A 72,089-nucleotide genomic window follows, 5' to 3' on the forward strand; every position below is an offset into this window, starting at 1 on the left:
GTTGCATCTGGTTTGGGTGGTTTTCCTTGTTGCCTTTGGTTTGGCACGTTTGCTTTGTTTCTGGTAATGTTTTTAAAAAAAATCACCAGAGTAAGACAACGGTTTTATTGATTAGCCCATTGTCTGAAAGTATAATCTACAACATAGAAAAACACTTGTATGTCGTTTTAAATTCAGACAACACTTATACTTGTACGTTGTTTGACACCATCTTAAAATACCAACAGAAAAAACACTTGTTTCATTTTTACAACTGTTAATTGAGACGTTGTCTCAATATCTTTCAGACATATCATTTAAAAACCGTTGTGCAAACTTACTCACTTGCACAACATGATGTTAGAAAGTGTTGTCTGCCTCTAAGAACTAGACAATGGATTTTATAGCGTTGTGGTAATGCTATAAGTTTGTCATTCACACAACATGAGGTTTATGAAAAGATTTGTCTGACTTGTTTTACTAGACAACAGTTTTGTTTTGCTTGTAGTAATATATATCAGCCAACACCTGTTTTTTGGTTTTTGAAAAACTGTTGTATAAAAATTCTGGGCAACACTTTTTCGGCCAAGCGTTGTGTGATGGGTGTTGTATGATCGCGTTTTTCTTGTAGTGTGGATGGTCCAGCGGAGGGCTATTTCTATGTGTTATATAAAATATTATGACACAATTTTTGCCACAGGCAGATATATTGCCTTTTCATTTGAGTACTCGTATTTTGGGGACATGTTTCTATGAATCATGACCTTGTGCTATCACACGGGCTGATCAGCATGTGATAGTACGTCCGTCGGAGTTAGATTCCAATCTAAAAAAATTATCATTGATTTTTGATAGCTTGTGAAGCTTTTATTATTGATCAAATATTACTGATTTTATCCTGTTGTTCAATTATTATCAGAATGTGGTTTATCATTTCAAGCATATTTTATACTGCTTGCTGAGCATTTCTTTCGCTCATACTTGTTTATCAATCTAATCTTTCAGCTAAGCCAGAGCAGGCTTGAGTTCTAGGTTTGATCAGAAGTCGAGTGCTTGTAGATAGTTGGGTGTGTTTTCCAAGTAGACTGTGTTGGGACGCTTGAATAAGTCTAGAGGTTTGTAATAAAATTTGAATAATCTGTAAAACTAATTAGACTTATGGTTTGTAATAACAGTTGGTTTGTATTAGTGCCTATTCCATACTATAACCTGTGATCGATCCAGTGCATGCAAGGGGTCATATTTATTATATTATTCCGCTGTGATTATGTTATTATAAACTATTGGCTAGTGACCCCCAAATCTAGACCCCGGGTTTGGAGGGCATCACATACGCTCCCAGTAAACTCTTTAGATGCTAAAGTTTTAATTGATTCTTGAGCTACAAGGTCATTTATTTCTAAAGATTTTGTCGATAAACTGTATTACGAAGTTGAATTATTAGAGCAAGCATTAATGATAGAACTAGCTAATAAGAACCAAGTTCTTGTCGACCGAGTGTGCCCGAGGTGTAACATTGAGATAGCGGGACATCATTTTTATGCCAATTTAATACCTTTTAAGTTGGTAGAATTTGATGTTATCTTAGGAATAGATTGGTTGTCAGAAAATAACGCTCAGATTGATTGTAAGAATAGGAAAGTGAGACTTCAGACCTTGGATAATAAGTAGAAAGTGATATTTTGAGGGAGTAAGCAGGAAATGAAGTTCTTAACGATGGCTCAAGAGAAGAAGTTATTGCGTCAGAATTGTGAAGCGTATTTGGCCCGTGTGATAGACATCGGCAAAGAAGTTACAACACAAGAAGTAATTCCAGTTGTCAATGAGTTTCCAGATGTCTTTCTAGACGATCTTCCAGGATTATCTCCCGATAGAGAGATTGAGTTTGCGATTGATCTAGCACCCGGAACAGAACCAATTTCTAAAGCTCCGTACCCAATGGCACCAGTAGAGATGAAAGAGTTGGCAACTCAGTTACAAGATCTTTTGGAGAAAGGAGTTATAAGACCGAGTGTATCTCCATGGGGCGCACCAGTTTTGTTCATCAAGAAGAAAGATGGAAGCATGCGATTGTGTATTGATTATCGAAAATTTAATAAGCTGACCAATAAGAACAAGTATCCGTTGCCAAAAATTTATGATTTGTTTGACCAACTGAAAGGCGCTGTATGGTTTTCTAAGATTGACTTAAGATTTGGATACCATCAACTAAAGATTAAACCAGAAGACATTCTGAAGACAGCATTCAGAACCAGATATGAACATTATGAGTTTTTGGTAATGGCATTTGGATTAACTAACGCACCAGCAGCTTTTATGGACCTAATGAATCGAGTATTCAAGAAGTATTTGGATAAGTTTGTGATTATGTTCATAGATGACATTCTGATCTATTCCAAGACGGAAGAAGAGCATTTGAGAATAGTTTTGGAGATACTGCGACAGGAGAAATTGTACGCAAAGTTTTTCAAGTGTGAATTTTTGTTAAAAGAAGTATGAGTTCTTGGGAACGTGATTAGTAATAAAGGAGTGGAGGTGGATCCAGCAAAGATTGTAGCTATAATGAACTGGAAGAGGCCAAAAACACCAACAGAAGTAAGAAGTTTCATGGGATTGGCAGTTACTATAGAAGGTTTGTACAAGATTTTGCAAAGATAGCTACGCTATTGACAAAGCTTACCAGAAAGAACCAGAAGTTTGAATGGGACGAGGAATGCGAAGAGAGTTTCCAGAAATTAAAGAACAGATTAATATCCTCTCCAGTGTTAGTCTTACCAGATGATCAAGGAAACTTTGTGATCTACAGTGACACGTCATATGAAGGATTGGGATGTGTTTTGATGCAGCATGACAAAGTGATAGCCTACGCTTCAAGACAGTTGAAACCACATGAAGAGAATTATCCAACTCATGATCTTAAATTGGCAGCTATAGCGTTTGCATTGAAGATATGGATGCATTATCTGTATGAGGAAAAGTGCGAGATCTACACGGACCACAAGAGTTTAAAGTATATCATTACTCACAAAGAATGGAACATGAGGCAGAGAAGATGGCTTGAATTGATCAAGGACTATGACTGTACCATCAACTATCATCCAGGAAAAGCAAATGTGGTGGCAGACGCCCTGAGCATGAAAGAAAGGTTAAATATGATCATTTTATCTGAGGAATTAATCAAGGAATTTGAGAAGCTTGAAATAGAGGTCAGTATTTCAAGTATGTCTATAGATATGTTGTGCGTTATGCCTTTTAAACCAGAGTTATTGGAGAAAATAAGAAGATGTCAGGAATAAGTAATGAGCCATGAACGAGACAAGTTAACAGGAGAAGAGATAGGGAGTCAAAAGGATGATAAAGGGATATTAAGATTTTCTTCTAGAATATGGATACCCAATGTAGCCGAGCTGAAAGATGAAATTCTTCGAGACGCTCACAACTCTAGATATTCAATTCATCCCGGAAGTACGAAGATGTACAGAGATTTAAGAGAAAACTTTTGGTGGCCTATTTTGAAGAAAGAAATTGCTGAATGGGTGAGTAAGTGTTACACTTGCCAGCGAGTCAAAGCATAACATCCAAGGCCCAGTGGATTGTTACAACCATTAGACATTCTAGAATGGAAGTGGGAACATATTGCGATGGAGTTTGTAGTGGGATTACCAAGGACCAGGGCAAATCATGATGCCATTTGGGTTATTATTGATAGATTAACTAAGTCAGCGCATTTTCTTCCTATCAACGAAAGATTCTCATTGGATAAATTGGTTCGGTTATATCTGAAAGAAATTGTGGTTCGACATGGAGTTCCAGTATCTATAGTTTCAGATAGAGACCCTCGACTTAATTCAAGATTTTGGAAAAGTTTTCAGGATTGTCTCGGAACGAGGTTGAATATGAGTACCGCATATCATCCGCAGACAGATTGTCAAAGTGAAAGGACAATTCAGACTATAGAAGACATGCTAAGGGAATATGCTCTAGATTTTGAAGGAAGTTGGGACGAACATTTACCGTTGGTTAAATTCTCCTATAACAACAGTTATCATGCTAGTATTGGAATGCCGCCTTACAAAGCCTTGTATGGGAGAAGATGCAGGTCCCCCAATCTGTTGGGATGAAGTTGGTGAGAGAAAGATACTAGGTCCAGAATTGATCTAGCAGACAAAAGAGAAAGTGGAACTTATTCGAAAAAGATTAGTGGCAGCTCAAGATCGTCAACGCAAGTATGCTGATCCTGCCAGGAAAGATATGGAATTTGAAGTTGGAAAAGCAGTACTATTGAAGATTTCACCTTGGAAAGGTTTATCAAGATTTGGGAAGAAAGGAAAGCTGAGTCCGTGTTATGTTGGCCCTTTTGAGATTTTGAGGCGTGTGGGAAAAGTCGCTTACGAGTTAGCCTTACCACCTCACATGCAGCATATCCACAATGTGTTTCATGTGTCGGTGTTGAAGCGTTATTTTCCTGGTTCGAATCGTGTGATAAAATATGAACCCATCGAGATCCAGCCAGATTTGTCTTTTGTAGAGCGACCGGTACAGATTTTAGACCAGCAGGAGAAAGTGCTTAGGAATAAGTCTGTGTCTTTATTGTGAGTCTTGTGCAGGAATCCCAAGGTTGAAGAGTTGACCTGGGAGTTGGAAAGCGAAATGCGAACCAAGTATCCTCGCTTGTTTTCCTAGGCTGATTCTAAGGACAGAATCCTGTTAAGGGGGGAAGGATGTAATATCCGGGAAAATTATGTGAATATTTTGTGTTAATTAAATAAATATAATGTGTTTTATGAGTTTAGACTGATTATTGCTATGATCTTACATGTTACAATGGCTATTTGTGGCCCCGCAAGGACCAGAATTTTTTTGATTAGTTGTTATGTGTTTTAAAAAGGTAATTATATAAATCAATCTGCAATTTGGACTCGTATTTCTTTGCGTTTGTATCGAGGTACTCGTTTTATCTCGTTTTATGTGTGTCTGAATGTATTTTATGTATTTTCGGGGTTTTTTGTTAATTTAAGAATCGTTTCCGTTTTTCAAAAATAAACGGACCGGGACCCCACCGGGACGTCAAAGCCCAAAAAATTCACGTTTTTATTTTTAAAAAATCATTCGTATTTCAAAGACTCATTATTTTTGCATTTTTGAATTATTCGCAATTTTTGAGAAATTTTGATATAAAGCTTGTAATTATGTATAAATTATATTTTAAAAACATTTCCCCGTAAACTATTATTTCTAGGGCGTGTGAATTTAAATTACTAGACAAAAGGTATCGAGTTGCGATTTATCGGGAATAAATTATTGAGTATAAATAGCTGTCAATGGTTATCTGTAATGTTTTATAAAAATCAAAAATCAAATAAATAAAATCAGTTCTTCTTATCCTGTAAAAGAATTTTCAAAGCCTTTTTTCAAAGATTCAATCGAAGCAGACGATCCATCCACCCCTTTCAATTGATATTGATTTCAACAGTTAGCCTACAATTCCCCGATTATTTTGGCACCAAAATCACGAACTAAGGTTCGATACTCTGTTTATTCCGTGTTCGTCGGAATTGACGAAAATCGGGACTTCTAATATTCATGATTGTTTGAATATTATGATGATTCCATGAGCTTCTTTGTTAAATTTTGAGTAGTTTTGTATATTTATTTGTATAATCGATTACCTGAGTTGTTAATTCGAAAAGTTTATAGTTTCTATTTTAAAAGTTCGAATTTTCGGATTGTTTGTTGCTGGGTTGTTGATTTGAAGACCATGAATAAGTTGCCTTGATTCTGAGCTTTATTTTGAGAGTTTAATCATTGATTTTGGTGTATAATCGAGCAAGAGACCATGTAAGTCGGAGTTTAGTTTAGTCGCCATATTTTTGTTTGATTTTAGCCGGAAATAGAGTTCAGGCAAGGTTAGGATCGATTGATTAGCGTTCCTGGGTTGCTGGTGTTGATATTGACTGATTGGATAGTAAAAACTCGTGAAAATAAGCTGTTAGGGGCAAGAAAAGGGTTGGCCGGAGTTTGGTCCAGCGACCAGAATGACCACCGGTTTCTGGATTTCTCAGATTCCGGAGGACCTGTTCTTGGTCCAACCCGGTGCCAACCCGATGGGTTTTGTGGATAACCCGGTTTCAATCTTTATTTTCCCAAAACCCAAACATTAAACCTGTTTTTGCATTTTCTAGTTTTAAAATTAATTCAAAATTCTTTTTCTTATTTTCAAAAATCATTTATTTTAATTTTAAAATTCATTTGCTTATTATTTTAAATCCTAAAATCATTTACTTAATTATTTTAAATTCTAAAAATTATTTTCTTTTATTATTTTCAAAAATCCAATTTGATTTAGTTATTTATAAATTATTTTAGTTAATTATTTATGAATTTAATTAATTGATTAAATTATTTAATCAATTAATTTTATTTATAAATAGTTAAATAAAATGTAAATTATTTATAATTAATTCAAATAATTCCTAAAAATTACTTTAAAACTTTTATTTGGTATTTAAAAATCAATTAATATTATTATTAATTGATTTATTCCTATTTATTCTTATTTTATTCATAATAAATAAATGTCATCCGTTTAAAACGAAACAAACGCGTATAGACTCAGAAAAATATTCCGCTTCCTATGAAAATACTTTTGAGGCCTAATTTCTTTTGTATTGCAAGGTCATTTGATTTGCGAGTTATTCTGAGTCGGGATTTGATCGATAAATACAATTATTGACCTGATTTCAATTCTGAACGTACTAAGACCTATCTTTTGACGATTTGATTTATCTACTACCTGAAATATGTGATTACGTGTTATACAAATAACATGATTACGTGCTACGTGTTATGCATGCAATCTGTTTATAGTTTTAAAATGCCATGATTAGTTATAAATGATTGGGTAGACGTAAAGACGTATAGTTACGTCGATTGAGTTTGGTTCTGTCAATTAAGATAGTCTTTTTGTTTATAGAATCGAGTAGCAAGAAGTACAGTCAAGTGTTAGATGGAGTCAGTAGCCAACAGTTGTAAGCCAGGGTTATAGTAAAAGGTTATCAAGCATACCAGGCAAGTACCCCTACCTTTACTTATTGTTCAAGTGATAATATTATGAATCATATTATGCAAGTATTCCTCAACTTTCTTGTAGTATAATTGCACGTATCTATATCTTTACTTACTGCCTTGGGTACCCTTTTGTTTAGTTGGATATGCTTCGACATACCGGTGTTGCTCCGCGGCTGATCACCGGCGTCAAGAAACCGTCGTTCGAGGATTCCAATCCAAAATAAAAAAATACATATAACAATGTTGTTTATTATCAAAACTTATATCAGTTTTTGATACTGCTCAGGTATTGTTGTTTGGTTTTGTTCTTCAGATATATTGTTGTTGTTGTCTTGAATCATAAGCTATATACTGCTTGCTGAGCATTTCTTTCGCTCATACTTGTTTATTGTTCACATTCTTTCAGCTAGGCTAGAGCAGGCCTGAGTTCCAGGTTTAACCAGAAGTCGAGTGTTTGTATATAGTCTGGTGTATATTCTAGGTAGTCTGTTTTGGGACGCTTGACTAGTCTAGAGGTTTGTAATAAAATTTAAATAGTTTGTAAAACTAAATAGACTTATGGGTTGTAATAACAGTTGATTTGTATTAGTGCCTGTTTCATACTATAACCTGTGATCGATCCAGTTACATGCAAGGGGTCATATTTATTATATTATTCCGTTGGTCCTATTTTAGTTTTGTTTATCGTATAGTGACCCCCAAATCTAGACCTTGGGTTTGGAGGGCGTCACAGTCATGCATGTGTATTACATGAAATTTTTATTAATACAACACAATAAAAACGTATTTTGCAGTCAAAATATATTTTGTCACGCCTATAGTATATAGTCATATATACACTATACATGTGTGTTACACGAAATTATCACCAATATAACATAATACAAAAAAACATATTATGCAGTATCACTAATACAGAGACAAGTCAACAATAATATAAATGCCATCGAGAACTTCTTTCAAATACAACATAGAGAAAAATAAGGTTCGTAACCACCAATATTTATCACTAATTTAAATTTATCAATATTTAGTAATAATTTACTATTTGTAATATATATAAATTTTATCTGAGCTGAGTCGAGTTATCGAGTTCGAGCTGAGTCCGAGCTAAACGAGCCGAAATGTTCAATACCGAGCTCATTTGCACGTTCAATACCGGCTCATTTAAAAAAATGAGTCGAGCCAAGTTCACTTAAACGATCCAATTCCAAGTTTTGTTCACGAACGACTCTATTCGTTAACTGTTATGCCCAAAAATTGGTATAAACAATATTCAGATTAAGATTAAGAAAATGAGCAGAATCAAAGGAGAAGCGCCTGAAATCTAGGAAAAAGATAAGATTGACTTTCCATAAATAGAAGGCGCGCCCAAAGATTGCGCCCCATTGACTGAGTAGCTGATTAACGATTGTGATTATCATGTATTGAAGGCGCGCCCTCAAACATGGTAGAGGAGGCGCGCCCAATTATCGAAAAGGAGGAGAGAAATTTCTTAATTGAAACCTGTTATGTGGTGAGCCTTAGGGCGCGCCTTGGGCAAGGAAGGCTTCTTGGACGGATTACTTGGACATGATTGCTTTGACAGACCTACACTTTGGCCTGGACAGAATTGGAGCGAGCCCTAACGATGAATAATTTAGGGCGCGGCCTATGATGTAGAATGATATAGGAAGAGACCAAAGGCTGACGACACAGGGCGGCGCCAACATACAGGAATGTAAGGGCGCGCCCTTAACTTCTACTTGACATTTAAATGCAGCTTTGATATGCTACTTGGATGGATTCTCTGGAAGATTCAAGGAAGATGGAGAATGTTATTACTAACCTATTTGATGCAGGTACTCTATTGAAGAACTCCTTCCTGTAGCACATCTACAGGAAAGGTGGTGTCCGTGGTCAGAGACCTCCAGGGGTATGCCTGGACTGAAGACCTCCTCCTGTAGTCAATGGGTGTCCTCATTGGGGATGTGGGGTGAAATTTGGTGTGTGCTTTGGGAGCTCTGTCTCTGTAGTCAACGGGTGTCCTCGTTGGGATACTTTGGAGCATCCTGCACTTTGCACCCAAAAGCTTGGGATCACTTGTCCTGCAATCTGGTAGGGGCTCCTTATCGGGGGACAAGGATGCGTCCAACATTTGGGGTGAACCACGGCTATACTTGCGTCCGTGGACTAGAGAAACAGCTGGTAGCAGAGGGTTATCCTTGGCCAGGGAGATGCCTCATCCGTGAAGTCTCGAAGCTGCGGACGAGCCTTGGGCCTTTGTGGTTGGGCCTCATCGGCGGACATTCCTAAAGCTAGTAGAAGACGGTTTCCAGTAGGTTTCCTACTGGGCCTCGGGATAAGAAATCTAAGCCCATTAGGTTTCTTGTTCCCCAAGAACTACGTGGGCTTGATCCCCTATAAATAGGGGTACATAGGCAAATTGTAAGGGGTAAGAAGCGAGAGCGCAAAGTAGCCACCACTAACTCTAAGCAATCTCAGCCCCCAATAATCATCACCACCAAACACTGTTCATCTTTTCCGACGAATACTGTTCATCGGATTCATCGGTTACTGTTCACGTTTCCGACGAAGAAATGCCATCACAGATCTTGTTTTCGGCTACTAACCTCAAGTTTTGTTGTTCCCAAATTCCTCCGTCAACAAATTAGTGCTAGAAGGAGGGGCTAATCAAGATCTACATCTGGGAGGAAGGATGTCTCAATATCATGATGGAAGTTTTTATGATGGAAGTTCTGAAGAAGATTCTGATCATGGCTATGAATATGAACCCTACGTTCCGCCAATGACCGATCGTCCCACGCCGGACGTTGGAGGAAAGCCACCTGTGCTCATCAGTAACGCCGACATGTTGGAACAACTGTATCGCATGGGCGATGCTTTGAATGGTTTCGATTCAAGGTTGAACACTGTGGAACGGCGCAAGGCCGGGAGGGGTCTTCGCCACAACCGAGCGGCTCATGCACCTGGAAAAGCACCCATGACGGATAGGGATGTCTCAGCCGGCCATGGCCGCACTGAAGGAGGGGGTGTACCGATAACCCCGCGACGTCTGGACTATTCTAATGACACGTCCCCAATCATCGAGCTAGTGGAAGAAGATGCTGATGGACGGGAAATTCTGCGGACAGACACCCGGAGAGCCACCCATCCACACCGGTCTGGACGTAGTCTCAAGGAACGCCGACAGTTGGAGTCGATATCGGAGAATCAGCAACGAGGCTTCGCAGCTTTGAAAGATCGCTTGGGGATTCGCTTGGGCGATGATGATTTGAGAATGGTGTTACTTGAATGGCAGAAAGAAGCTGATCATGGAGATGTGACGCTCCATGATACAACGCGTGTGCCCCTGAATTCCCAGGAAAGTCGGGAGCGGCACCGCGATCCAACGCGTGTGCCCCTGAATTCCCAGGAAAATCAGGAGCGGCACCGCGATCCAACGCGTGTGCCCCTGAATTCCCAGCAAAATCGGGAGCGGCACCGTGATCATGAGAGAGCTCCTCCCCGCAGATCGCTGGATCGATATGGGCGTCGATATGGAAACGATCGTTGGAGAAGGCCTCAATGGAGAGGAAGAGGTGGAGGCCGAGGTAGATATTTAGAGGGATACCGTCGCTAAAATTATTGCGGTCACCTTGATTCCCGCTGGAATAACCAAGCAGATGGCTATGATTATGCGGAACATGATGATCACAAAAATGTAGGAAACAATGATCGCGGTACGGCCCGGGGCCGCGGCCAAGGTGGAGAAGAGAATCAAGGGAGAAATCAAGGACAAAATCCTGAAGTAATTGTGATACCCGAAGATGCCCAGAATACGAACCAGCAGCAAGCCCTCCCCGGAGGGAATCAAGTGGAGGTACCTCCATTACAGCCCCAAGGTCCACAGCCTCAAATGCAGACCATCCCAGGCGTGGGAACATTCAATGTGGGAGACTTAAAAAGGCTACTTAACCACCTGGAAGGCAGGGTGACGGCCACAGCCGAAATCCCTTCCCCATTTTCGGTGGCAGTAAGAGAGGCACAGTTGCCGGCCGGATATCGCAACACTACTAGCGATCTCCGTTTCCACGGAAACTCAGATCCGGTGGAATTCCTGGGCCGTTTTAATATAGAGATAGATGTGTACCAAGTCCCGGACTTGGCTCGATGCTGTCTCTTGGCGGCAACCTTTAGAGAAAGCGCCCAACAATGGTTTCAAAAGCTCGGGCAAGGAGTGATCACCTCATGGGATCAAATGAAAACTCTGTTCTTAACCAAGTTCCAAGCCGCTGTGAGATACGCGCCCTCTGTCACAACTCTTGCCAATATTAGGCAAAGAGAAAATGAAAGCTTGACATCGTACTTCAAAAGTTTCAACGCTGAGTCTACTAGCGTGAGGGGGGCATCAGACGAAGCCCTGAAAAGCTTCTTGATCGCAGGATTAAGGGTTGGCTCAGACTTTTGGAAGCACTTGCAAAGGAAAGACCCGGCTACTCTGGCAGGCATCTTCGCTTTGGCAGAATCTTTTAAAGCTATAGAACAATCTCTGGCAGAGATGCAACCGACTTCACAGTCAAGTCAGAGAAGCAAAGGAAGGAAGAAAGATAGGTCTCCAAGCCCAATGTACCGAAGAAGTAGTCGAAGCCCAGACCGGGTGAATACAGCAAGCACGAGGAGAGGATGGAGTCCTCCCTCAAACTACGATTACAGGACAAACCGGTACACACCTTTGGTCGCATCTATCGAGCATATCTACGAAGTAAACAAGAATAAAGGGCTATTTGGAAAACCTGAAGTTTTATCGTCATGGCAAAGCAAAGACAAGAAAAAATATTGTGAATATCATGAATCATCTGGACATAATACACATGAGTGCCGACATCTAAAGGATGAAATCGAAGCACTTATCAAGGAAGAATACCTTGGAGAATGGGTAGTCAAGGAAGTAAGGAAGCACAAGGATAACAGAACAAGGGAAGAGGAAAGACGAGCCCCGTGCGGGGCAAACAATGATACCCTGGAGGAAAATAAATTTGTCAAGGATGGCAGTATCCGAACAATCTACGTGGGAGATCCTGAGATGGAATACAGCAACCGAGCCTTGGCAAAATACGCTAGGGAAGCCCGGTTCAGGCCTCTCACAGACATTCATAGGGTGGAAACTCGGCCACCCAAGGTGTTTAAGGGTGAGTCCATATATATCACCTTCAGAGAAGCAGATGCCCGATGGGTACATCATCCCCACAATGATGCGCTGGTTATTTCCATCCAAATCGGAACCAAGAATGTCCGTAGAGCCTGAAAGGAATATGTCCTAAGCCCAATCAAGTATTAGGATTTAGGAATAACTTTTATGTAATCTGTTTTGATTTCATTGATATTAATAAAAGACTTGTTTTGTTTTTATTACGGGCTCTATCTATTTAAGTGTTTAAATAAGATATACCATAGTTTAGAGTAAAGCTTTTTATGGATTATGATGAGATCATAATAGTGAGACCTAAAAAGATGATAACTCTAAACTTAAATAGTTCTTGGATGTAGGATTACTAACTGGTAATTAATAATCCGCAGAGATCGGTACATACTATGCTTGCTTCATTATGAAGGATGTCTGTTCTCATAGACATTTGTGTGGTGACACTATAGCTAGTATGTAGGTGCTTATTATAGAATAAGTTCACTGAACATGACTCGCACGGCTGAACAACTGATGGAGTTCACTCACGTGTCAGCAGTTGTTCACATAGTGATAGTTGAACAAGTATCCTTAGACTTGAGGTCATCATAGTCATCTTGTGTACACTGAACTATGCTTTAGTTTAGTTCTTAGTCTCCAGGGACAATTATTAGGGCTCTACTGGGTATAGGAATTTGTACACGAAGATAGTGTATGATCAATAAAGGATCTACCCCTTTCAGTAAAGGAAGCGAATGTTCAAGGCTGATCCACTTATACTAGTTCAGGAATCTCTGGCCAGAGTAAATGAAATTAAAAAGGAGTTTCTAATTTGCATAGAACTACGCATAGTAAATGGTAAGCAAGTGATTGAATTAGATAGGCTTGACATGAGATCCATGCCTTGTATTTAATCGGGACATTGTAGGGTAGAAGGAGTTTATTGTACGGTAACTATTCACTGAATAGGTTCTTGGTATTCTAAGCAGTGAATTCATATTATCCGGATAGTCGCGATATGCTGAGAAGTATCCCTCACAATGTAGAATAAATGTGATTAATTAATTAATCATATTTAATAAATTAGAGAATTTATATAAATAATGATAAAATAGTTTTATTATTATTTATTTCTACTACCGGCTTAATATTGAACCTACAGGGTCACACCATAAAAAGAGAATGATTTAATGGTGGAGGAATTAATTAATAATGGCTAATAATTATTTATTTGTGAAATAAATAATTAATTGGCAAATTTAATAATTGATTAAATGAGATTTAAATGATTATAAATTAATTAAGAAAAGTTCTTAATATTATTAATTAAAGGATTTAATTTTTGGAAATTAAATCAAGAGAGAGAATTATTTCTAAAGTATTTAGAAAAAGGATTAATAATTAAAAGGTGTTTTAATTATTAATGAGAATAATAAATGGGATAATAATAATATTATTTATGGGAAAATTTCAGCTGAAAATTTTGCCTATAAATACACTATTATAGACCCTATTTTTATTAGAACCCCAAAAACCCAAAAAGTTTGGAAAACCCAATTCTCTCCACCTCCTTCCTCCTCCTTAACATCGTTTTCTTGGTGGATACCGGTGGAGTGCTTCACACTTGAGGAACAACTGCTAAGGATCTCTGATCGTTGTCTCCGAATTATTTTAAAGGTTAGATCCGATCCCTCGAATTTTTATTCATGATCTGTATGCTTTTATTTGGATTTTATATGTGTAAAAGTGTTTTGTCATGCCCCCGCTGCATTAAAAATCCAACAGAGCCTTCGTGGATAATGAAAGCTCGGCAAACATCCTCTATTACAGCACCTTCAAAAAGATGGGACTACATGATCAGGATATGTCTGGGGAAGACTCGTGGGTCTATGGTTTTTCAGGCGCAGGAGTTAGAGTCATGGGGTCGATTCGGCTGCCATGTACTCTGGGGGAAAGCCCATTGTCGGTAACAAAGATGCTTGAATTTAAGGTCCTGAATCAGGAATCGTCCCACAACGTGTTATTGGGACGACCTATTCTGCGGGAGATGAGAGTTATCACTTCAATTCATCACTTAATTATCAAATTTCCAACGCCAAATGGGGTGGGAAGTATAAAGGGTTCCCAGTATAACTCTCGGGAGTGCTACAGGCAAGCTATGAAAGGCTTTAAAAAAGACTCCCACGCCGAAGATACTCGGGACGTAGATCGGGAGAAAAGCATTGAGCAACCAACCGAGGAAATCCGAGTCCACTATTATGTTGAGCAAGAAGATGAACATCCCTCTGAGTTGCCCCCGACAATGTTGTACTTGGAAGACGAAATCAGAATTGAGATGTTGGAAGAAGAGGAGGCGATGGATACCATAGTCCACACAGATTTCCATGGGGAACGTTTAGAAGGAAGATTCGATGTCTTGCAAAGCCTCCAATGGGGTGATGCCCTTCCCCCTGCAGGAGCACCCTTGCCCGCAAAACATACTGAAGAAGTTGATGCCTCTACTACGCAAAGCGCACCTCCTAAAGGGGATGCACCCTCTCTACAAGACAATGAGATCTATGATTCGCCTGACTTGGATCCCCGGATACCAATGCCGACGGAAAAGATGGGGCCAGCAGAGGACACGACTGAAATCCCTGTTGATGAAAAAGACCCGAGTAAGGTTTTGAGAATAGGGTCCCAGTTAGCACCAAAGTTAAAGGAAGGTCTTTCAATATTTCTGTTGGAGAACCTTGATGTATTTGCATGGAGCCATTCTGATATGGTGGGAATTGATCCAGAAATAATGTGCCTCCGATTGAATATCGACCCCAAGCATAAGGGGGTTCGACAAAAACGAAGGGCCATAAGCGGAGAGAGAGTTATAGCCCTGGCAGAGGAAGTAGAGAGACTCCTAGACGTCGGACTAATTCGGGAATCTTTCTACCCAGAATGGCTAGCAAACCCGGTGTTGGTAAAAAAGCCCAACGGCAAATGGAGAACGTGCGTGGACTTCACCGACCTGAATAAAGCATGCCCGAAAGATAGTTTTCCCCTACCAAGAATTGATCAGTTGGTCGACGCCACGGTAGGACATGCTCTGCTTAGCTTCATGGATGCATACTCCGGGTTTAACCAGATCCTTATGTATGAGCCTGACCAGGAGCACACCTCTTTCATCACTGATAGAGGGCTCTACTGCTATATCGGAATGCCATTTGGTCTGATCAACATCGGTGCCACTTATCAAAGGTTGGTAAACAAAATGTTCAAGAAGCAGATTGGGAAAACTATGGAAGTGTATGTGGATGACATGCTCGTAAAATTGAAAAGGGCGGAAGATCACATTGCCGACTTAGCTGAAATGTTCAATATTCTGAGAAAATATAGGATGAAACTAAATCCGCAGAAGTGCGTGTCCGGCGTAGAATCGGGGAAATTCTTGAGGTTCATGGTTAACCACCGGGGGATTGAGGCTAACCCGGCAAAAATAAAAGCCATGCTAGACATGAAATCTCCCGTCAGCGTCAAACAGGTACAGAGTCTGGCATGAAGGATCGCGGCCCTAAATCGATTTGTGTCAAAATCGTCAGATAGGTGCAAAGAATTCTTCAAGGCAATCAAAGGAAGAGGGAAGGATTTTCTGTGGACTCCTGACTGTGAAGAAGCTTTTCTGAAAATCAAAGAACAATTGGGAAATCCTCCGATATTGGCCAAGCCAGAAGACGGAGAAACTTTGATTCTGTACTTGGCAGCGTCTAAATATTCCGTCAGTGCCGTATTGGTAAAGGAAGAAGCAAGCCACCAGTGGTCTGTATACTATGTAAGCAAAAGGTTGTTGGATGCGGAAACCAGGTATACTAACATGGAAAAACTAGTATACGCTCTTATTATTGCAGCACGAAAGCTAAGACCGTATTTTCAGGCTCACCGAATAGAAGTTCGCACCGCTTATCCACTTCGGCATATTCTACATAAACCCAAATCGTCAGGGAGAATGTTAAAATGGGCCGTGGAGCTAGGGCAGTTCGATTTGGAATATTGTCCTCGCACGGCAATCAAAGGACAAGCATTGGTCGATTTCGTACTTGAGTTCGATGAAGAAGTTGATGATAAGGCCATAGTGCTGGCAGAACCAACCTCGCAAGAGAGTCATCAGGATGAAAAGAAGCAGGAACCCCCCCACCCTTGGTGGACATTACATGTGGACGGGGCCGTAAACAACAACGGGTCAGGTGCCGGGATTGTCTTGATCACTCCGGAGGGGCACCGCTTGATGAGTGCTATCCATTTCAAGTTTTATGCTACCAACAATGATGCTGAGTATGAAGCCTTGATCAACGGTCTGAAATTAGCTCTGGAGGTAGGGGCCGTGAATTTGATAGTTCGGAGTGATTCCGAATTAGTTGTGAACCAAGTCAATGGAGGATTCCAAGCCCGGGGACCGCGGACGGAGCTATATATGAGATGTGCAAAACGCCTACTGGAAAAATTTTCAAATGCCAGACTAGAAAGTGTTCCGCGAGAAGAAAATAGTAATGCGGATGCTTTGGCCAAGATGGGTTCACAAATGGACAGCGTTCAACTTGGACAAATCCCTTTGGGAATCCAGGAAATTCCAAGTATTCCGGAGGTGGAAGTGCTTCAAATACAAGAAATCCCACAAGAAAACTGGATGACTCCCATCCATAACTATATTCAGACAGGAGCTGTACTAGAGGACAAACTACAGGCTCGACGCCTTCGGTACCAGGCCGCAAAGTACGTCGAATATGACGGGGTACTATACAAGAGGGGATTTAACCAGCCACTGTTACGTTGTGTGGACATGGAAGAGGGAAATTATATTCTCAGAGAGGTGCACGAAGGGATTTGCGGCAATCACTCAGGGGGTGGTTCTTTAGAATTAAAAGTGCTCAGACAAGGATACTATTGGCCGACTATGAGGGAAGATGCTTTTAATTTTGTTCGGGCTTGTGATCCTTACCAGTGGTTCGCCAACTATTCCAACACCCCGACATCCACCATTACCTCATTGACAAGCCCCTGGCCTTTTGCCATGTGGGGAATTGATCTCATTGGAGAGTTACCCAAAGCAAAGGGGGGTGTGAAATACGCCGTGGTGGCTGTGGACTACTTCACCAAATGGGCAGAGGCTATGCCACTAGCCATGATCACGGCAAAGAAGATAAGAGTTTTTGTGTTCAATTCCATAGTATGCAGGTTCGGCATCCCCTACAAACTCATCTCAGACAATGGGAAACAATTTGATAGTAAAGAGTTAAGGAAGCTTTGTGAGGACTTAAAGATTAAAAAAGACTTCGCCGCGGTTTATAATCGGCAGAGTAATGGTCAGACAGAAGCCATATAAACAAAATCATAAAACATACCTTGAAGGCAAAATTAGAAGAAAAAAAAGGGGATTGGCCAGAAGAAATGCCCATGGTCCTTTGGTCTTACAACACGACACCTAGGTCAACCACAGGTGAAACCCCTTTTCTGTTGACCTATGGGTATGAGGCCATGGTTCCCGTGGAGGTAGGAGCAGGATCTCTACGGAGAGATGCGTTCATCGAGGAAGATGCGGAAGTTAACCAGAGGCTCCACTTGGATCTTTTAGATGAAGCCCGGGCGAACGCTCAATTGAAGCTCGTTGCGTATCAGCAGAGGGTCGCAAGGTATTTCAATAAAAAGGTAAAATTCATACCGTTCAAGGTCGGAGATCTCGTGTTGCGAAAGGTTATGCCTAACACTAAGATAGCTCAGCATGGGGTTCTTGGAGCTAATTGGGAAGGACCGTACAAAGTTAAAGCTATACTCTGGAAAGGGACCTATCGCTTAGAAGATCTGGATGGTAAACTTATTCCTCGAGCATGGAATGCAGAACATTTGCGGAAGTATTATTAGTAGGGTGTGGCTGTGTCCCCCTTATTTTCGTATTTTGATTCTTATATAATAGGCTAGTAGCAAATAAATTCCTCCTAGCCTAGGGGGGTAGTACATGTGACTGCAAACCTTGGAACTAGCAGAAGGAAGAAAAAAAATTCAAATAATTTCCCCATAGAGCATAGTAGCCATGGAACTGGTATAATTTACACACTAGAGCGCATTATCAATAAAAGAGAAAAGTTACTTCAAATTACTATATTTGCTTGACATGAAAATTCTCATTTGAAAAACATCAAAGGCGCGCCCTATGTTGAGGCGCGCCCTATCTGATAACTTCTGCTTCATAATCAAGATAGACATAGTAGACGAGGATGAAAGTAATAAATGCACATGGCCAGCAAAATAAGCTAAGGCAAAAGCTCCCCAAATTAAGGCGCGCCTTTGGACTAATAAGTAAATTAAAATATTGCAAAGGTACTACTGGTAAGAAAAAGTACATATTATTTGCAATACGGCGCACCCTCATATCTAAGCACTACAATAAGAAGGACGATAACAACTTCGAGATCACATAAAAAGAAATCACCCATAAAGCATTATAAATAAATAAGCTCAGATACCAAAAGGCGCGCCTTGTAGCAACATCAGACATAATGAACTAACAAGATTTATGGTGATGCGAGGGCGCGCCATCGTGAAAATATAAGTCATGGCCAAGGAAAACATCAAAGTGCTTTAACAAACTTTTATGAGTACGAGAAAAGATAAAACTAGCGTTGAGCCATACATGAAAAAGTCAAAAAGTAGCAGAAAAGTAAGTCATACAGCTTTGCACAGCATCAAAAGAGGGCTGGCTCCTCAGAAGTATTCAAAATTTAAACTAAAATAAATCAAGGCGCGCCTTGAGACTGGTTTGTTGGAGGAATAACTTGAAGAGGGATAGTGGGATCAGCTTTAGGCGCGTCCTTGGGGATTTCCTCTTGTGGCGCGCCCTCACCTTCTTCCTCCTCCAACCCAAGTTCTATTCTCCTTGCCTTGATTTCAGCAGCATGCTCTTTCTTAAATTCCACCATCTCAGCAACAGTCTCTTCCCCAAACTTCTCAAAGGAGTAGTCAGGATCATTGGCCACAAAGCCAACTCTGTAGAAGTGAAAACCATTGGCAAATGCCTCATCAGATATTTCCCTCTTCTCATCAGGCCAGCCTAGTTTCTGCTGCTCCTCCAGATACTCAATCCTCAAGTTGGTTGCACCAAGCTCAGTGTGGAGAGAGGTAGCCTTTTTGTTGGCAATCACTAGCTAAGAAGTAAGATTGGCCATCTCATCCTTGAGAAAAGAGATCTCAGAGTCCTTAGCTTTAATGTCCTTGGCGTGCAGAAAGTCTTTATCTTTGAGGGTATTCCTCAAAATATTGTTGTCGCCCTGCAGCCTCTCCAGGCGCGCCCCCTCTTCCAGTAGCTTGTCCACCACTCGGGTGGAGTGGATGAACAATTGGCAAGATGCCTTTATTGAAGCACGAGCGGCATCTCCCAAATCCATGGCTTGCCACTGCTCCACTTCTTCATCCGAAACATGAAGGGAACCCATGGGGCCAAGAGCATTCAAGACAGCAGAAGAGCCAGAAGGTGCGCCCTCTGCTCTATGCCTCTTAGGCGCGCCCTGTTTCTCTGTAAGATCAATTGTGGGCCTTTTCGGAGCAGGTGCTATTTGAGGAATGGGAGCAGAAGTTGGGATGGATGTCTGTGCTGCAGGAGCATCTTTCTTTGACTTAGGCCTAGGCTTGTCACCAGGACGCGCCCCAAAAGATTTAGGGATTCTAGGAGGGGCCATTTCTGCACAAAATATGGAATATATTAGTTAAGCATGACAGTTAAGTATGTTAAACAGGGCAATAAATGAAAGCAATGGATAAAGGCAATATAGATAAACATGTATAAAATGATACGCCTACATTAAAAGGGCGCGCCCTGAAAGGTAGAGAGATTAAATGAACAAAAATTTATATCCAGTGTGATAATTAAAAAGGTGACAGAAGAGAAGTAGGACGCGCCAATAGTAGAAGGGCGCGCCGTTAGATTCTACGATTAATGAACCTGAAGGATCTTGGCCTTGTAAGGAGCCATCCTCTATCTCTTCTTCTTCTTCTTCTTCTTCTTCAGCTTCTTCTTCACTGTCTAAATAAACAACGCGAGAAACAGGAGCACCCTTCCTAAATTTTACATATTTACACTTCATTCCTACTTGATCAGAAAGGATTCCTACTCGCATCAAGTTGGTCCAGGTGACTAAGGTTTTTAAGTTCCACCTGTCAGCAGCCACTCTAAGGAGGGCTTCAGCTCGTTTTTTGGGCTCGCCCTTAAGAGGTTTGGCCACTGGTCTGTCTGAAAAAGTATAAGGATGAGAAAAGAAAGAAAAAACATAGATATAACGCAAGGAAAGAAATGAAAGGGCGCGCCCTTACTTGGTGACTTGTTAAATCTTATCCTTATTCTGGGAACATCGTACAGATAAAAGTAGTTTTCCTTCCAACCTTTTTCATGGCTAAGCTTGCCGGAGGAAAAACCCTTCTTGTTGTGCTGCTTGTCCACCACCAAATAATAGTACCCATGGTCAGATTTTCTTAGATTGAAAAAATAAGCAACTTTTGCCATTGACGGTTGAGGAAAACCCAAGTCCATGTAGAGGATGAATAGAGCCAGGACAAACTTATAGCTGTTGGGAGAAATTTGGAGTGGAGCCACGTCGTACAGTTCTATCACTTCCCTAAGGTAGGGATATAAGGGCGCGCCTATACCCAAAGATACCAGCTTGGGGCTGGTCACCATTCTGGGAATTTTAAAGTTTCTCCCATAATTGAAGATATGGGGCCGCATCATGCTTAAAGGGCGCGCCCATATGCCCTCCATGTCATAAAATTTCATGAGCCATCCCTGTTGCTCATCTGAACAAGCTGAGGACAGGCCCACGCAGAAAAGCTTCCCGTGATCCTTCCTGAAACGTTTCTTCACAGCTTCATTGCATGGCTCAAATTCGTCCCAATCAAAGTCTAATTCACTATCACAAACTTCCCAGTGTTGGAAGGGAATTGGAGAAGGCTCAGGAGAGGTAGAAAATTGGAAGGAGTCCTCGTCAAAGAAATTTTCTTCATCACGTAGAGGTGACACACTTACTTCAGGCGCGCCCTCGGTGACGGGAAAAGTAGGCGCGCCTTCTATTTGTTGAGGAGATGGGCTTGGGGATACAGCTTTGTAGGATACTTTGGAAGGTCCTGCACCTACGTTGACACCCCTCTCAACGCCTCTATATCTGTCGGCATTTAAACTCTCAAACCAATCGTCATCGTCTAGTTCTGTACTAATAGGGGATGGAGACCTCTCTTTTTGGACTAGTTTCTGTTTCCCGTGTCTATGAGATAAAGGAGTGTTGTCCGTGGAAAAGCTGTCTGAAAAATCCGCCATTAAGAAACCCTTTTTAGAATCTTGAAGAAGGCGCGCCACCCGGTTCAAGAATGCGGGAGTGTGGTGAGCGTCTAGAGGCTGGGGGTCGAAGTAAGCGTTTGGGGGAGAGTAGATCCCCAAATTGGTAAGGAAATCCTTGAAAGGGTGAAAAGGAGAGGACGCACCCTCGTCTTCCAGCTGTCAAGAAAACCATAAGAAATTTTGAGGGTGCGCCCCATACGGAAGAATGAGATACAAAAGTGTAAAGGAAATGGGATAGATAGGTGGGGGGTGTAAGAGAAGAGTACTTTCTATGATCTATCTCAGCTCCCTTCTAAGATAAGCCTTCTAACAAGGGGCGCGCCATCAAGAAAATCTTAGCCTATTAATAAGAATCTTTTTTATTACAACAGGCACGCCCTATTCTGGTCATGAACAGATTATAAGCCAAAGATAGGGTGCGTCCTAAGTTTCTGGTGGATTCTAAAAGCACAGATGGTTATGTGCAAATTGTCAGTAACGATTGAAATTCTCAAAAACACAAATTTAGAAGTTAGACCCATTGATTTTGGATCTAAAGCAATAAAATTTGAAATTACACATATACATACACCATTTTATGTACATTATCAAGAACAGAAATAGGAACATGACATGCAGAGTGATTTACTTAATGAAATTCAGAAATACGAAAGGCTAGTTATACCTTTTCGAATTGGGAAGAAGTTGGCTGGAAAAAATTTGGAGAATGGTAACAGAGAAGACTGGTTCCGAGTGAAACAATGCCGTTGGTTTTTGGAGCCTTCGGGAGGAGAGAGAAAGTAAGAAAAAGGGGGGAAAGTAAAAGTAAAAGAAAAATGACTGATTGAGACTAGTATTTATAGTAAAAGGGTGACAGTTGTCAAAACGGTCACATCAATTATGAATCCCTAAATACTGAGGAGAACTGCTTCTAAATCGTTTAAACTTCTGGGACGCGCCCTATTCAAGGCGCGCCTTATTATATAATCATTGAAACTGTAAAGGGAAAAATTGGAAGATCCACCCTGATTAGGGCGCGCCCATAATAAAAATATATATATTGGAAGATTTATTTATACGAATTTCGATAAAGATGAAGAGAAATTCCAATCCCATTTTCAAAAGCATATGGAATTTGGGGCTAGTTGTTATTCATATTAAGATTAATAAAATGAGCAGAATCAAAGTAGAAGCGCCTGAAATCTAGGAAAAAGATAAGATTGACTTTCCATAAATAGAAGGCGCGCCCAAAGATTGCGCCCCATTGACTGAGTAGCCGATTAACGGTTGTGATTATCATGTATTGAAGGTGCGCCCTCAAACATGGTAGAGGAGGCGCGCCCAATTATCGAAAAGGAGGAGAGAAATTTCTTAATTGAAACTTGTTCTGTGGTGAGCTTTAGGGCGCGCCTTGGGTAAGGAAGGCTCCTTAGACGGATTGCTTGGACATGATTGCTTTGACAGACCTACACTTTGGCCTGGACAGAATTGGAGCGAGCCCTAACGATGAATAATTTAGGGCGCGCCCTATGATGTAGAATGATATAGGAAGAGACCAAAGGCTGACGACACAGGGCGGCGCCAACATACAGGAATGTAAGGGCGCGCCATTAACTTCTACTTGACATATAAATGCAGCTTTGATATGCTACTTGAATGGATTCTCTGGAAGATTCAAGGAAGATGGAGAATGTTATTACTAACCTATTTGATACAGGTACTCTATTGAAGAACTCCTTCCTCTAGCACATCTACTGGAAAGGCGGTCTCCGTGGTCAGAGACCTCCAGGGGTATGCCTGGACTGAATGCCTCCTCCTGTAGTCAATGGGTGTCCTCATTGGGGATGTGGGGTGAAATCTGGTGTGTGCTTTGGGAGCTCTGTCTCTGTAGTCAACGGGTGTCCTCGTTGGGAGACTTTGGAGCATCCTGCACTTTGCACCCAAAAGCTTGGGATCACTTATCCTGCAATCTGGTAGGGGCTCCTTATCGGGGGACAAGGATGCGTCCAACATTTGGGGTGAACCACGGCTATACCTGCGTCCGTGGACTAGAGAAACAGCTGGTAGCGGAGGGTTATCCTTGGCCAGGGAGATGCCTCATCCGTGAAGTCTCGAAGCTGCGGACGAGCCTTGGGCCTTTGTGGTTGGGCCTCATCGGCGGACATTCCTAAAGCTAGTAGAAGACGGTTTCCAGTAGGTTTCCTACTGGGCCTCGGGATAAGAAATCTAAGCCCATTAGGTTTCTTGTTCCCCAAGAACTACGTGGGTTTGATCCCCTATAAATAGGGTAAGTAGGCAAATTGTAAGGGGTAAGAAGCGAGAGCGCAAAGGAGCCACCACTAACCCTAAGCAATCTCAGCCCCCAATAATCATCACCACCAAATACTGTTCATCTTTTCTGACGAATACTGTTCATCGGATTCATCAGTTACTGTTCACGTTTCCGACGAAGAACTGTCATCACAGATCTTGTTTCCGGCTACTAACCTCAAATTTTGTTGTTCCCAAATTCCTCCTTCAATATTAACAGCTCTAAGTAAAAAGGAATTGAGAATTAAATGTACAACTCGGAGAAGGGGTAACATTCCTTAGAAAGCAGCAATTGTTATCTTCAAAATAAACTTAAATGAAGTTTAGATGAGAGTTTAAAAATTCTTAATCAGCGTGCAAAGACCGTAAACGTCCTACAAAAAGGGCCAGAGTTAGTAGTATAATATAGAATTTGAATAGGTAAAGGCGTAAACGAGATTGATTTCAATATTATTTAGAATTCAAACTGATCGATTGACCAATCAACCGATAAACTGAAATTATAAAAATGTAGTAAGGGTGATTAAATAATTTTACCAAGTATCGACCGATTACCAATCTTTTAATATTTCGTCTATTATAATATATTATAAATTTTACAACCCATCTAATATCCTCCAACTAATTTTTGATATGTTATAATTTTTTATTTAATATTTTAATGATTTTATAAATTAAAATTAATTTACTGTACATTAAAATTTGTGTTTTTTTGAACAATAACCAAGTCTAAAAGCCTTTTTGCAAAAATACTGTCATTTTTTTTCAAAAATTTGTAAAAAAAACTATTTTTCAATATTTTTCTCAAAAATAAGATTTTCCACAACTCAATTCAACTAGATACAATCTCGACGAATTTCTGCAATTTCGTGCAAACTCAAATATAACTAAAAAAACTCGATACAACTATTTGTATATCTGATTGATTTTGGTTATATCGTATTGTTACAAATATTTTCAGAAGATAATAAAATTATAAAAAAATACTTAAAAAATTAATATTTTTGATAATTTCTCTTAAAGTTTTAGTTTCTTTAAAAAACTTAATCACTAGTTATCAAACAACTATAATGTTAGTTTGAGAGAAATTAGGCTTTAACTAAAATAAAATAAAATAAAATATATAATAGGTAGTTGTCGATATTTTAATCGTAGACATTGTTTATATCCTTAAAACCTCTATTCTAAAAATTACTAATTTCACCTATTAATCATCCCACCTATCTTTAAAAGGTAATCTACCGATTCCATTTAGAATCCGAGTAATGAATGCATATATTTTTTTAAAACATATGTATTAAGCTTCATAAATTAAATATTATCATATATTTTAAAATATATCCGATTTAATCATTTCAATTAATTATCGATCATCAATGTATCTCTATCGACTAATTCGGATTATTACAGAATACTGTTTAAAACTGATATTATAAAATGTTTAATTTTAACATACTGATGATGAAAGTTGAATTCTTCAATATTTTATGATAAGTTATTGTTATTGAATTTTAAAAAAATTGTTAAAATATGTTCTTCTATTATTGAAAATTTTAAAAACAATCCTAAAAACGAGGTAAATTAAAAACTATATATTATTATTATAGACTATAAATGAATGGTATTTATTACTTCGAATAGTAAAAATAAACTAAGAGATTTATATTTATACTAATCATTGTGAAAAAACTTATTTTGTTATTTTTTGATAATAATTAATGAACGTGTTTTTTTGTTATGTATTTAAAATGGTAAGAGAATATACAATTAGGCAATAGGCTGCATACTCCAGTAGCAAAGCCAGAGGTGCTACTTTTCATATATTTGGCCATGCAAAGAATGTTGTTTTTCCAGAACTTTCACTTCAAGAGTTGAAGAATAAGAATAGGGGATAATGCGATTATAGGATAATTCTCGTTGTGGGACATTTGATTCTTTATTATTCTTGTGAGTAATCACATATGACATGTTCATGTTGCCTTTTATGCCTGATATCTTAAAATTAATTGTCAATCATCGGATACTAGTTAAGTTAGTATTTGTTAATCTAATTGAAGTTCTGTATCATTAATAAAGCTAGAGACATATATTGGCAGTGTTAAGAATTGTTAAATTTGATCATCAAGACGTAAGTTGAGATTTAGACACAGAGGTGGTCCAGTATTCTATATTAATGTACACTTATTTCATTGAGAAACAAACAGATATTAAAACAAAAACCAACCCATCAGTTTGTCACTGTCCCCTCTTGCATAAACAAGTTATAGTACTAAGCCTATGCATTGTTTCCTTTCCAAATGAAGAACATGTCTCTCCAGTATACCTCTGATTCCTATCCTCCTATATTTCGCCAGCCAAACATTCCCCTGTGCTGTAACGAAAATCAAGATTTATGTAACCATGAAGTTGTTGTCGGTCGGAACACTCTTCCTGTTGTAGATTTTCAATGCGTAAATGAAGAGAAGCTACATGAAGCTTGCTCGGACTGGGGAGTGTTTCGTTTGGTTAACCATGGTATTCCAACTACTCTCATCAACCAACTTGTCGAAACTTCTAAACAGGTGTTTAATTATAGTTTTGAATCAAAACAAAGACTATTTAGCTGCAGTCCTGTTACATATTTTTGGGGTACTCCTGCCCTTAACTCAAAAGGCTTGGCTTTGCAACAACCACAAAATATTAACTGGATGGAAGGTTTTAATGTTCCTCTTTCTCAACTTTCTTCGCATACACGTGCTCACAAACATGGCAAGGATGATGATCCATTGTCTACTTCTTTGAGGTACTCTTTTGTTTTCTCTTCTTTTCTAGCTCGCTACATGAATCGATATCACTTTGTTTCGGATAGTTGGTGCATAGCATTATAGCCCTAACGTATCTCACTCCTAACTTGGTAACAAGATGTTCAAGTAGCCTAAGTGGAAGCATGTATTAAGAGTAACAGTGGATCTGCTAGAAGCATGGGAGGATCTAGTAAGGAGTACGGGTGTCCCTCTAAAATAAAATTTTACATTTTTTAATCATTAAAATATTTGAAAATATATGAAAGTGGCCCACAAATAATTCAAAAATATAAGGGTTTATTCACAAAATATAGTCTTGTGTGCTCCTGAAATTTAATTCCCCCGACTTGAAGTATGTATATCTTTCAAACCAAAAAATATAAAATACACAAACACAAATAGTGGTTTCTTCGTTTAGTTTCTACTACTACTGAAATGTTGTGAATTCCATGTCCATACTTGGATAATGAGTTCTCTATTAGCAATAATATAGCTCTTAAATATAAGGGATCCATTTTCTAGTTATTTTCATCCATTGTAGCCTTGTTTTTTCCCCTTCTCTTGATGAATAAGTTGCTCGCAAACGTTGTTTATAGATACTTTTGACTTGGTAAGCTTGTTTTGCATGTACGAGCGTAGGGATTTGTAACACATCATATGTCCCGTGCAGTAGCAAAACCAGAGTTCAAATGAAGAGGTCATAATTCCATAAAAAAACAAGTAATTAAACAAGAAATTATTGATAAGCGTCTTTTAGCAAAATAGATCCCCTGATAAAGCTACTATTGCAGCAAGTTGCTAAAAGTAGAAAGTATTTTGTTAAAGACTCAAAGGACATATGACCAACAACCATCAAAATGGTTTTGGGAATTTAGACAATCAACGGGGACTACATACAGCAAGTACAGTAAAAGACATACTTAACTATTTCCAACAATTATTGAGGGGTTGTTGGATCTCTTACTTATATTTCTTACTTACTCACATACAAACACTAAAATGCGTGTGTGCATATGACCCAAGTAGTAGTTTGTCACATAGCAACATATAATGTATTGCATATGTTCGTGTCTCTGTGTTTGTAGATATTTGATACAAGAGTATGGAAATCATCAGTCGAGAATTGCAGAAACGATTTATAAAGCAATTACAGATAGGCTGCTGCTAGATCAGAGGAGACTAGATGATTCCAGAAACTGCTCATCTTACCTGTCTTTATCAACGGGCTTTCTACGTGTCTATAGATACCCAGCACTGGTGCAACCCAATGAAACATCATGGGGCATGGATGTCCACACTGATAGCTCAATCATTTCAATATTGAATCAAGATTTAGTTGGTGGCCTACAATTTATGAGACATGGTCATTGGCATCATGTTCATCCTGTTGCCAACACTCTCATTGTCAATCTTGGTGATATGATGCAGGTATAAATCTAATCACTCTGCTGGCCTTAAATGTAACATTTGTCCCAAGCAGTAAATTCGAAGACCAGCCTTGCCTCTAGTAAAAACATTATAAGCCGTGATATGCATTTTCTTAACGAGTACGATGGTAATTCTTGTACATAAAAATTTAAGTTCTGAACAACTTGCTTTCATCGCTCTAAGACACCATCTACTGATAATATAAGATTTAGATAGTCATGATGCGTTATTTTTGTTTTTAGTCCAAGAAATATAAACTCAAAGCTGCTTAAGAAATATGAACTGTTTCTGCATATGCAGCAACTGAACTAGTGCATATGATTGCAAATTTGTGAGCAGGCCATAAGTGATGACAAGTACAAGAGTGTGAAACACAGAGTGAAGTTGAACAAATACAAAGAACGACTATCAATGGGATACTTTGTATTCCCGGACGATGATATATTGATTCAGAGCCCAAGTTATAAGCCCTTTACTTATTCTGATTTTAGAGCACAGGTGCAACAAGACCTTAAAGCTGTTGGCTACAAAGTTGGACTTCAGAGATTTAAATAACCCGGTTAAATTTCTTTACACATAACAACCCATATATACTGCTCCTAATTTCTAGTACTATACAATTTGTACAACATATATTTCTTACAACTTACAGTAGGAGATGGGAGCTGCCGTTTATTTTTAGTTTTTTTGTACTTAATTCTAGCATGAGAGCTGGTATTTATTTCAATTTTTCATATCTACTTTTACTTTCTGCTTCGTTGGTAAAACTTGTAACAATACAAAACAGGAGCATTTGTACTTGGTTTACCTTTTCCCATCCATTCCCCGAGAGCTAGAGCGGTTTACGAACAAGCTCGAGTTCGATTAGTTAAGAGCTCGGTTCGTCTTGACTGGTTAAAGGTTCGAGCTCGAACTCGAACTCGAACACAAAAATGTGTTCGTTAAAAAAACGAGTTCAAGCCGAGATTCTGGCATGTTCGGCTCGAGCTCGGCTTAACTCGGTTCGGCTCGAAAAAAATTAAAAAAAATTATTTTTTATATATTTGAATATTGTGATTTTTATTCAGATTTTTTTATAAATACTTCTCAATTATTGAAACATATGAATGCCAAAATATATATTTTAATAATTTGAAAAAATCAGGTATTAAAAATAAATTTTGTAATTTGATATTTTAATAATTAACAAGTGATTTGACTACTACTTGTAACTAGTATTTATTCCCAGATTGGTTTTTCAATTTTTTTAAAATTATTTTTAAATGATCCAACTGTACGGATGTCAAAATCTATATATTTAAGTGATATAATAAAAATTTTGAAAAAAATAAATATATTTGGTTTGCTATTTTAACAATTAACCAGTAGTTTGACCAGTACTTCTATTTAGTCTCATATTGATGTTTCGATTTTTTTAAAAAATATTTATGAATGGTCCAACCGTATAGATGTCGAGATCTATATATTTTAGTGATAAGACAAAATTTTACGAAAAAATAAATTTATTTTGTTTGTTATATTAACAATCAACCAATGGTTTGAACAATACTTGTAACTAGTGTATAGTCTAATATTAATGTTTCGATTTTTTTAAAAATATTTATGAATGATCCAACCGTACCGATGTTAAGATCTATATATTTTAATGGTATGACAAAAAATTCAGAAAAAATAAATGTATTTAGTTTGTTATTTTAACAGTCAACCTGTGTTTTGACCCGTACTTGTAACTAGTGTTTAGTCTCGTATTAATGATTCGATTTTTAAAAAATAATAATTAATGATCCAACCATGCGGATGTTAAGATTTATATATTTTAGTGATATGACAAAAAATTTAGTAAAAAATAAATTTAGTTTGTTTGTTATTTTGACAATCAACCAATGGTTTGAACAGTACTTGTAACTAGTATTTAGTCTCATTTTAATGTTTTAATTTTTTAAAAATATTTATGAATGATCCAACCATACCGATGTTAAGATATATATATATATATATATATATATTCTAGTGATATGACAAAATCTTTAGAAAAAAATAATATATTTGGTTTGTTATTTTAACAGTCAACCAGTGTTTTGACCCGTACTTGTAACTAGTGTTAGTCTCGTATAAATGTTTTAATTTTTTTAAAAATATTTATAAATAATACAAGTACGGATGTTAAGATCGATATATTTTAGTGATATGACAAAATTTTTAGAAAAAAATAAATTTATTTTTTTGTTATTTTGACAATCAACCAAAAGTTTGAACAATACTTTTAACTAGTGTTTACTCTCATATTAATGTTTTAAGTTTTTAAAAATATTTATGAGTGATCCAACCGTACAGATGTTAAGATATATATATATATATATATATGACATAATTCTTAGAAAAAAAAAAATTATTTTGTTTGTTATTTTGACAATCTACCAATGGTTTGAATAATACTTGTAACTAGTATTTAGTCTCATATTAATGTTTTAATTTTTTTTAAAATATTTATGAATGATCCAACCGTACGAATGTTAAGATCTATATATTTTAGTGATATGACAAAAATTTTAGAAAAAAATAAAAGTAGTTGATTTGTTATTTTAATAATCAACCGGTGTTTTAACCAGAATTTTTTATTTCAGCTCGGCTCGGTTCCGTTCGGCTCGTTTTGATGGAGAAAGCTCATGTTCGGCTCATTTCGACTCGGCTCGATTTTGTTCGATAAAAGCTCATTTTCGGCTCATTCGTTAACGAGCTCGAATACGGTTTTCTGTTCGTTAAGAAAGCTCGACTCGGCTCGGTTCGTCAGAAAAAAAAATTAAAACTCGGCTCGGTACGATCAAAACTCGGCTCGGCTCGGTTTGTGAACAACTCTACTCATAGCACATATTATATTATTTTGATTTTATGGATTTAATTTCTTTGATACTTGAAAATCTAAAATTCAAACTAGCAAAATGTGCTTTACACGTGGATATTAGTACGTGAATGATCTAAAATACAAGAATAAGGTAAATATACACTGCAAACGTGAATGATCTAAGAGCACTCAGAAAATAAGGTATATTATAAGCGGTTTCAAGAGTTATTTGCACTTTGTGTACGTAAAATATGTAATTTGTGCATTTTGTATATCTAAATTACTAATTAAGCAGATTGTGTATCTAAACTAAGTGATATGGTGTAGTTTGTATTATTCCGTTAGGGTGCATACTAGTCCCGTTAGTGCATCACTATCCTCCTTTTTGCTTCCCTACTTTTGAAGCACAATAGGATAATAATAAGATATTAGAAAAAAGAAATGTGTTTTGCTATACTTTGAATTTGCTCTTGAAGATGTTGTGCTCATGTGGGCAATTAGTTGTTGAACGAACATCCTGGACTAACAATAACTCCGGACGTCAATTTTTTGGATGTGTATGGTTCCAATGGTATAAATTTTTCAGTTGGATTGATCCACCAAGATGTACTCGGTGTTGCAATATCATTCTGGGGTTATTGCGTAGGATTGAAGAGAAGGAAGCGATGTTAAAGTCGATGGAAGTAAAAAACAACTCCCAGAGGAAGTGGTTCTTAACCATTATAGTTACGTTTATTTGCACATGGTTGCTTTTTGGTTAGGAAATTAGTGTATGATAAACATCTAGTTACATAAATATTTAATTAGAATTATTAATAAAAAAAACTTGCCATATGGTAGCTCATATGAGGTGTGCGATGGTAGATGGTGGCTTCGAAATCTCAATGATCTCTCATCCGCACTAAATAAGTGGTTTGCAATTGCATTAGCTCCTCCATTAGCATTCGGAAAGGTAGGTTAGATGTCCATATGACTCCACTTTTTCCCAACAACATCCTAACCATGTCCACAAGAATGGCCATCAGATATGCAGGATCATTATTATCAATTATAGCAATGTCCTCCCTGCATTCTGAAAAAATGACCACATCAATCTTAGCCCTCTCTCAAGCCATCTTTAGGCCATAGTAGATGGTGTTAGGGCGAAAACACGCGCTAAAATTACACGCAAGTATACGCATTCGTAAGTACTATAAGATATAAATCAGATTCGTACCCACAGAGTGTGACGCCCTCCAAACCCGGGGTCTAGATTTGGGGTCACTAGCCCAAAAGAAACTATAATAAAATAATCACAGCGGGATAATATAATAAATATGACCCCTTGCATGCAACTGGATCGATCACAGGTTATAGTATGGAACAGGCACTAATACAAACCAACTGTTATTACAAACCATAAGTCTAATTAGTTTTACAACTTATTCAAACTTTATTACAAAACTCTAGACTAGCTAAGCATCCCAAACTGTCTACCTGGAAAACACCAAACTATCTACAAGTACACAACTTCTGGTCAGACCTGGAACTCAAACATGCCCTGGCCTAGCTGAAAGAATTGGAATAATAAACAAGTATGAGCGAAAGAAATGCTCAGCAAGCAGTATATAGCTTATGATTTAAAAAAAACAACAGATCTGAGGAGCAAAACCAAACAATAATACCTGAACAGTATCAAAAACTGATATAAGTTTTGATAATAAATAATACTTTTATAAATCTTTTTGTTTTGGATTAGAATCCTCGAACGACGGTATGTTGTCGCCAGTGATCAGCCACGGAGCAACACTAGTATGTCGAAGCATATCCAACTAAACAAACGGGGCACCCAAGGCACATATTGGCCTAGCGAGGTATTATAATCAAGTATAATACATGGCTCACACTGGACCGCCGCCGCGGCCTCTTACGCTACCATCCAATCCATAAAACATTTTTAATCCAAAGAGTCGGATTAAATGACATCCTTAACCATATAACTCCCCACTTCTCATGGTCCAGATTTATCTCAACAACCGGTGGTGAAATAACTAGAATAATTTGTTATGGATAAAAAACTTAGGTTATTATTTGTTGTATTTAATGCTATGGTTCGGGAGCTCAAGGCCTTTAATGGCTGCTCTCGTATTTTGTAGCTTAATTCTGCCTTTACGAGATGCCTACGTATCTCTGTGGATTAGAGAATCAAGCCAAAGACGTAGTTCTGATTTGTGGGGTGAGACCCCTTATATAGATGTTGGTGGTCCTTGAATTGGACTTGGTATAGGAGACATGGTAGCCAAGTCTCAGAATTAGAATGGACTTTGGAGTCCTAAATAGTAGGAAACTGATTCCTTATCCTTCTAGGTCCCTTTGAGGCTAATTTGCAAGGATTCATGTCCTTATCGGGACTCTTCCCAATAGCTGATTTTTCCCTTATTAATTAATTACGAAATTAATTAATATTCAGGGTTTTTGGGCCTTTTTTGTTCCATCAGGCCTGATCTGGTCCATCAGGCCTGATCAATGTGTTAACCTTTTTGGTCTGAATGTCATACATCTTCTTATTGGGCCTAGCAGCCCAAATCATTTATAATTACTGTAATACTTAATTACACAATCATAATTTATTTATCCCTATCATTTGCCCCCCAACTTTTGGGAAACCGAATAAGATTTCGCAAAAATTAAGTTCGTTCATTCCCTTCCAGGGTATCATTTTATGTAAAGTGTGGAGCGACCTACACGCTTACAACGATTTGCCTTGTTCGTGGCTTCAGGGTCGTTTAAAAACTTCCCTTCCTATTTTCTTACCTTCTCCCCATTTTTAGGAATTTTCTGGTATTTTTTTCAGGAATTTTCCCTTTTTCCCGGGATTTTTCCAAATTATCTGCAATTTTTCACAAATATTTTCGAATTTCCAGCCCTTTTTCGACAAGGATCCTAGTCTAAATTTCGACCTGGATCCTAGTCGAATTTTGGGCCAGCTTTGCAATCCTGGTCGAAGGACTTCGACTAGGATCTACGACCTGGATTTCGACCAGGATCCTAGTCGAACCTTCGACCTGGATTTTGGTCGAAAACTAGTGTCTTTCTTTGCTTCCTGTCATTTGGTTTCGACTAGGATCCACGACCTGGGTTTCGACCAGGATCCTAGTCGAACCTTCGACCTAGATCTTAGTCGAGACTTTTGCGCTTATTTGCTTCCTGGTCGTTAGATTTTGACTAGAATTCACGACCTGGGTTTCGATCAGGATCCTACTCGATTCTTCGACCTGGATCTTAGTCGAGAATTTTGTGCTTATTTTCTTCCTGGTCGTTAGATTTCGACTAGGATTCACGACCTGGGCTTCGACCAGGATCCTATTCGATTTTTCGACCTGGATTTAAGTCTAGGTTTCCGTATCCCATTCTTGAAAAATATTGTGCTTGATTCGATCTCGATCCTGGTCTGGGTTTCGACCTCAATCCAGTTTTATTATACCCGTAATTTTTGGGTGTTTGTTCGAAAGAAGTCGAGCATAACTCACGACTTGAAATTCGACCTCAATCCTGGTCTTTCATACCCGTTATTTTCGGGTGTCTGTTCGAAAGATTTCGAGTAGAATTCACGACTTGAAATTCGACCTCAATCCTGGTCTTTTTGGGCTTCCTTCTTATCTAATTTGGAATGGGCCTTTGTTTGGGCCTTACCTTTTTTAGGGCTTTGATTTCGGCTTTGTATTTTTCCAAATCCTAATTGGATTTGGGCCTTTTATTTTTCCAAATCTTAATTGGAATTGGGCTTTTTAACTCCTATTGGGCCTCTTATTAATCTGGGCTTAATATATCAAAATACCCCCTTTAGAATTCTCTAGAATTCTCGGGAATTTTTATTTAATTTCTTTCGAATTCCTTGGAATATTCTGGAATGTTCCATTTTCTGGGCTTTTTTCTTTGGGCCTTTATCCTTACTGGGCTTTTTGTCCCTTCAACTTCACTTTTCCTCCTATATAAAGGAGTGAGTATAGTCTACTGCTCCTCACTTTCTCATTTCTAAATTCTTCTTCTTTCTTCTTCTGTTAAGAATCTCATAGCAATAACAGTAAGTCAGAGTATTTTAAGCCCCAAAGCCTTTTTTAGGAGCATTACTTCAGGTAAAACTTCTCCCTTTACTTCTTGTGCTTGTTTTTGCATAGTTTGCGTTTTTAAAATTATCACTTTATGTGCCCTTTTTTCAGATGGCCGATAAGAAAATGACTTGTTTGGCCAAGATGAATGTGGCCAGAAAGTCCAATGAATTCCCTATTCGATCAAGGTACACTTTCTTGATCGATATGATCAACACCCGAGGGGACGAGTACCCATCTGATGCGCATCTGGACGTGCACGACCATATTAGTGCCTTGCAGGATCCAAAGGAGCTGGAAAAGTTGAGTAGTTGCTTCAGAATCAATGATCCTTTCAAGCTGGTTCTTGCAGGTCCGACCAACAGGGCCTGTCAGTGGAGGAAGGACACATTATGCGTCTACAGGGATACTCTAAGGGCAGGTATCAGACTCCCCTTTCACCCGTTTATCCATGTTCTGCTAGCTGATGTGGGCATCAGCCCTTGCCAACTCCCTCCTAACTCTTGGAGGCTGATTCTGTGCTTCTGTCGCAATGCGCCAAGCACAATGTCCCTACTTCTGTTGCTATTTTCAGAAAGATTTTTCAGTTCAAGAACAACCCTGACAAGAATCCGGGTTGGGTTTCTTTAAACCAGCGACCAACTATTCCCCACATAGTGAACGGGAAGTCCATCCCTGACAACAATTTGGGGGGGAAGAAAGATTTTTTGTTCGTCGTTTGGGAGGTGGAGATTGGGGCACCCTATTTCGCTCGTCTTTTGGGCTAGCTGTAGATGGGAGCCCAAATGATATAATTTTGTCTGAGGAGGAGACCAGAGCTTTCAACCTCCTGATGCAAGATAATGGGACTTCCCATTCTTGGGATCTTATCAGGGAGACCGTTCTTGTACGCGGCCTTTCTCCTGTCCCTAAGAAGAGTACATTTCCTTCCTTATCTAGTTCTTTTTATTTCCTTCATTTTCTATTTTGCTAATTCCTTAACTTACTTATCTCATTTGTTGCAGTGGCTGAGAAAATTGAGGAGGCTACAAAGCCTAAAGACCTGGAGACGACCAAGATGAAGCGTGCTGGAAAGGTCTTTAAAGACCCGCACATTGGGGATCGCTTCCCGGAGTTCCTACTCCAAGCAATGGAACCAGGCGAAGAAGGCCCCAGCCAAGTTTTACGTACCAAGCAAAAACCAGGGTCTTACTTTTAACCTGCTTGGGGAATCTGGGGCAAGGACTCGATTGTCGGCAGCACAGCGCTTGCCAAGGAATGGTCTAAGTATTCCATCTCCCCAGTTGACTATCAAGACTTTGTCCTTCAACAGGACTTGGAGGGGAACGAGCTTTTTAGAGCTCAGGCTTTGGCGACGGTACGTCTTTCTCCTTAGCCGTTCATAGTTGCCTTTTTTATTTTTCTCGTCTCTTACTTTTACTGTGTTTCTTGTAGGCGAACGCCCATTTTCAAGGGGCGATTCACCAAGCCAAGGCTTGGAAGGTTGGCCTGGAGGATGCGAACAAGAAGCTGGAGGAGGCCAACCAAAAAATAGAGGCCCTTGAAGCCCAACTTGCCTCTTCTACTTCTGACCTGGAAACGGCCCGGGCCGAAAATGTTATCCTAAGGCTCAAAAGGATAAAGCCTTTGACGGCAGGATGGACACTCAGGATTTCAAGGATTTAATGGTGGAGCACGATGCCCTCCTTCATCCAGTTAGCTATAAGGAAGGCTGGGATGCCACTGTGGAGGCCATTTAGGACGAATTTCCAGAAGTCCTCGAACAGTCCTCCTTCCCTTGCCTTGTATGAGTTTCAGCACTTGGGGGTGTTACAGACAAGCTTGCTGATTTGATCAAGGACGGCCCATCGGGGAGTCAAAGCCAAGGCCAAAAGAGGAAGGAGCTCGAGTCCACCTCTGAAGAGGAGAAAACTTCTTCTGAGGCGGAGCCTGAGCCCGTTATAAAGAAGGCCAGGGTAGAAGAGCCTCCAAAGGCAGCGTCTCCTAAACCAGTGTCTCCTGCACCATCCAAAGCATCCGAAGATAGTTCTGAGGGAACCTCTACGGAGACTTCCGAGGGGATGACTGAAGAGACATCCGAGGAGACTTCGGATAGTGGTTCCGAAGAATCCCAGCCTTCCAAGGCCTAAGTTTTTTATGGATTTCTTCTTTATTAGACAATATTTGAACTTTGTAATTGACTTTTATTATTTTCAGTCATATTTTGCCCAAGTATCGTCGTTTTTTTCTTTTAATTTTTCAAACTCAAGTTTATAACTTGGTTTTATCTTTCACAATGCAATCAATCTAATAGGCCAAGATTAAGTCGAAGGTTTTATATTATAACTTGGTATTCTGGATACCTTACATGAAATGGGTTCAACCCTGATAAAATCTAAACATATCTTCTATATATAAAAATCCTAAGCAAGCAAAGCTTCAAGGTGCTTTTAAACCTACTTGTCATTCTGACAAGTGAGAATCGTACCTTAACTATTTTAAACATAGTAAACCTTCAGGTTTTGTGCATGCCAAGTTCTCGGGACTTCAAAACCATCCATAGTCTCCAGCTTGTAGGTTCCTGTACCCTGAACGCTCTTGACTTTGTACGGCCCTTCCCAATTCGGGACAAGTTTCCCTTTCTGCCCTACACCAGAAGCTTCCACTTTCCTCAAAACTAAATCACCTTATTTGAAGAATCTTTCTTTAACCCTTAGGTTGTAGTAGAACGAAGCTTTTTTCTGATATGTCACTATCTTCGCATGTGCCTCATCTCGTACTTCATCAATTAGATCCAGGGCTAACCTTTTCCCTTCTTCAATTTCCTCAGCATTGAAAGCTTGAATCCTGGGGGAGGAATGTGATATTTCTACAGAAACAACTGCTTCTGCACCATATGCTAACATGAAGGGAGTTGCTCCAGTCGTGACTCTACAGGTAGTCCTATAGGCCCATAGTATGGGGAGTATTTCATCCACCCAGTTATTCCTTGACTTCTCGATCCTCTTCTTTATTTCATCCAGGATTATTCGATTTTCCACTTTCGCTTGCCCATTGGCTTGCGGGTGAGCCACAGATGTGAATCGTAACTTAATTTCATTTTCCTCACAATACTTCTTGAATTCCTCGTTATTGAACTGTGTTCCATTGTCTGTGACTAGGATGCGGGGAATTCCATACCAGCACATAATACTTTCCCACAGGAATTGTGCAACCTGCTTAGTTGTGATCTTGGCCAAGGGTTTGGCTTCAATCCACTTGGGGAAATAATCAAAGGCCACAATCAGAAACTTTCTTTGTGCCGTGGCCATGGGGGAAGGCCCTAATATATCCATTCCCCACATAGCAAAGGGGATGGGCGAGTTGATAGAGGTCAGCATCTCGGGGGCTTGTCTAACAACTGGTGCGTGCTTCTGACAACGGTCATATTTTTTCACATATTCTTTGGCATCAGCAATCATTTCTGGCCAATAGAAGCCTAAACGAGTTATCTTATGAGCCAAGGCCCTGCCCCCCAAGTGTTGCCCATATATGCCTTCATGTACTTCTTCAAGAGCCAAGCGAGCCTCATCAGGCCTGAGACATCTTAAGTAGGGAACCACGAAAGATCTTTTATGCAGAATTCCATCTATCAAAGAGTATCCTAGTGCTCGAACAACCAATTTTCATGCTTCAGTAGCATCGTTTGGTAACCAGCCGGTTTGAATATGAGCCTTAATGGGATCAATCCATGACATCCTCAGGCCTATAGGAGCCACAAGCTTAACATCAATGCTCTGTGTTTTCAAAACGCGATAGTATACACTTCCAGAACTTTCTTCCATCTCAGATGAAGCAAACTTTGACAACGCATCTGCCTTAGCATTTTCCTCCCTTGGAATGTGCTCAACATGGCATTCATCAAATTGGGTCATCACGGCCCTTACTAGGCGGACATACTTAGCCATCGTCTCATTTCTTGCCTCAAACTCTCCCTTCACCTGGGATATGACCAACTTCGAGTCTCCACAGACTTTTAAGTTCTTAACTCTAAGTGTCCCTGCTAAGCCAAGACCAGCTATCAGAGCTTCATATTCTGCCTCATTGTTTGTGGTTGGGAAGTCTAGCTTCTTGGCATACTCAATTAAGAACCCATCAGGACTTTGTAAAACCAAACCTGCTCCACTTAAATTCATTTTTGATGCTCCATCAAAATAGAGAACCCAGTATTCTTTTTCCTTATTAACCTTCTCTTTATCCCCCTTATCAACTTCCTTGTCTTGAGGTATGTTATCTTCCTGCCCCCGACTTCTTGGTTGGGTATGGTACATTCCACCACGAAGTCAGCTAGTGCCTGGGCTTTTATTGCCGTTCATGGCTTATACTTGAGATCGAACTCTCCCAGCTCTATTGCCCACTTGATCAATCTCCCACTATCCTTGGGACTATGAATGATATTTCTCAGGGGCTGATTCGTTAGTACCTCAATCTGATGAGCCTAAAAGTAAGGACGCAGCTTTCTCGAAGCCATTACCAAGGCTAAAGCAAATTTCTCAATAGTTGAGTAATTCAACTCAGCACCATGCAGAATTTTGCTGACATAGTATACGGGTTTCTGGACTTTCAGTTCCTCCTTAACCAATACAGTGCTCAAGGCACTATCTGAAACAGCTAAGTACAAGAATAAAACTTCATTCAAAACTGGCTTGGCGAATAACGGGTCCTGCGCCATATATTTCTTCAATTCTTCGAAAGCCTTCTGGTTTTCCTCACTCCATACAAAATCCATAATGTTTTTTAGTGACTTGAAGAATGACAGGCACTTGTCTCCTGACTTGGAGATGAATCGTCCCAGCGCAGCAACCCTTCCTGTGAGCTTCTGAACATCCTTGATAGTTTTTGGTGGTTTCATGTCCAGGATTGCCTTTATTTTATCGGGGTTAGCCTCGATCCCTCTCTTGGAGACCATCAATCCCAAAAAATTTCCAGACCCTACTCCGAATGCACACTTTGTAGGATTTAACATCATTTTATGGTACCTCGGGACCTCAAAAGCTTCCCTTAAATGGGCTATATGATCAGTCTTTACTAGACTCTTGACTAACATGTCATCAACATAGACTTCCATAGTCTTGCCAATAAGATCCTTAAAAATTTTATTTACCAACCTTTGATAGGTGGCTCCTGCATTCTTGAGACCAAACGCCATAACAAGATAACAATAAACACCAAAGTCAGTGATGAATGATACCTTTGGAATGTCGTCCTTGTGCATCTTGATCTGATTGTATCCACTAAATCCATCCATGAAGCTCAGCATTTCATGTTCAGCAGTGGCATCTATCAAAGTATCGATCCTTGGTAACGGAAAACAGTCCTTAGGACAAGCATCATTTAGATCAGTGAAGTCGACACACATCCTCCATTTTCCATTAGCCTTCTTCACCATTACAGGGTTTGCTAACCACTCTGGAAATTGAATCTCCTCAATGAAACCAGCCTCCAAGAGCTTCTCCACTTCCTGTTTTATAGCTTCTTGCCTTTCTGGAGCAAAACTTCTTTTCTTTTCTTTTACCGTTTTCCGATTTGGGTTCACATTCAGCTTGTGAGTAATCAGTTTCGGGTCTATGCCTGGCATATCAGCTGCTGACCATGCAAAAACATCACTATTTTCTTGCAAAAATTTCACCAACTTCCCTCTAAGGGGCTCCTCGAGCGTTGCTCCAATAAAAGTCACATTCCCAGGATCTTTGGGGGCCAGAGGAATTGAAACCAAGTCTTCTGCTGGCTTTCCCCTTTTCTCATCATTCTCTCGGATATCCAGATCTTCAATAGGAAGAACCTGCCCCTCAACTCCATCTACCCTCAAAGAGGCCACGTAACAGCTTCTAGCCATTTTTTGATCTCATCTTTCTTCTCCAATCCCATCTCGAGTCGAAAACTTCATAACTGAATGATAAGAAGAAGGGACTGCCTTGAAGGCATGTATCCCTGTTCTTCCCATGATCGCGTTGTAGGTCGAACTAGCCTTCACCACCACAAAGTCCAACATTTGAGTTGCTTGCCTTGGTTCCTATCCTATGGTTGTTGGCAACTTGATTATTCCATCTATGGGACATTCCACTCCTGCGAATCCTTATATCGGCATGTCGGTTGGGGTCAATTGGGAGTCATTATATCCCATCCTTAAAAAGGTGTCATGGAGCAAAATATCCACGGAAGCACCATTATCTACAAGGACTCTTCTTATCGGGCTGTTCCCTATAATCGGGGTTATGACCAATGGGTCGTCATGGGGAAATTTCACACCTTCCAGATCTTCATCATCAAAAGTCATTGTTACTCCCATCCTGGCCCTCTTCGGAGCTTCCCCAACAATATGCATAACTTCTCGAGCATATGCTTTCCTGGAGTTCTTGGATAACCCAGCAGCAGTTGGTCCTCCAAAAATTTGTGTTGATCACAGGTCCTCGGGGGCGAGGTTCTCTGAAGAATGTATTTATAACTGGTCCTCTAGGCTGGGGATTTCGCCCCTGATCTTCTTGATCTCTCCTTTGGTCATCAAAGTTTCTTCTCACGTTGTTGCTTCTATCCCCTCCTTATCCAGTGTATTTGTTCAATCTTCCTTTTCGAATGAGGAACTCAATTTTGTCTTTCAGCTGTCTACACTGATGGGTATCATGACCAACATCTTTGTGAAATCTTCAATACTTGCTCTTATCTCGCTTGGCAGGATCAGCCTTCAAGGGCTTAGGCCAACGAATATCTCGATCTTTTTCGATTTCCATCAGGATCTGGCTTCTAGGAGCATTCAGCTTAGCGTATTCGGTGAACTTTTGCCCAAGTCCTCCCTTCTTGGGGTTTGAATCAGGGTTTTGCTCGGTTCTAGGATACTTGTTCTTGGCGATATACTCCAGATCAGTTTTCCACTTCTTGCCTCCAGTGGGCTCATTACTTACTACGGTCTTCCTCATGCTTTCTTCAACCTTGATATACTTCCCTGCCCTATCCTGGAGCTGCAACATGCTTTTAGGGGGCGTTTGACCAAGGACATCTTAAAAAACTCATCCATAGTTCCTTGTTGCAGTGCTATCATGGCTACCTTATCATCAACGTCTGGGACTTTTAAGGCCTCCTTTGTGAAACGATTCAGGTAATCTCTCAAAGATTCCTTTGTTCCCTGCACAATGCTCATAAGAGATGCTGAACTTTTCTCATGAACTCTCCCACTGATGAATTGCTTAATAAAAGCCTGACTTAATTCTCTGAATGACCCAATAGAGTTTGGGGGCAAGCGACTATACCACCTTTGAGCCATACCCGACAGGGTTTGAGGAAAGGCCCGACACTTAATAACATCATTCACGGGCTGCAACAACAGTGCATTAGAGAATGTTCTAACATGATTAGTGGGATCTCCCGTGCCGTTATAAGCTTTTATAGTTGGCATCTTGAACTTCCTTATGATATTGGCATTCATTATATCTTCAGTGAAGGGTGGGGTAGGATCATCAGGATCTCCAAGGGGAAGAAGATTGCTTGGATCAGCCCTTGGGACAACAGCCCTTCTCTGTACTGGACCATCCAGGTCTATGATGGGAGGAGGATTTCTCCCCCTAGGAGGTACTGGGGGTCTGGTGGTTTGGTGCGCCTCCAGGTCGCGCCTCAGCCTTTGAATCTCGGCCTCGTGAGCCCTGATTCTTTCCTGCACTTCTTGGGGATTCGTCACTTGGGTGCTTTGAGGGTGTTGGCTACCATCAACCATCGGCTCTTTGCCAGCACGTCTCCTTCTTGGGGCTACTTCATCATCCGAAGATTCAGGGTCTCTCTCAGTGTAAGGACCAGAAAATTCCTGATCCTCAGGGATAGGAGCCAAACCTCATATGTATGGGGGAGAACACCCTCGCGCTTCACTACATCCAGCATGTCCACTTCCTCCAACCTCGGGCTAAAGGAGCATCCCATAAGGGGGGTTAGTAGTAACAACAGTTGAATATTCGTACCCGGCGGGTCAAGAATTCACAGGTGCATGTACTTGTTGAACTTGAGGATTCGTACCTTGAGTAGCCGAGGGGATCGTCCCTTGTGGCTGAGGTTCAGTTGCCCCTATCTGGGCTTCTCCTTGCGTGGTTGCATAGGTTGAGTGAGGAGGCACCTCCACAGTTGAAGAAATCACTTGGGTTGTCCCCGTTGGTGTTCCTCCTCCAAGAGCTCTAACTGTTCTCCGTGTTCTCACCATGGTTATTGTTGTGCTTTCCCACAGATGGTGCCAAATGTTATGGATAAAAAACTTAGGTTATTATTTGCTGTATTTAATGCTAAGGTTCGGGAGCTCAAGGCCTTTAATGGCTACTCTCGTGTTTCGTAGATTAATTCTGCCTTTACGAGATGCTTACGTATCTCTGTGGATTAGAGAATCAAAACGCAGTTCTGATACGTATCTCTGTTGGTGGTCCTTGAATTGGACTGGGTATAGGAGACTTGGTAGCCAAGTCTTAGAATTAGAATGGACTTTGGAGTCCTAAATAGTAGAAAACTGATTCCTTATCCTTCTAGGTCCCTTTGAGGCTAATCTGTAAGGATTCATGTCCTTATCGGGACTCTTCCCAATAGCTGATTTTTCCCTTATTAATTAATTAAGCTGATTTTTCCCTTATTAATTAATTACGAAATTAATTAATATTCAGGGTTTTTGGGCCTTCTTTGTTCCATCAGGCCTGATCTGGTCCATTAGGCCTGATCAATGTGTTAACCTTTTGGGTCTGAATGTCATACATCTTCTTATTGGGCCTAGCAGCCCAAATCATTTATAATTACTGTAATACTTAATTACACAATCAGGATTTATTTACCCCTATCACAATTAGTTATTCGCTAATCTCAAATCAAAGTTTCACTGTATAGAGTAATTTGTAGTGAAATGTAAAAATGTTTAACGATTCTGAACTTAGAATAGTATAGAAACTGATATAATAGAGTTCAGAGTCAATATCACTTGAATGATAAGTGAAGATATAGATATTTGCATAACAAGATTCATAATAAATATCACTTGAACAATAAGTGAAGGTAAGGATATTTGCATAATATAATTCGAAATAAACGTCACGTGAACGATAAGTGAAGTTAGGGGTACTTGCCTGGTATGCTCGAAAACCTTTCACTAAAACCCTGTTTATAGCGGCTGACTACTATCTCCGTCTAATGCTTGACTGCACTCTTTGCTACTTGATTCTATAAACAAAAGGACTATCTTAATTGACATAACCAAACTTAATTGACATAACTATACGTCTTGTTATCTACCCGATCGTTTATAATTAATCATGGCATTTTAAAACTATAAACAGATAACATGCATATCACGTAACACGTAATCATGTCATTCATATATCACGTAATCATATATTTCTTGTAACACATAAGTCAGATCGTTAAAAGATATGTTTCAGTATAATCAAGATTGAAATCGGGTCATTATTAGGATTTACCGCTCAGATACCGACTCAAAAGGACTAACAAATCAAATGACATTGCAATACAAAAGAAATTAGGTCCTAAAAGTATTTTTATTGAAAGCGTAATGTTTTTCTGAGTCTGTACGCGTTCGTTTCGTATTAAACGGACGAACGGTTTAATTATTATGAATAAAATAATAAATAAATAGAATTAAATCAATTAATAATAATATTAATTGATTTTTAAATACCAAAATATAACTTTTAAAAGTTTAAAATAATTTTTAGGAATTATTTGAATTAATTATAAATAATTTATATTTATTTAACTTTTTATAAATAAAATTAATTGATTAAATGAATTAATCAATTAATTAAACTCATAAATAATTAACTAAAATAAATTATAAATAATTAAATCAAATTAAGTTTTTGAAAATAATAAAAGAAAATAATTTTAGGAATTTAAAATAATTAAGTAAATAATTTTTAGAATTTAAAATAACTATTAAATGATTTTTAGAAATAAATAAAATGATTTTTGAAAATAGAAAAAAGGATCTTTGAAATATATTTAAAGTTAAATTCTAGGAAACATATTAGGGAAAGGGGGTTAGGGTTTATAAGGATCGAACCCGGGTTTTAAAATAACCCAACGGGTCGGGTGGCGGGTCATTAAGAACAGCCGCCGGAAACCCGCCGTTTTCTAATTACGTGCCCAAGAAATCGTACTTCTTTTAACCAAAATTCACACTTTGAAAACTTTGCGTATAATTTCTCCTGTTGCAGTATCTCCAGAACTATCCTCAAATATTCTACCTGTTCTTCTTCTGTCTTGGAATAGATCAAAATTTCATCTATGATCACGATCACGAATTTATCCAAATACTTCTTGAGTACTCGATCCATCAGATCCATGAAAACTGCTGGTATGTTGGTTAATCCAAATGCCATCACCAAAACCTCATAATATCCATATATGGTTCTTAATATTGTCTTTGGAATGTCTTCTGGCTTGATCTTCAGTTGATGATATCCCGATCTTAAATCAATCTTAGAAAACCATTCAACACCTCTCAATTGGTCAAACAAATCATCGATCCTTGGCAACGGGTACTTGTTCTTAATGGTTCAGTTCTTGATAGTCAATACACAGTCGCATACTCCCGTCTTTCTTCTTAACAAACAAAACTGGTGCACCCCACGGGGATACACTGGGTCTTATTACTCCTTTATCCAAAAGATCTTGCAGCTGAGTTGCCAATTCTTTCATCTCCACTGGTGCTATCCGATATGGAGCTTTAGAAACTTGTTCTGTTTCGGGTGCTAAATCAATTGCAAACTCAATTTCTCTGTCGGGAGGTAATCCTGGTAGGTCGTCTAGAAAGACATCTGGAAACTCATTGATGACTGGAATTTCTTCTAGTGCTGGAACTTCCTTGCTAGTGTCTACCACATGGGCCAAATACGCCTCCCAATTCTGACGCAATAACTTCTTCACTTGAGCTATCGTTAAGAACTTCTTCTCTTGCATATTCCCTCGAAATATTACCTTCTTCTTACTATCCAAAGTCTGAAGTCTTACTTTCCTATTCTTACAATCACTCTGAGCGTTGTTCTCTAACAACTAATCCATTCCTAAGATAACATCAAATTCTCCCAACTTAAAAGATATTAAGTTGGCATAAAAATGATGTCCCCCTATCTCAATGTCACACTTCAGGCACACTCGGTTGATGAAAACTTGGTTCTTATTAGCTAGTTCTATCATTAACGCTTGTTCTAATAATTTAACTTCGCAATACAATTTATCGATAAAATTTTGAGAAATAAATGACCTTGTAGCTTCAGAATTAATTATAACTTTAGAACCTACGGAGTTGACTAGAAGCGTACCTGCAACCACGTCGGAACTTTAAACAGCATCATGCATGATCATATTGAACGTCCCGGTTTTGGGTTGAGCTGATGGTCCTTCACTCCTTAGCATCATCTGGGATGATGGTCCTGCAGTTGTTGGCACATTTGTTCCTGAAGCTTGCTCCTTACAGTTGTTAACATAATGCCCTATCTTCCCACATCGGAAATATATAACATCTGGCATCTGGTTACGGCACTCATAAGCATGATGTCCTTTCATGTTACACCGGCAGCAAATAGCATTAGCCTTGCAAGGTCCATAATGCTTCTTACCGCACACTCTACAATCTGGAATTGATGGACAATTAGTCTTTGGTTGATTCAGCATCTGATACTGATTACCTTGACCTTTCTTTCCAGCTGCTAGTCGTTTAATTCTTGGTGATACACGACAGTTCCTGTAGAGATGTCCAACATTCCCACACTTGTAACATGAAATCCTCGACTCTTTCACAGACATTCGATTTTTACATCTATTCGCATAATATCCTTTCTGATTGCACTTAAAACATGATATATTAGCCTTACAAACCCCAAAGTGCCTTCTTCTACAAGTTCTACAATATGGTTGCGGTGGATAGTTGAAATTCTGCTGATTGGGATCCTGAAATTGACCTTCTGCTAGCTTACTCTTCTTCTTTGAACCCATTATTCTAGTAAGAAAACAAGCAACTTATATAATAATCTGTCAAGTATGGTGTCAAATATGTAGCAATTTTTTAGCATATTAAAATTCTCAAGCATTATCTCTTTTCAAAATATCATAAACTTGCTACCATATTAACACATGCGACACGATTATCACATAACCTGCTTATTATCTCAAAGGATAATAACACAAAGAAAATTGACGAAGAATTATCCAGACCTTCCAACTCTTGCTCAAAATCTCAAATTAACCAACAAGTAGTGGATAGGGTTGCAACACAACCTTCCAACCTCTTTCATTACTTCTTACTATTCTCAGAAACCAACAAGATAGCAAAGCAGTGGCACAAAATCCAAGAGCTAAACACAAAATAGGAAACCTAAACAATTTAGCTATAAACCAACTCAATAACCTAAACTTAACTCTATAAGAGCTAAACTACACGCACTTATCTTATGTGTTCTTCCTATGACTCACTTATGACCATCCTAAGCCTGTTTCAGTGACCATAACCTGTAGCTCTGATACCAACCTGTGACGCCCTCCAAAACCGGGGTCTAGATTTGGGGGTCACTAGCCCAAAAGAAACTATAATAAAATAATCACAGCGGAATAATATAATAAATATGACCCCTTGTATGCAACTGGATCGATCACAGGTTATAGTATGGAACAGGCACTAATACAAACCAACTGTTATTACAAAACATAAGTCTAGTTAGTTTTACAACTTATTCAAACTTTATTACAAACCTCTAGACTAGTTAAGCGTCCCAAACTGTCTACCTGGAAAATACCAAACTATCTACAAGCACACAACTTCTGGTCAGACCTGGAACTCAAGCTTGCCCTGGCCTAGCTGAAAGAATTGGAATAATAAACAAGTATGAGCGAAAGAAATGCTCAGCAAGTAGTATATAGCTTATGATTTAAAACAGAAACAACAATATATCTGAGGAGCAAAACCAAACAACAATACCTGAACAATATCAAAAACTGATATAAGTTTTGATAATAAATAATACTTTTATAAATCTTTTTGTTTTGGATTAGAATCCTCGAACGACGGTATTTTACCGCCGGTGATCAGCCGTGGAGCAACACCGGTATGCCGAAGCATATCCAACTAAACAAACGGGGCACCCAAGGCACATATTGGCCTAGCGAGGTATTATAATCAAGTATAATACATGGCTCACATTGGACCGCCATCGCGGCCTCTTACGCTACCATCCAATCCATAAAACATTTTTAATCAAAGGAGTCGGATTAAATGACATCCTTAACCATATAACTCCCCACTTCTCATGGTCCAGAGTTATCTCAACAACCGATGGCAAAATAACTAGAACAATGAGTTATTCGCTAATCTTAAATCAAAGTTTCACTGTATAGAGTAATTTGTAGTGAAATGTAAAAATGTTTAACTATTCAGAACTTAGAATAGTATAGAAACTGATATAATAGAGTTCAGAGTCAATATCACTTGAATGATAAGTGAATATATAGATATTTGCATAACAAGATTCATAATAAATATCACTTGAACAATAAATGAAGGTAAGGATAGTTGCATAATATAATTCAAAATTGTTGGATTTTTAATCGCAGCGGGGGCATGGCAAAACACTTTTACACACACAAAATCCAAATAAAAGCATATAAATCGTGAATAAAAATTCGAGGGATCGAATCTAACCTTTTAAATTAATTCGGAGACAACGATCAGAGATCCTTAGCAGTTGCTCCTCAAGTGTGAAGCACTCCACCGGTATCCACCAAGAAAACGACTTTTAGGAGGAGGAGGAGGTGGAGAGAATTTGGTTTTCTGAAACTTTTGGGTTTCTGGGGTTAGAATAAAATAGGGTCTATAATAGGGTATTTATAGGCAAAATTTTCAGCTGAAATTTTCCCATAAATAATATTATTATTATCCCATTTATTATTCTCATTAATAATTAAAACACCTTTTAATTATTAATCCTTTTTCTAAACACTTTAGAAATAATTCTCTCTCTTGATTTAATTTCCAAAAATTAAATCCTTAATTAATAATATTAAGAACTTTTCTTAATTAATTTATAATCAATTAAATCTCATTTAATCAATTATTAAATTTGCCAATTAATTATTTATTTCACAAATAAATAATTATTTAGCCATTATTAATTAATTCCTCCACCATAAAATCATTCTCTTTTTATGGTGTGACCCTGTAGGTTCAATATTAAGCCGGTAGTAGAAATAAATAATAATAAAACTATTTTATCATTATTTATATAAATTCTCTAGTTTATTAAATATGATTAATTAATTAATCACATTTATTCTACATCGTGAGTGATGCTTCTCAACATATCGCGACTATCCGGATAATATGAATTCACTGCTTAGAATACCAAGAACATGTCAGTGAATAATTACCGTACAATAAACTCCTTCTACCCTACAATGTCCCGATTAAATATAAGGCATGGATCTCGTGTCAAGCCTATCTAATTCATCACTTGCTTACCATCTATTATGCGTAGTTCTATGCAAATTAGAAACTCCTTTCTAATTTCATTCACTCTGGCCAGAGATTCCTGAACTAGCATAAGTGGATCAGCCTTGAACATTCGCTTCCTTCACTGGAAGGGGTAGATCCTTTATTGATCATACACTATCTTCGTGTACAAATTCCTATACCCAGAAGAGCCCTAATAGTTGTCCCTGGAGACTAAGAACTAAACCAAAGCATAGTTCAGTGTACACAAAATGACTATGATGACCTCAAGTCTAAGGATACTTGTACAACTATCACTAAGCGAACAACTGCTGACACGTGAGTGAACTCCATCAGTTGTTCAGCTGGGCGAGTCATGTTCAGTGAACTTATTCCATAATAAGCACCTACATACTAGCTATAGTGTCACCACACAAATGTCTATGAGAACAGACATCCTTCATAATGAAGCAAGCATAGTATGTACTGATCTTTGCGGATTATTAATTACCAGTTAGTAATCCTATGACCAGGAACTATTTAAGTTTAGAGTTATCATCTTTTTAGGTCTCACTATTATGATCTCATCATAATCCATAAAAAGCTTTACTCTAAACTATGGTATATCTTATTTAAACACTTAAATAGATAAAGCCCGTAATAAAAACAAAACAAGTCTTTATTAATATCAATGAAATCAAAACAGATTACATAAAAGTTATTCCTAATTCCTAATACATGATTGGACTTAGGACATATTCCTTTCAAAAATAAACATCACTTGAACGATAAGTGAAGTTAGGGGTACTTTCCTGGTATGCTCGAAAACCTTTCACTAAAACCCTGCTTATAGCGGCTGACTACTATCTCCATCTAATTCTTGAATGCACTCTTTGCTACTTGATTCTATAAACAAAAGGACTATCTTAATTGACAGAACCAAACTCAATCGACGTAACTATATGTCTTGACATCTACCCGATCGTTTATAACTAATCATGGCATTTTAAAACTGTAAATAGATAGCATGCATATCACATAACACGTAATCATATCATTCATATATCACGTAATCATATATTTCATGTAACACATAAGTCAGATCGTTAAAAGATATATATAAGTACAATCAGGATTGAAATCGGGTCATTATTAGGATTTACCGCTTAGATACCGACTCAAAAGGACTAACAAATCAAATGACATTGCAATACAAAAGAAATTAGGTCCTAAAAGTATTTTTATTGAAAGCGTAATATTTTTCTGAGTCTGTACGCGTTCGTTTCGTATTAAACGAACGAACGGTTTAATTATTATGAATAAAATAAGAAATAAATATAATTAAATCAATTAATAATAATATTAATTGATTTTTAAATACCAAAATATAATTTTTAAAAGTTTAAAAATAATTTTTAGGAAATATTTGAATTAATTATAAATAATTTATATTTATTTAACTATATATAAATAAAATTAATTGATTAAATGAATTAATCAATTAATTAAACTCATAAATAATTAACTAAAATAAATTATAAATAATTAAATCAAATTAATTTTTTAAAATAATAAAAGAAAATAATTTTAGGAATTTAAAATAATTAAGTAAATAATTTTTAGAATTCAAAATAACTATTAAATGATTTTTAGAAATAAATAAAATGATTTTTGAAAATAGAAAAAAGGATTTTTGAAATATCATTAAAGTTAAATTCTGGAAAACAGATTAGGGAAAGGGGGTTAGGGTTTATAAGAATCGAACCCGGGTTTTAAAATAACCCAACGGGTCGGGTGGCGGGTCATTAAGAACAGCCACCGGAAACCCGCCGTTTTCTGGGAATTTCCCAGAATCCGGTCGAATCCCGGCCGACGTTCAAACTCCCGGCTATTCCTGATTCAACCCTAAAACAGCACAATTCCAGCGGGGTTTTGATCCGTTTTCGTTCCAAATCATCACATCAGGTTATTCCCGACATCAACACTCACAAATAACGAACACAGCTCCGATTCCGGCAAGAACCGAGCTTTATCCGGCGACCTTAACGGAAAAATCACGAATTCAACAATCCTGAACCAAACTTAGTGATTCCGGTCTTAAATTAAAGTTTATATCAATTACAACCTATTCTAATCTTCAAAATTATCAAGAACATCACCATAATCTCAGAAATCGAATAGAAAAATCAAGGAAAATTAAAAACTCGAACTTACCTAAATCGTAATCAAAACTAACGAAATAAAATACTAAACTACTCCTTGTAATCCCAAGAAAAATTATTAATCAACCAAAATCATCAAACAATACGTCTGAAATCAAAAGTGAATTTGGACAATAAACTTAAAAAAATCGAATTTACAGCATACTGCACCTCGATTCGTGAAATTGGTACTAATAGAACGGGCTTGAAATAAGGGATTTTAAGACAATAACAAGTTGATGTGTTTATAACTAAGATTAAACTAACATGCAATTAACTAAGAATAAAAGTGATTGAATTAACTATATGAGACACACATGGGATTCTAACTTCATTAAATACTTCATTCAAAGTCATTGTTCTTAACCTTAGCATGCAATGGTGATGACAACTAATCAGATGACACGAAACTATTAAATGCCAATTTTCGTTATACGAATACCCTACTACCAGACATCCACAAAAGAGATAGAAGCTGAATAGACACCAATTATGTTGAGACCCTATATGTCTATAGAATTTGACAACATAAAGATTTAATGAACAAGTTATCTATCATGATTACATAGGGCAAGTAAGATGGTTAAAATTACTTACGAATCATGCATAATAAATACATGAACCTATGCCAGTATGGCAAGTTCTAAACCTCTATATTCACTTTCGCTTCAATAGAGCTTGACACGCTATCTTATATGTTAACTACGCACATAAGACGAATAAGCACAACCAATACTACGATATCAATCAATCACCATACACCAAGATATTGAAACAAATTAACTATAAAAATCCATAAGTAAATCCGTTAGAACCCCATGATAACGATTAGTTCATAACTGAACTCATCATCATCGTGGGTTCCGATGAAAGCATGATAATAAACAAGGTCTTTATAAACTGAATAAAATCACAAAGTACGTTAACAAGAGCAATAGGTTCAACAATAAAGAAAATGAACATCCAAGATTACAACTTAAGCAAAGAATCACAAGTAAAAAAAGTTCTTCTTCTCCTTCATTGAATTTGTGCTATTAGGTCTTCTTCTTGCCTTTTCCTTAGTCTCTGTTGTTAAAAACATCTTTTTATTGGTATATATAAGCCCCTAGTGGACCTGGACCCTCAAAATCATCAAATTCTACTAAAATCAGGATTCTGGGACAAAAAGGGCGACCGCGCTCAAATCAGCGCGGGCGTGTTGTTATTTTGGCAGAAAGGCGGGGTGGCCGCACTGGTTTTGGGAGCGGCCGCTCCTGACTTCTGGACTTTTCTGTAGTTTCTTCTTTTGGCCGTATCTTGAGTTCTGCTCATCAGAATTAGGCGATTCAACTGCTCACGTGAAGCTAACAAGATTCTCTTCAACTTGAGAATGGACTAGGATTCCAGTTCTTATCTATTTTAACATATTTCCTTGAAAAGCTCCTTTCTTCATTTAACTGATGCCTGAAATGCAATAACACAAAAACATATCAAAAATACCAACAACTTGAGTCCAAAACACCAACTTAAGCTTGTAATGAAGCATTCCAAGTAGATATACAATCCACTTATCACACCCCTAAACTTGAATCAATTCTTTTCCTCAAGCATAAACAGACTCAAATCTATAAAACAAACCTAATGCATGAACGCAACTATTGAGTGGCTTTTATGACACTTTATAACGCTCCGTAAAGCTTTGAATTGGTGTATTTGTACTCGAGTCATTGGTGTTTTTACGTGTTTTTGTAGTATTTTTGCATTGCAGGCATTTTACATGTAATCAGGTACATTAGCATGGTTGTAGTGCTAATTTGGTGTTTGGATGGTGTTGGAATAAAGGCTCGTGAAAAGACTGGCTCAAATCAGCAAGGAGAAAAAACTGAAGTAGCGCGCGGTCGCGGCCAATGAGTAGAAACTCAGCGCGCCCGCATTGGTCAAGCGCGCGCCCGCGCCAGGTCGGGGTAGCAGAATCCTATTTTTATTGGGATTTTGAGAGTTTGAAGCCCTGGTCAATTCTACAGCATATATATATATATAAATAAAGACGTTTTTCTTAAGGACAAACGTAACAGAGCTTAAGGAGAAGATGACAAGAAGACCTATAGAACAATTCAACGAAGGCAAAGAAGATCTAGTTTATTCTTGTGAATCTTTGTTCTAAGTTATAATCTTGGATGCTCGTTTCTTATTTTATTGAACCTAATACTGTCGATTTCGTACTTGGTTTATCATTTATTTATAAAGACTACGTTTATTATATCATGCTTTCATCGGAACCCACGTTGATGATGAGTCCGATTATGGGCTAATCGTTATCGTGGGGTTCTAGCAGATTTATTTATGGATTTCTTTAGTTGATTTGTTTCGATGCCTTAGTGTGTGGAGATTATATGATAACCTATTATTGGTTGTGCTTATTCATCTTATGAGTGTCGCGAACTTATAAGATAGCTTGTTAATTCTTAATGAAGAGACAGTGAATTTAAGGATTTAGAACTTGCCATGCTAGCATAGGTTCATGTGTTATTGTTATGCATGATTCGTAGGTAATTTTAACCATCTTACTTGCCCTATGTAATCACGATAGATAACTTGTGCATTAAACCGTTATGTTGTCAAATTCTATAGACATATAGGGTCTCAATATAATTGGTGTCTATTCAGCTTCTATCTCTTTGATGTCTGGTAGTATAGTATTCGTACAACAAAAGTTGGCATTTATCAGTTTCGTGTTATCTGATTAGTGTCATCACCATTGCATGCTAAGGTTAAAAATTAAAAGGCTATTGAATAAAGTACTTAATGAAGTTAGAATCTCATGTTTGTGTCATATATTATTCAACTCTCTTTACTATCTTTAGTTAATGTTCTTTAGTATAATTCTCAATAGTTAATCGTAGTATAATCAAAACCCAAATTGTTATTCGTCTTAGCATTGAATAATAGCCATATCATTGTTGCATAAGTGCATATATCACAAAGTTAACCTAAACCAGTCTCTGTGGGAACGAATCTGATTTACATCTTATACTACTTGCGAACGCGTATACTTGCATGAATTTTAGCACGTGTTTAGCGACTAACAGCAACTACGTGAATGCAACTAAATGATAATACAATCGATCCCCTCAGAATAACCATAACCAAATGAATAAGCTGATTCCTCTAATAATGCAATGACTCAAAACATAGCTCGAATAAATCCCACAAACCAACTCACAGACTAGAAACATACAATATGTGGAATGCCTAACAGAAATACTCTCGATACTAGATCAATAATCATAACTTACCTATCATCAAAATAATTACAAGTTTATAACTAGAATAGACGTTAAACGCATAATGACTCACAACACCTCCTTCCTACTAGAGTTATACAAGGATTCACGCTATTATTGAACACATAACAAAGATGGTTATTTGACCATGCAATGAATGAGGTCCTAAAAGACTTATACAATAATACCCATGTAGCGAGCGTTAGGTTAGGGGATCCCAGACTATCAAAGCCTTAGGTCACTAGGCACAAAGTCCCCTAGAACTTAATTTCTTGAGTATTAAAGAGCTCACTCTTGATCAATTATGCATAAACACATATTTTTTTCTTTTTCATTTCCTTTCATTTTTTTTCTTTTTTTTTCTTCAACAATTTATGAATGAGTGTGTTTCGCTCCATCTCAGTCAACCCTAGAATACTCATAAATTATGAGCCGGCTACAAACCATTTGATACCTAGCCTTATTCACAACTAGTAATGAAATCCAAGTTTTTCTCCAAATTAAAATTTAGTATTCTTTTTGTCATTACGAGAATACCAAAAATTCTATATATAAACAAGTGATTAAATCTCAAAAAATAAACAAATATGGTCATGATCTAGCTCAAAAACAATCCTATAAGACTTGTGAATTTTTTTTTCTGGCATGCAAATCAATTCATTAGGACTTAACCAACCCTCTATTCGTCATCACTACACTCAAATCAACATCAACTTATCAATCAGAAACAGCTCAACCTAAGGGATCATGTTAAATACATGCAAATGCAACCACATGGACTCACATAATAACACGAATAAAAATGCAAACAAATATGACCTATATGAACAATCATGCAAAAATATGAATTAAATACACTAAACATGCAATATGAATCTATATGGACACACATAAACTAATCCTTACATTATCAACCCAAACTTAAAATTTTTAATGTCCTCATTGAAGGTAATAATAAGGATTCAGGGCATCCCTAGTTAGCGGGAGGATCACTCTCTTCGGGTGGAGGATCAGGTGGCCAATCAACCTCGACACCAGTGTCTCGGAAAATAGTACCGAGAGCGCATGTCAAATCTTCAGCAAAACGTCTCTGGATGTCATGCATGGACTCAATATGCCGAATCAACCTTCTATACTGCACATCACCAAGACCAAACCTATCAACTGTCTGTAGTACATGCGAGGGACTATCTGTAAGCACGGGAGGAACCGGCCGGTCACCCTTTAGATTATCATAGATATAATCCAACCCCTTGTCAGGGGTGCACCTAAGAATGCATAACTCAAATGATCTGGAAGTGGGTTGAGCTCAAGTGTGGGTGTAACATTCCACCTTTTTAGGATATTAATTCTACACAAAAACTAGTAAGTGAAACCCGATAATTCACTTTCTAAACCAAAATGATCAAGTTTCTCAAACCCAAAACATCAAAAGTCAACACAAAATTCAAATGTACTAAAATTTGAGACGCAACTCGAACAATAATTCAATAATAAAGTTTAAAGTAAAACAAATAAAAATCCAAACAGCATGTCCAAGTCATTCTTATTCTTTCCGAAAGTCCAAACCTGAAATGTATACACAAAAATGAGCTATGAAGCCCAGCAAGTAACTATCATTCAACGACTTACAAAATATTTTCTAAAATATTTTTCAAACTTTAAATCAATTATATATAGTTCCAAAATATCGTAATCATATCTATTCCACAGTTATAAATTACAGTCACACTATGCCAGTGACACGGCTTCAATAATTCGATAAGGGCTAGTTTACGTCCCTCGCTAAGACAAGGCCTAACAAGGTATCTATGTGTTCCGGAACGTGCGTAAACTAGTTTTATGCGCCACACTATCCAGTGGTCGGATTCTATAAATCGATACGTAACTAAAACTGGGAATATCTAAAAAGTCTTTTCTATTTACAATATCACAATTTTCGATAATCAAAATTAATCAAATATTTCTGATACAGAAAAAAGGGTCGAATAAAATGAATCAATTTAAATACTAGTGAGTAACGAAGAGTCACTTACCTTGAAAACGGTTGAACACGTAATAATAAATCCTATTAATTAATTTATAAAATAAGAAGCTGTTAAATAATTATTCCCCGATAAATTATACATGCGCAACAAATAGGTTGAAAAAAACATGGTGATTATATCTGACGAAAGTAAATTAATTATATAATATTAACCGGACAGAAACTAACAGTAAACAAAATATAAAAAAAACAAAGGTAAATGGGCCTTGAAGCCCAGGCAAGTCATGCACACATTTAGTTTGAGTTCAGTGTATTAACAACTACTCCCAATGAATACCACCGATGCTTCGAAATTCAATTTTTATCAATATTTAATTAAATAGATTTTGCACTTAACATAAATAACAAGTGATTTCAACTACTCTAATATACTTATACAAATTTGTAGAACCAGTGATACCCTTTCAAAGTTAAGATGCAGACACACATGTACATATTTATATTTTTGATATTACACTAAGTAAAAATCATTTTAAGAAAATTAATATTAATAATTACCTAAATTTATCTCATGAAATTTATCAAACTAATGACAATAATCTATAAACAATTTTCTCAAAATTCACATAATCATAAATATGAACACTGCAAACTTAAGTGACAAATAAAACAATTCAAGTGTAAAATTTTTAGGATAAAAATTATTGAATTTAAATAACTAATTAAACTAAAAGTGAAATTATGAATCATAATCAAGATTATAGGATCAGAAAAGGCACCAAGTTCATACATATAAAAATTCTAAAGGGAATACATGAATATATTTATTGAGATGAGTCAATATAATTAGAACATGGTTGAGATGTTCACAAAATTCTGTACAACAACTTGCATATATGTAGTTCATGAAACCAATTATAAAAGGGCATGTAAAAAAATACAATTCTTAACCAAGCAAGAGAAAGAGAACACACCTTTTTGACAAATTTTCTGTACAATGTCTATACGTGATTCTATGGGGTTATAATATAGAGACTGGCCCTAATTTATCTCCTGACTATCTCATAATTAAAATCTTTTAATAAATGCTATTAATTATAATTAACTCATTTCCACTTTTAACTAGTAATTCAAATTTCAAAAAGAAAAAGAAAATCTATTTATATTTATCTGGTCAAACTAGTAAAATATATTATCAAAAATATTATTCACCAATAAGACTCATAATGATAATGAAACATATAAATGTATTTAAAAAATATAACAAAAATAATAATAAAAATGTAACAAAAAAAAATTAGGGGTGTTACATTCTACCCACCTTAAAAAAATTTGGTCCTCCAAATTTCTACTCTCAATAAAGACATGCATGAAATTCTTGATATAATTCGTACCTTAGTTACGATTTTCGGTAATCTGAAACACACGTCCATTTCCTATTTTGGAGTCTGCCCCCTTTCTTGGTGGTGAATCGTTGGGACATTTCGAGATCTTGAGTCCAATCTCCCCACAATGAAAACAAGCACCCAAGTTCCAACGACATTCTCTATCGGCATGATTTCCTCCACACCTAGTGCATTTATCTTGATTTCCTTGATTACCCATTTGATCATACGCATGTGGTTTCTTGAGTGGTCCCCCTTGAGACGCTTGACCACTAGTTGGAGCGAACCTCTTCTTGTTTCAATTATCTGTTGGCTTTTCGGATTCTGCTTAACCCCTCTCAATCACCGAGGCTTTGTTGAGAACAACCTCATAAGTCTGAAGCTCAAAGGGTGCCACTCCAAGTCGAATATTACTTCGCAATCCTTCCTCCCACCTCCTTGCTCGACTTGCATCATCCGCAACCAATGTTGGTGCGTACTTAGCAAGTTTCGCAAACTCTGCTTCATACTCGGTAATCGACTTCCCACCTTGTTCAAGCCTAATAAAGTCCCTCTCTTTCTGTAAACGCGTCCTCCTCGGAAAGTACTTGTCCTCTAAAGATTTCTTAACCTTTCCCAAAAATATGGTTCTTGATTTGCTTCTGTATTTGCCTCATTTTTCCTTTTCTCCATAAGCCACCAGTCAAAGGCACTCCCTTGAAGTTGTTAAACAGCAAGTGTCACTTTTTGCTCATCATTGCCGCCAAGTAACTCAAAGGCCTTCTCCATCTATTGAACCTACTTCTCAACTACCGCCGGGTTCGTCGCTCCATCAAAGCTTGGCGGGTTAAGTCTTTTGAATTCTGAACTATGCTTGGTTGCCTCGGCAATTGGTTTCCTACTAGAGCGGCTAAAGTTTGTGCTAGCTGATCAAAAACTCCACCATTGTTATTATTGTTATTAGTGTTATTGTTGTTGTTGTTGTTTCCACTCCGTCCACTCTGTGTCGTCATTTTTCAATCAAAACAAAAATAAGAACTTATTTTATATATAAATAATTACGCAAAGAATTATTATTTTTAAATAAATATAACATCCATTTCTCAAACACCTCAAATAATCAAGTGAAACAATTCTTAAAGTAACATTTAGATCTTATAATGCAATTATAAAAAATAAAACTTCATAAAATCCAACTTCTTTCAAATAAAACTTAATATCTGAAGGAAAAATTCCCAAAACCAAACAAGAAAAATAAAGATAGGTCATAAACTAGTTCATTCTAGAGCTTCTTCTATCTTTCTCCTAGTCTCCCCAAGTCCATCTCGAAATGCTTGAAGAAAATCTTTCGTAACTCTCCCAAGCCAAGTAACAAGCCAGCGCCTTGACAACGGCCAACGACAAAAACCATCAATTACACGTTCATGCCTTCGAGTGTCCCTCCTTATTATCTCCAAGGCTCTCTCAGATTTCTCGCTTGCAATTTGGAGGTATTCTATGGCTCTCTCAACTCTAACATTTGCAATTTCAAGGTCCCGGACATTCAAAAAATAATCTTTTAAAATATCCTGATGTTCATTTCTTAACTTACTCTCGACTTCTACCGCTTCTTTATTTCTAAACTTAAGTTTAAGCTTAAGCACCACATTCTCTCTCATTGCCCTCGTCAAAGCATCACTTCCACGTGAATGGCTAACACTCTCAACAAAAGGTGATTTTTTAATAGATTCCTCGCTATCATAGTCAAGCAAAGGGGCATCCTCATCAATATCAATGGACACGTGTGGTGATTGTTCTTCTATTTCCTCCTCGGGGTCTTCCTCCGGGTCTTCCTCCATATCCTCATCAAATCTGTTAGCAAGACCCCACACATTCTCATTATCAGCCATCTACAAATGTCCAAAATGAAGTATTAATACTTACAACTAGAAGGAAACGATTCTAGAGTACTTAACCCACAAGTCAACCTACAAAGTAGTCCACATGATCTAAAACCTAGGCTCTGAATACCATCTGTAACATCCCAACTTTTTAGGATATTAATTCTACACAAAAACTAATAAGTGAAACCCGATAATTCACTTTCTAAACCAAAATGATCAAGTTTCTCAAACCCAAAACATCAAAAGTCAACACAAAATTCAAATGTACTAAAATTTGAGACGTAGCTCGAACAATAATTCAATAATAAAGTTCAAAGTGAAATAAATAAAAATCCAAATAGCATGTCCAAGTCATTCTTATTCTTTCCGAAACTCCAAACCTGAATTATATACACAAAAATGAGCTACGAAGACCAGCAAGTAACTATCGTTCAACGACTTACAAAATATTTTCTAAAATATTTTTCAGACTTTAAATCAATTATATATAGTTCCAAAATATCGCAATCATATCTATTCCACAGTTATAAATTACGGTCACACTATGCTAGTGACACGGCTTCAATAATTCGATAAGGGCTAGTTTACGTCTCTCGCTAAGACAAGGCCTAACAAGGTATCTATGTGTTCCGAAACGTGCCTAAACTAGTTCTATGCGCCACACTATCCAGTGGTCGGATTCTATAAATCGATACGTAACTAAAACTGGGAATATCTAAAAAGTCTTTTCTATTTACAATATCACAATTTTCGATAATCAAAATTAATCAAATATTTCTGATATAGAAAAAAGGGTCAAATAAAATGAATCAATTTAAATACTAGTGAGTAACGAAGAGTCACTTACCTTGAAAATGGTTGAACACGTAATATTAAAACAAGAACAAATCTTATAAATTAATTTATAGAATACGAAGCAGTTAAATAATTATTCTCCGATAAATTATACATGCGCAACAAATAGGTTCAAAAAAACATGGTGATTATATCTGACGAAAGTAAATTAACTATATAATATTAACCGGACAGAAACTAACAGTAAATACAATATAAAAAAAAGGTAAATGGGCCTTGAAGCCCAGGAAAGTCATACACAAATTTAGTCTGAGTTCAGTGTATTAACAACTACTCCCAATGAATACCACCGAAGCTTCGAAATTCAATTTTTATCAATATTTAATTAAATAGATTTTGCACTTAACATAAATAACAAGTGATTTCAACTACTCTAATATACTTATACAAATTTGTAGAACCAGTGACACCCTTTCAAAGTTAAGATGCAGGCACACATGTACATATTTATATTTTGGATATTACGCTAAGTAAAAATCATTTTAAGAATATTAATATTAATAATTACCTAAAATTATCTCATAAAATTTATTAAACTAATGACAATAATCTATAAACAATTTTCTCAAAATTCACATAATCATAAATATGAACACTGCAAACTTAAGTGACAAATAAAAAATTCAAGTGTAAAATTTTTAGGATAAAAATTATTGAATTTAAATAACTAATTAAACTAAAACTAGAATTATGAATCATAATCAAGATTATAGGATCAGAAAAGGCACCAAGTTCATACATATAAAAATTCTAAAGGAAACACATGAATATATTTATTAAGATGAGTCAATATAATTAGAACATGGTTGAGATGTTCACAAAATTCTGTACAACAACTTGCATATATGTAGTTCATGAAACCAATTATAAAAGGGCATGTAAAAAAATACAACTCTTAACCAAGCAAGAGAAAGAGAACACACCTTTTTGACAAATTTTATGTACAATGTCTATACGTGATTCCATGGCGTTATAATATAGAGACTGGCCCTAATTTTTCTCCTGACTATCTCATAATTAAAATCTTTTAATAAATGCTATTAATTATAATTAACTCATTTCCATTTTTAACTAGTAATTCAAATTTCAAAAAGAAAAAAGAAAATCTATTCATATTTATTTGGTCAAACTAGTAAAATATATTATCAAAAATATTATTCACCAATAAGACTCATAATGATAATGAAACAAATAAATGTATTTAAAAAATATAGCAATAATAATAAAAATGTAACAAAAAAATAAAAATAAATAAAAAATAGGGGTGTTATAGTGGGAGCTTCTTCAATAGATGGCTCAAGACGCTCCTTTCAGCTCTGCTAACCCAAGATAATCGAATGGCATATCCAACTTTCTCTTCCATTGAGGTGCATTCAGTTGCTGAAGTTGCTCTGCTCCTTCTTCATCTTCAATAACTGATTCCCCTATGAAGGATCTCTCTAAGGTATCTGACTTTGGCAATTGCTCAAGCTCCGAATACACGAAAGTGTCGACCCACTCTACTTTAAGGCACTGCTCTTTATCTGTGGGTAACTTTATTTCCTTGAACAGATTAAAAGTGACCTTCTGATCTTGAACCTTCATCGTAAGCTCTCCTTTTTCACATCGATCATAGTTCGGCCTGTGGCCAAGAATGGTCTTCCCAAGATGATGGGAATCTTCTTATCTTCCTCAAAATCCAGAATTATAAAATCAGCAGGAAAATGAGTTTGTCTACCTTGAACAAGACATCCTCCATTATACCTCGTGGATAGTGATAAAATGGTCAGCTAGTTGCAATGACATGTATGCCGGTTTCGGATCAGGTAGACCAAGCTTCTTGAAGATGGAAAAGGGCTTCAGATTGATACTAGCTCCCAAATCACACAAGCATTTGTCGAAAGACAAGTTTCCAATAATGCAAGAAATCATGAAGCTTCCAGGATCCTTAAGCTTCGGAGGCAATTTCTACTACAGAACTGCATTGCATTTCTCTGTAAGAGCAACGGTCTCTAAGTCATCAAGCTTCACTTTGTGAGAGAGAATACCTTTCATAAACTTCGCATAGCTAGGCATCTATTCAAGAGCTTCAGTGAAAGGTATGTTGATGTGAAGTTTCTAGAACACCTTCAGAAACTTAGCAAATTGCTTATCCAACTTCTGCTTCTGCAGCCTCTTAGGAAAATGAGGTGGAGGATAGACCTGTTTCTCCCCTATATTACCCTCAGGAGGAGTGTGTTCCACCGTTTTCTTCCTTGATTCCACCTCGGCATCCTTCTACACTACTTTTCAGCTACAATCTCATTTTATGAAATTGGCAAGGGTGCAGACGCACCTGCATTCTGGACAGAGTTTTCATACTCTTCATCTTGCTGAATTTGGGGGTTGCGACCTTTCCAGATCTCAAGGTGATGGCATTCATGTAACACCCCCAAATCCAGGGTCGGGGATCCGGGTCGTCACGAGTTCCATTTCCCTTAATAACACCCAAGCTTAATAAACAATCAACTACTCTGTAATGTGACCCCACAATAAACACACACACCACAAGTTATAGTCTCAGAGATGAATATCCAAAAATAACACGAGTCATTTTATTCCAAAATTCTATGCCATTACACCTTAAAAGGGTTTCTGAATAGATTTATATTTCTTTGCCATTATTACATTTAATAAAGATACATAAATCTGGTACATCAAAAGTTGAAATCCTAGCATATTGGTAGTTCCTACCTCAGCTACAGCGACATCAACGCCTATAGGAAACTGTAAAACGTTTCCTATCCGCTCGCGAATTAGGAGCTTGGTCATGTTCATCTTTTCTATCTGTTGTTGTGTGATAAAAAAAGAAAGCAAGGGTGAGCAACAAGCCCACCAAAATAATATGTATAATGATTAACAATATATGAGCATTCTCATAGTACTCATGAAAGTCTAGGTCAAGAAGAAATGAACCAAGCTGATATCTTAACGCGACCAAGTCGCAAAATATTCAGTATATGTACATATATACTTTTCACAATCTTTGAAAACCTCTGACATGTATAATATACACGGAGTTCCAGTTTATAACTGTATAAAAATATCGTTGCAAGGTGATTTCATATATCCAACCTTGTCTCAACGTTTTTCTGAAAATCTTTGTCATGCATAAGATAATCATTAACTAGATATAAGTTTAAAAGATGAAGTTACAAGATACTCCAATATACTTATATCTTTTCCAAATACTACTTGAACTACCACCGTTCAAGTTATAATTAGTTTCGAAAGTTCATCACATAGATAAGACTACAAGACAAGATTTGAATAGATTCAATCTTTGAACATCATTATAAATAATGAAGTTACGAGATACTTCATTAAGTCCCGATATATATATACACCTATATATATATACATTTCATACACTCCTTGAAAACCTCTGTTATGAAAATTATAAACAGAGTGGAAATATCCAATGAATTTAGAAAGAAAAGAATTTTGGCATAAACCTGATATCTTGCTGATCAGGCAAAGATACCAATAAGTAACCTTTTCTACTAGTAGATGGATGAATCCCCCACCGGTCATCACCCTGGTCGTATTAGGACCTTGTGCTGGACCGCCACCCGGCCTCTTACGCGTTGATGGACTGCCACCCAGCCACTTACACTTTGATAGACCGTACCCCGGCCTGTCGCTTATGCCGACTCAATTAGATGGGCTTACTTCCCGAACATTGGGCAAGTAATCAAATTGTTTTCTCAAAACAGCAACCTCGTTGCGAATGTAAAATACACCACAGAGCCGGATCCCTTAGATTTTTGAGCGAGTATTCAAGTCCCCTTAAAATGGAAGATCTTGAATTTGAAAACAAGTTTTGGGATCCGCTCTACCTTTTAAATTCATTTTGAAGACTCGAAAACATTTTTATAAGAATGTTTGGAGTAATGCTGATTTAATAAAATAAATCAGTCCCAATATATTAGAAAATATCTGAATAGTATTATTTAAATAACATCCCCATAAAGGATAATCTTTATACAAATAATTGAGGTAGAAGTTGTAAAACTTATAGTTGAAATGAGTATTAAATAACCAAAGATATACTTATACGAAAGTACTATCTTTATTTGAATAATCAAAGATAAGTTTGATTATCGACACCTTATTCTTTAATAAAATAAAGAATATATCTCAGTAAATAATCGGAGTCATAGATATTCAAATAATATTCATTAAATAATATAAAGGAGTCATAAGTCCTCGAATGAATATTCAAGTAATATTCATTAGATAATATAAAGTTATCGAATAAACCTTAGTCGATTAATAGTTTTAAAAACTATTCATATATATATATATATATTATACCCGGGAGCCTCGCCTCCTGGTTTTAGAAAAAGTTCACCTTTTGATCCCCTATACTAAGGGTATACGCAAATACCGCTTATCTCTAGTATAGGTATTATGCAACTAATAAGCATTTGAACCAACAGATATATAATTCAAAAATATGAAATAAGCATGCATATATACCATATCACATGCTACAATATATCACAAGAATATGCTAATAACAAATATGCCTTTATTACAAGATCATGCATATACACATATACATCACAACAACAGTTATACGGGTAGAAAACTTGCCTGAGCGACTGGGGGTTATAAATGGCTTGGGGCGAGCCTGGTAACCTATAAACAATATATAAGTTGGAATTAAACCAAAGTCACTTGTAAATCTATACTTTAACCAAATTAGACTCTAACGCTCGCTTTGCGCTTACTGATTTACTTAAGTCGCTCGAGTACCCTCGGCTCCACCATTTTTAATAAATTAACCATTAAGGGTTTTAAGGCGATTCTTTCGCGAGTACCTTACCAACTGCCTAATCCACTTAACATAATTGTTTCATATCCCAATTAGTCATTTAAAGTCCTTAACCAAGGTTTCAAAGTAAGGCGAGGGGTAATGGTTCGTTCGCGAAACGTCGTTACTTAAAATGGCCGTTTCTCCTAAACCGTACATCGGAATCAAACGAACCACATATCAAAACGAAGCTCGTAACATGAACTATCTAAACATGGCAATGGTAAAAACCTAGGAGGGAGTTCTCGGGTTCTAATGTTATGAACAAAAGTAGGCTAAAGTAAATCGGACATTACGACGGCTATGTTTACGCGATTTCCCAAATTTTTACCAACCAATTCAACACCAAATCATCACCAATCAATCCCAATACAACCATATGACCATATCACTCATCAACCACTTTAAACCATTTAAACCAAGCTCAAATCATACCATGAATTATCAAGAACAACTAGTGCTACTTTTTAACTCCAAAATCAACAAAAGCACTTAACCACTAAGATCTCAACATGACAAAACAACTACTACACTTAATCTCTCATTCCATCATCATAATCATTTATACCAAACAACTAGATGCTAAGATAATGAAGAGTTATACCTTCCTTGAAGCTTTTAATCCATGAAAGATCCTTGGAATGCCCATGGAAGCCTTAATCTAACCTCCTACAAGCTTGTTCTTTCAAAGAAATCAAGAACACAAAAATTAATTTCAAGAAAGTACTATTCACCATCTTCTTGAATGATTTATAGGAAATGCTAGGAAAGGATTTTGAAGCTAAGATTTCTAGGAAGTATGTAACTTAACTAGGAGAAGCTAGGATAATTACCTTGTAAATTGGCAAGTGGAGGAGCTTGGACTTCCCTTTTGCTAAGAAAGAAGCCGAGAGCTTCATGAAGAAAATGGAGTGTTTTGTGTTTTTTGTGATTTGTTTTGATTTTCCTTGGTTGTTTTTGTTTTAATTTTGGTTAATTACCTTATTATCCTTGAACTTTGTGTGGTTATCATTCATCCACACCTCCTTCCCCCCTATGTCATGCTTATGTCACCTTGTGATGTCATCATCCCTTACTTGCCCTCTTCTTATTGGTTGGATGACCTCATCATCCCTAACCTCCTTGATTAACTCCTAATTTTTTTCCTAATGACCGCTGATCTGTTATACGGTTCGCTTAACTTTCGTTCTCGTTTCTCGTTTGAGGGATCATACTCGGGATCTTATTACTTAGGTTCTTTTAACCTTTCTCAATACATTATATTCCTCTTATGATCCTCTCTTATAATCCTTTAATTTAAATCCTTTTTATTCTGTTACCTTATACTTAATTCTTTCTATATCTGGTAGATTTCCGGGAAAAATCAAAGTGTTCGAATTTGGATTCTGACGATCTTTACATACACTTATTTATCATATAGAGTACTAATAATATCCCAGAAGATCAATAAAAGAGCCCCTACATAGTGTGGCATGAAAAGTTTTCTTATTCAGCATAATCAGCAAAACACTATTCATAAGGGTTTCAAAAGTTCCAAAAATTGGGGTTATTACAATTCACCTGTTCGTTAACTTCCCTCTTGCTTGGATTGGCTTCTGTATCACTAGAAAGAGTTCCTGGTAGTCGATTTAATAAGGCGTTAGCAATTTTCCCTATCTGGTTCTCCAGAGTCTTAATAGAAACAGCCTGGATTTGGCATATAAGAGCCTGGTTTTTGCACATAAGCCTCAACTCCTCCAATTCATATTTTTTATTCGAAGATTGACCTGCACCATGAGTTTGTTATTGAAGTTGGAGTTATTATCTTGATGCAAATTGATGGTGAAAACCAGGAGGATTGAATTGCTTGTTTCCAAACTGCTGGAACGGCCGTTGCATCGTGTTCTGTTTGTTACTCCAGCTGAAGTTAAGATGATTCCAGTTGTCAGGATGATAAGTGTCTGGAATTGGTTGATGCGATCTCTGAAAGTTGCTCACAAACTGAGTTGATTCACTAGATATAGCGCATTGCTCCGTCGCATGTGAACCTGCACATAACTCACAAACACTGGTTATCTAATTAATACCATAGTTAGCCAGAGAATTGATCTTTATAGACAACGCCTTTAGTTGAACAGTGATAGCCGTAGCTGTATCCACTTCAAGAACTCCTGCTACCTTGCCTTGTGGCAATCTCTGAGTTGGATACTGATATTCATTAGCAGCCATCAGTTCAATTAGATCATAAGCTTCCTCATAGCTCTTTTTCCATAATGCTCCACCTGATGCTGCATCGAGTATGGGTCTTGATTGTGCTTCCAAATTGTTATAGAAGTAATTGATGATAATCCAATCAGGCACTCCATGATGAGGACACTTCCTAAGCATCTCTTTGTAGTGCTCCCAAGCTTCACATAGAAATTCTCCCGATTACTGCGCAAATTGAGTAAGAGCATTCCTCATTGCAGCTGTCTTTGCTATAGGGAAGAATTTAGTAAGAAATTTCTGAGCGAGATCCTCCTAGGTAGTGATAGAACCTGCTGGTAGAGAGTGTAACCAAGACTTAGCTTTATCCCTCAGAGAAAAAGGGAAAAGTCTTAGCTTCACAGCATCTTCAGAAACATTGTTGAACTTGAAGGTGTCACAGATCTTGATGAAATCCCTAATATGTATATTAGGATCTTCCGTTGGAGAACCCCCAAACTGGATTGAATTATGTACCATCTGAATCGTACTAGGCTTGATTTTAAAGGTATTAGCCACAATCGCTGTCCTGACAATGCTAGATTGAATTTCATTGATCTTGGGTAGAGAAAAATCCATCAACGCATTTGTTGGTGCTGCTGGATCTCCCATTATAATGAGTACCAGAAACACAAACAAGTAAACCATGAAAATAAAAGAATCCGAGTCAGTGAACTTGAACAACCATTGATGTCAAGCACATAAACTAAAATTAACACCGAGTCCCCAGGAGCGGTACCAAAAACTTGTTATGGCAAAAATACGCGCTAAAATTACACGCAAGTATACGCGTTCGTAAGTTGTATAAGATATAAATCAGATTCGTACCCACAGAGACTCTTTTTAGTTAATTTAAGATTATGCACCTATGCAATAATGTTATGGCTATCGCTCAATGCTAAGATAGTAACAAGTTGAGGTGTTCATAACTAAGATTAAACTAACATGCAATTAACTAAGAATAAAAGTGATTGAATTAAATATATGAGACAAACATGGGATTCTAACTTTATTAAATACTTCATTCAAAGTCATTGTTCTTTACCTTAGCATGCAATGATGATGATAACTAATCAGATAAAACGAAACTAGTAAACGCCTACTTTCGTTGTACGAATACCCTACTACCAGACATCCACAAAAAAGATAAAATTTGAATAGACACCAATTATGTTGAGACCTTATATGTCTACAAAATTTGACAACATAAAGGTTTAATGAACAAGTTATCTATCGTGATTACATAGGGCAAGTAAGATGGTTATAATTACCTACGAATCATGCATAATATATACATGAACCTATGCTAGCATGGCCAGTTCTAAACCTCTATATTCACTTTCGCTTCAATAGAGATTAACATGTTATCTTATATGTTAGCTATGCATATAGGATGAATAAGCACAACCAATACTAGGATATCAATAAATCACCACACACCAAGATATTGAAACAAATTAACTATAGAAATCCATAAGTAAATTTGTTAGAACCCCACGATAACGAATAGTTCATAACCGAACTCATCATCACCGTGGGTTCCGATGAAATCATGATAATAAATAAGGTCTTTATAAACTGAATAAAATCACAAAGTACATTAACAAGAGTAATAGATTTAACAATAAAGAAAACGAGCATCCAAGATTACAACTTAAGCAAAGAATCACAAGTAAAATAAGTTTTTCTTCTCCTTTATTGGATCTGTGCTATTAGGTCTTCTTCTTGCCTTCTCCTTAGTCTCTGTTGTTAAAAATGTCTTTTTATTGGTATATATAAGCCTCTAGTGGACCTGGACCCTCAAAATCATCAAATTCTACTAAAATCAGGATTCTGGGACAAAAATGGCGGGGCGGCCGCGCTCAAATCAGCGCGGGCGCGCTGATATTTTGGCAAAAAGGCGGGGCAGCCGCACAGGTTTTGGGGGCGGTCACGCCTGATTTCCAGACTTTTCTGTTGTTTCTTCTTTTGGCCGTATCTTGAGTTCTGCTCATCAGAATTAGGCGATTCAACTGCCCACGCGAAGCTAACAAGATTCTCTTCAACTTGAGAATGGCCTAGGCTTCCAATTCTTAGCTCTTTTCAGCATATTTCCTTGAAAAGCTCATTTCTTCATTTAATTAATTAATTAATTTTAATACCATAACATAAAAATATATCAAAATACCAACAACTTGAGTCTAAAATACCAACTTAAGCTTATAATGAAGCGTTCCAAGTAGATATACAATCCACTTATCAGATGGCCCAAAGCCCCTCTGTTGTAGGATCAGCCAAATCAATATTTCTTTCTAAGCCTCTCACCCACCTTCTGTTCTTTTTCATCACTGCACCAACACAAGCAACCCTTGACACCCTATTTTACACACCCTTAACATCGATACCGTAAGCCATTATTTTCTTCTTATAAATAGTTTTTTTAGTAATTGAATTCCTTTGCAAGTGTGTTTAAATAGGAGTTAGAAGTGCGTTGAGTATGTTAATGCAGTCAAGGGTAGTGGTAAAGATTTGGATTTATAAGAAGATAACCCATTGATCTTTTAATAGAATGGCCAATTCATGTAGACTGTGCCATCGATACAATGAAATAGCCAATGACTTAGATTCATTGTTCTTGAGAAAAGCTGATGTTGCATTTAAAAAGATACAAAGACCAAAATATAAAAAATGAATTGATATAAACAAGACAAAATAGCAAAATAAAACCTATATTAGGTTTTTCAGATTAATTTGAAATTGTTACACAGTTGTGTACAAAAATAAATTGCACCTTATAATTATGTTTGTGTGCAAATAAGTTTAGGGGTAATGACCTTAATATGATAAGTGGAAGAGTAAGACATTGGTGAGGCATATATTTTCAATTTGCAACCAACACCTTCACACTCAAATTTGACTCTCCTTCCAAATTTTCTTCTTTGTATAATTTCCCTCATCTGCATTATAGCTTGGTTTTTAACAACTTTCCTAAAGGCATTTGTACTAGAAAATGTCATACTTACCTCAAATTATTAATTACCAATATCAGTTTCTTCATTAAAACTAGGGTACTTACTCTCATCATCTTCTTCATCAGTTGTGTTTGAAACCATTCTCTCCCCATCACTATCAATTTCATCATTAAAATCTGAATCCACGGCCTCTGTATTCCAATTTAAACTCTCTATTGGAACATCAACCATTTTAGAGGCCTTGTGATTCCTAACATCCTTATCAGTAGGGTTGTCAAACGGATAATTCGGATACGGATTTGTCTATATCCGTATCTGGATCCGAATCCGAAAATTCGTATATGTACCCGTATCCGAATCTGGAAATATTTAAAGATTAATATCTAAATCCAGATCCGACAGATACTATCCGGATACGGATAATAACCGGATCTGAATCCAATTTTGAATAAGAATTTTTACTTTCATATTAAAAAATTTAAAAAATAGAGTAAAAATTAAAATTTCAATTTTTAAAAATTAAAGTATGAGTTAAAGCGATTTAATCTTATTTTAATTTTATTAAAATAATAGTTTTAATTTATGGAACACCCCCAAATCCGGGGTCGGGGATCCGGGTTGTCACGAGTTCCATTTCCCTTAATAACACTTAACCTCAATAAACAACCAACTACTGCATATTGTGACCCCACAATATACACACACACATACCCCAAGTTATAGTCTCAGATATGAATACCAAAAATAACACAAGTCATTTTATTCCATAATTATAAACCGTTACACCTTAAAAGGGTTTCTGAATAAATTTACATTTCTTTGCCATTATTACAATTCATATAGATACATAAGTCTGGTACATCAGAAGTTGAAAGTCTAGCCTATTGATAATTTCTACCTCAGCTACCGCGGCATCAACGCCTACTAGAAACTGTGGAACGTTTCCTATCCGCTCACAAATTGGGAGCTTGGTCTTGTTCATCTTGTCTATTTGTTGTTGTGTGATGAAAGAAGAAAGCAAGGGTGAGCAACAAGTCCACCAAAATAATATATATAATAATTAACAAT

The 72,089-nt window shown here is 37.4% G+C and overlaps 2 protein-coding genes and 1 non-coding gene across 3 annotated transcripts; all 3 read left to right on the plus strand.

The window, feature by feature from the left end:
- Positions 1-17,626: 17,626 nt before the first annotated feature.
- On the plus strand, positions 17,627-18,097 carry LOC141665616 (uncharacterized). Its single transcript, XM_074471604.1, has one exon. It carries the CDS (start codon positions 17,627-17,629, stop codon positions 18,095-18,097), a length of 471 nt encoding a protein of 156 aa, XP_074327705.1.
- An 8,032-nt stretch (positions 18,098-26,129) lies between these two features.
- On the plus strand, positions 26,130-28,760 carry LOC141668272 (gibberellin 2-beta-dioxygenase 8). Its single transcript, XM_074475078.1, has 3 exons — positions 26,130-26,628; positions 27,715-28,057; positions 28,397-28,760. The coding sequence occupies exons 1-3, from the start codon at positions 26,144-26,146 to the stop codon at positions 28,610-28,612; spliced, it is 1,044 nt and encodes a 347-aa protein (XP_074331179.1). The 5' UTR covers positions 26,130-26,143; the 3' UTR covers positions 28,613-28,760.
- A 39,425-nt stretch (positions 28,761-68,185) lies between these two features.
- Positions 68,186-68,292, plus strand: LOC141669322 (small nucleolar RNA R71). Its single transcript, XR_012553609.1, has one exon. It is a non-coding gene; the product is annotated as a small nucleolar RNA R71 (small nucleolar RNA).
- Positions 68,293-72,089: the final 3,797 nt, after the last annotated feature.

This window comes from Apium graveolens, chromosome 6, assembly GCF_009905375.1.
Source record: "Apium graveolens cultivar Ventura chromosome 6, ASM990537v1, whole genome shotgun sequence".
Taxonomy (NCBI): domain Eukaryota; kingdom Viridiplantae; phylum Streptophyta; class Magnoliopsida; order Apiales; family Apiaceae; genus Apium; species Apium graveolens.

Coding starts and splice junctions, on each gene's coding strand:
- LOC141668272 (XM_074475078.1), top strand. CDS start 26,144: ATGAAGAACATGTCTCTCCAGTATACCTCTGATTCCTATCCTCCTATA. Junction 26,629..27,714: donor CCATTGTCTACTTCTTTGAG/GTACTCTTTTGT, acceptor CTGTGTTTGTAG/ATATTTGATACAAGAGTATG. Junction 28,058..28,396: donor ATCTTGGTGATATGATGCAG/GTATAAATCTAA, acceptor ATTTGTGAGCAG/GCCATAAGTGATGACAAGTA.
- LOC141665616 (XM_074471604.1), top strand. CDS start 17,627: ATGCCCATGGTCCTTTGGTCTTACAACACGACACCTAGGTCAACCACA.